This window comes from Aquila chrysaetos, chromosome 5 (assembly GCF_900496995.4).
Source record: "Aquila chrysaetos chrysaetos chromosome 5, bAquChr1.4, whole genome shotgun sequence".
In the NCBI taxonomy this organism is placed as follows: Eukaryota; Metazoa; Chordata; class Aves; order Accipitriformes; family Accipitridae; genus Aquila; species Aquila chrysaetos.
The window spans coordinates 3,851,513-3,912,460 of record NC_044008.1 but is presented as its reverse complement, the minus strand read 5'-3'; the positions used below and the strand labels follow the sequence as shown (position 1 = coordinate 3,912,460).

Genomic DNA, 60,948 nt, shown 5'->3' with positions numbered 1-60,948 from the left:
GAGAAACACTTGAAACTTGTTTGTCGCTCTTATTGTAAGAAAGGTTAGCATTAGTGCTGCTTGTTTCAGATGCAGGAGGGTGGCAGGTACCTGTAACATTAATACTATTAATTCTCTTGCTGCCTCCTGTATTTCAGAACTGAGAAGGAAATACTTTTGTAGAGCTTATCGAGTGAAACTTTTAGCATGAATTAGCTCTGTGCAACCTTAAACTTGAATGCTCCTACATTTCTGTACATGCAGTAATTCTGTTGATGTAATGCTGTGCTGCTTCTGGGAAAAATGGCAAAAATTATTAGATACATTTCCATTCAGTACCTTTGTTTTTAGAAGTGGAAAAATGTCTTGTGAAACCTTGAGTCCTGGTGTATGCTTTGAAATTTAGCTTCTTAGTTGTGTTTGGCTCAGAATTAAAGATTATTTGGCTATTGTCAAGTGAAGTCCTGACAGTAAAAGCAATTCATGTATGTCTCTGGAAGTGCTTGTGTTGTTTTATAGCTGTAGTTATTACAGAAACAGAGGTGGGCCCAGTTAAAAAAAAAAAAAAATATTGCTGTTCTAATTAGGGGGAAGATTATAGAAACTCTGAATGAGCTTGGCCAATTTTAATAAGTACACATGATCATTTCGAGATGGGTCTTATTTTGTGAAAGGAGAGTTTAAGAACAACTATATGACTTGTTCTTGATACAGATTGATAGTAGTATATAAGCTGTAAATACGGTTGAAATGTAAATGTACTATCAGAAGCTTGTTAGTGTATGTCCAAATGCCTATGGGTAGGGTAGACCTAATCATATCCTGTCATGGAAAAGGTTGTGCTGGAAATTATTCAAGTTGTGCTAATGACTTATAGGCAAAATCCCTGTTTTACTGAAAGCCTCTATTATAATGAAAAGTTGGAGTGGAAAAAGTAGGTTTACTGTACTGGAACAATTATAATAATACATGGCTCAGCGCTTGGATAAATTGATTCCAGATGCTTTTATCTGTAGGCAATGGATCCAAATGTGGTTTTAGAGTGGAAGCCAGTTAATGACCTGCGTATTGCCGTTTGAGAGTCCCACAAGAAAACGTTACAGTTGATGCCAGCAGGTATACTTTTGGTGTTCCTGGCAGAGGTCAAAGAACTGGATGGAGTTTTGGATTATCCACGGATGCTTTGGTTATATACGTAAACCTCTGAAGAGGATAGTGGTTGTGTGGGTTGTATAGAACACCAGCTGTATGGCTTCGGTGTAGAGGTCTGCAAGGCAGCATCTTCCCCAAGCACAGATCCAAAACATGTTGCTGCTGTCTCCTTTGCTTTCGTATGCTTGAACTGGTTTGTTAGCGATGAACTCCAGATACTTGCTGTGACCCACATTCAGGGCTCTGCTTCTGAATATCTACAGCCACAGACTTGCTTAAGCTGCTGTCAGTACCCTGAAATCTTAATTTATACTTGGTGCAGGCAAAGGTACGTGTTTCCTTGGCTTCCAGCTGTTAGCTGTAAGTCAGCACAGCTTTTATTGACGACCTGGGGACTGTAAGTATTTGAGTCCTGTCAGAAATCAGTTGACTCTGTTCAGCTCTAGTGTGGCATCGCAGTTCATTCCTGGGAGAGGTGGCGTGAGTGAATAGCTCAAAACTGGCTCTACCAGGTTAGATTTTTGGGTTTGCTACCAATTTGAAAGGAAAATCTATCATAGTTTATATGCTGTTCAGCATGATGGTCAAAGCACGGTCCCTTGGGTATTCCCCCATTTATTCTGACTTTTTCTTTCCCTGTGTGACTGTTCACTGCTATTAAAATGCTGTGCTTTCTGTCTTCCCTAAGTTTAATGGAGCATCTGCTGAAGAATTAAAGGTTAGAGCTGTGTGGTGGTTATTGAGGCATCAGTTTCTCCATGTCACATCCGTGTCACATCATCATACTCTAGTTGCTTCCTTTGCAAAACTCCTTACTGCTGCCTCTGAAACAGTCAGGGAGGATCCCCGTGATTTACGTTGTTCTCCCCAAGGGCTGTTCCTTCTCCGGGTTAAGGATGGGGAAGCGTGGGAGCCGATTTCCCAGCAGCAGCACGGTGTGCTGTCAGCGTAACACTGCAGCATACACCTATTTACTTGTGCCCCTCCGTGACCCCAACGTTCAGCACTGTGATAAGCCTTCCCTCCTGTCTCAGCAGGGTTTATTTTGCGTGGCCCCAGGAGTGCGACAGCTGTTTGACAGAAGAAAAAGGTGATGGTACCAACCCTTAAGTTGTCCTAGGTTTCTGGCACTTGCTTTCATCATCCCAAATCTTTCACCAGTGGAGGCAAACAGCTGGTAGTTGGGGTGTTTGGTTTATTTCTGCAGTGTAGCAGGCCAGAGAGAATGGGAAGAAAAATAGGCTTGGGATAACGTAGTGGTGGCTCATGTGAGTATGTGTTTAAAATGTGGTCTGTCTTTTGTGGAAGGACTTTGAAGACTTTTCTAGCAAGTAGGTCTGCTGTTTAGAGCCCATTTTTTCATGTGAGCTGGATTCTCTGGCTCTTTTTCAAATCGAAGTGATGCAATACCAGGATCTTCTAGTCCTGAAACTTCATCTCGAGCTTTGGCCCTCTCCACCCCAAAGACACCAGAGAGACTAATACAAAATTTTTTTCTCCCCAGTCCCTCTGCAGCGATTGCAAGGAAGCCAGCTAGGCTTAACACTATTCAAACATACTGGAGGTTGTGCAGCACAACCAGCTATCAGACCAGGTCTGGCCATCTTAAGAGATTGTTAAAACCTAAAAATGTTCAGAGCTTTCTGATGAAAGCTGCCAGTGACATTAAGGGAGATTAGCTTCTTAATTAATATGCTGGTGGGGAGGCTAGACCACAATCGTGGCTCCAGTGCTTGCAGTCTTCTCCATGTCCCAAATACCAATGGACAGGTTTTTCTCCCCAGTGATGAGAAAATACACTTTAAATATCCTGACTTTGTAACTAGCTGCCCAAGGGATTCAATCAATTACTTTGTGTTTCACTAAATAGAAAAGTGCTGCAGCGTGTGAACAGGGTCTGTTCATTGAAGAAGCCACTTTGAGGCTGAAAAGTTAATTTTCTTTTTTTTTTTTTGAGATTTTGACAAGAAACCTCAGCTCTTAAAAGGGGAAAATGGTTGTTACCAACCTGTGCTTTCTTAGTTGCAAGTCAATGACTTGACTGCAAATGCTCCAGTCTGAACAGCAGATGATCCTTCTACCTCTGCTTACCCTGCAGTAATACATGCTAGTCAAGAGATGACAGCGTGATTTCCTTCCCCAAGCACTGCGGAGAACTCTTATACTGGAGAAGGGTTTTATCTACCTTGTATCTAACCATGGAGGAGATAACTATTGTGCCGCTGACTCCTTTACCCCTTTTGTCTGCTGTGGTAATTCGGAAGGCAGACTAGCAGTGGAGGCTGAATATTTCCTTCATCTCTCCCTCATCATTCCCATCCTTCCTCCCCTCTCTCCCTCCTGTTGATGTTTTGATGTGCAAAACGCTTTTCACTTCAGAAGCTGCTGTGCTGGGTAGTGGAAAAGAAAACAAACCCCTAGTCATTAGTCGCTGTTACTATTTACTAAAGCTGTATTTTCTGCTATGTCTTCCAGCATACCCTCCTCCACAGCAGGAAATGAGGGGATGCTGGGGAGATCGTAGGCCAGGGGAAAGAGCTTAATTATACAAACAATTGTGTTTATGGGAGTCTTGAGTCACGGAGGCCCCGAACCTTGCAGACCACTTTGCCCAGGAGCAGAAAATTAAAGCCCGTTGGCTCGTTCTCAGTTAATGGGAGATGACCTTCCCATCCTTGTGGGCTGGTAGTGATGTGCATCTTGTACATTTAGATGCTGAGATGCAGCGTGCCTCATTTTAGAAGTATTGAGCCTCGGTAAATGTTTTCCCTTTGAACATTGTACTTTGAAACTGCTGAAATAACCTCTCTTTTAGATGAGTTGATAGCGTAGACAGGATCTGGGTAGCTTGGGGTTTAACACCGATAAGCTGGCTGGCTGGACACCATCACCTGGTTAGGGGTGCTTTTTCAAGCTGTTTCTTTGAGCTGTTGCCTCTACTCTTACTGTAGTGCTATACCATGTGATGGTTTGTTTGTCTGGACCTTCAATGTTTATCTTGTCCTCCTACACCCTCGTGTGGTCCCCAAAAGCTGGCTACCCCTATGTAGTGCTTGGAGTTTTGAGTGTCCACCCCCTGTCCACAATTTGGCCCTTTTTTCTGTTTTGGCATCCGACTTGAAGCATTTGCATCTTTACAGCAATCCCACAGGCTCTGGTGTCGGTCTGAATTCCCTTTGGTGTCTGTCCTGCAGTTGTTGGCTCAGACACTTGACCACAGAAGAGCTGAACTGAGAGGTGCAGACAGCCCTGGGCTGGAAAGGAGTGTCCGTGGGGTGATGAACGCTGTGAACTGCACACGTGTTTTAATAGGCAAGTCAAATATTGACTGGTCCTATGTTGAGCCCATGGTGGTTACAGGCATTGTTCCTGGACTCTGGTGATTCCCCATCCTGCCCTTTTCTTTACAGATAAATGGATGATCTTTGTTCAGCCTGGAGTGTTAATTTTCTTCCTTGGCATAAATCATCTTTGATAATTTCTGGGTTGATATGTAAGCCCCATGCTGTACATAAATGAATGAGTGATACAAGGAATATCTACAAATGTAGTTATGTTGTATGTAATGTACATAAGGAGAGAATGTATTTTGTTCATTTTTTTTTTCTTAATAAAAATGTATATGCTAGCAAGGGTGTTTAAGATCTGTTCGTTCTAACATTGCTTGCTTCTAAGAATGGAAAAATGTCTGTGAAGGTCTTGTAGTGGTGCCGAAATTGTGAATCTGGTGGTGTGTTGTGTCTGTGTGGCAGGCACCATTCCTGCTGGAGGAGCCTGCCGTGTCCCTCTGCACTGCAGAACAGCTGAGAAAATATCCTGTTCCTTCAAATCAGGGATGGGCTGGGTTGGTATCCCATAAATTCAGCATGTGCTTAGCAGTTGCAAGAACTTTTATTGGGGAGGAACACGGAGTTAGAACATAGGCTGATGCAAACCACTGGTTTTTAATATTTGAATCAAACCAAATTCCTTTTTTTTTTTTTTTTTTTTTTTCTTCCTTTGCATAAGTGGAAACTTAACCTGAAACAAAATGTTTTATTTGGGGCACTTGAAGGCAAATGGAAATGATGAACTGCTCATGCTGCTGCTCACCCTGCTGTTGCCCTCGTTTGATGGCCCTCCTTCGTTAGGGTGTTTTGGCTTGGGGGCATGAGGTTTGATTCCCTCCCTCCACAGCCTGACCTAAGTGTGAGGAGGGGTTGCAGGCTAGGAGTGAGTTAGGATGCCGTGCAGGAATAAGGGCAAGCTCCCTCTCCCTTCCTTCCATGAGCCTAAAGTAGTTCAAACAGGCGCTCTGGCTGTGGTGGGGCTGCCCTCACCCACATCAACTAAGCATCCCACCCCTCTGAGTTTTCTGGTTTTTGAATTAAGAGAAATTTTCCACCACTATCGTACTTCCTTCTGCATGGGGAAAAATACAAGTTCTTCTATGGCTGGCTACCTCTGAAGGTCTGGGTTGGTTTTGTTCCTGCTCGTCCAATGTTTTCACAGGGTCTTGCTAGCAGGACCACGCAGACCCTGTGATGCTGGGTTTCCAGATAAGCTCAGACCATTGCCAGCTGTAACATCTACTAAGGGGTAGCTGTGGCTCTTGAGCACAAGCTCTGTTCCTCCCACCTATTTTCACTCAGCCAAGAAAGAAGTCTTTTACATAAGAATGTTTATTGACAGAAATACATGATGCTTTCAAAATATATTTGTAGGAAAATGCAAGAATAATCTCTACAATCCAGTTCCTCAGTAAATTCCAGTGTAAATCAGACTCCTGTCCCCGTGAGAGATGCTGCTATACAGTACGTAAGAGCTCTAGTATATGTGCAAGATTCAATGGGTAGCCGCCTTGGGAAATAGGTTCTCCTTCTGCAAGTTCTTCATGGATTATGTGTTCTTCTGTATGTCTTCTGTAGGCAACAGTAACAGTATCAACCTCATCAGTTGGGTCATGGCACTGTGAGCAGGAGATAAGTGGTCCTAAAATATTTACACATTCCTTGTGAATCTGAAAATAGAAAAGTCTCTTGCAAGGCCATCTGAGCTGCTTGTAAAACTCTCACCAAAAGGTAAGAGCAGTAATCTCTTTGTACAACGTGTCGGATGTTAAAGCTGTTTTGGGGGAGAGAAGAGGAGCGTGGGGAAGGGAAGAGGGGCAGGGAGGGAGGAAATGAATGCCTGGGTAGATTTTTTTTGTTTGTTTTGTTATTTTTGGTCTAAGAGTTATGGCTACAGTCTACAAAGGGAAGGATTAAGGCCAAAGATGCTCATCACTGCATTTCCTACCTGATTTTTTTTTTTTTTCCAAAAAGAATGTTCTCAACATAAAAAACGTACTGTTTTTTCCGTGGAAATAGTTCTTTAAATAGGGGAAGGAAAATCTACTATAAAATATTAGTGGTTTAAAAATATGGTGTCTGGAAAAATAAATAAATGTACAATTCCTATTCAAATATAAATCACTATAAGCACTTGCTGAGCAGTTAATATCTTCACTGGTCTCTGCTTGGAAAGATTTAAGGTTGCTTATCTCAAGCTTTTGTAGGATTCTCTTGGAAAGTCTTTGGACCTGATTCATTAAAGCACTTTGGCATCTCTTTGCTGGGAAGGGGGATCTTTAGGCACATGCCAAAACCAGACTGCCTGGAGATGTTCTGCCAGGGGCATCCTTACGGCAACACCAGCCCCTGTGGCCAAAGCCTTGCTGCTGCCCCATGTTTTTGCCGCACTTATTTTCTGCAAAGGACAGAAACGCGAGGTCACCGACCAGCCGCTCATCTCTCGGGGCAACTGGGAAGCAAATGTGCTCACGAAAGCAATTGCAAATGCCAAGACCGGGTCTTTGAGCCTTGCTGCAATGTTAAAGAGCTGAACTTGATGCTGCTGGTGCGGGGACAAAGCCATGGTGTGGGGTTATCTGGGCGGGAGGTGTTTTCCTGCTTCGTGTCGAATTTTGATCCCTTACCAGATTGGCCTTTAGATTTTACTTTTTTTTTTTTTTTTTTTTCTTAATTCCCTCCAAAATTATTTCCCCATAGTGCAGTGCACAGGTAAGTGAAGTGTGCTGAATATGTTGCTAATGAATAGCAGGCATATTTACATACAAAAATATATAAGTTTGAACACTTGAAAGTCTGCCCTTTGGTGCAGGAGAGAAGGGAGAAGATCCAATTCCTTTGAGGAGACGTATCTTCTGCCAGCTTCTGTCCTGGGGCCGAGCAGACCACCCCAACCCTCTCCTTTGTAAGTACTTCCAAGGACTGACTCGACCTGGGTTTCTCCAAGCTTTCCATTGCTTGGCTCCGCTTTTCCCCTTGTTCAGGGCAGCCATGGGAGCGGATCCCCATCGTGTTGACTTGGTGGCGGAGCCCGAAGGAAATCACCCCATCGTGCGTTGGTGAATGCACGGTTTATGGCAAGCAGGGGAGAAGGGCCGTGCTTAGGCATTGCTCTTCCATCTGCAGCTCCTCTGGCTTGCAGAGGGCTTGGGACCGCCTCCGTCCTCACGTGTTTGGGAGATGCACTTGCCCAAGTGTCGTTCTGGTCCTCTCCTCTCTTTCCCGTGTGGTGGAGGATGGAGCCCCACTCTGATCCCTGCCTCTGCCGGGGCTGAACTGCTTCACCGAAGCCAGAGCAAAGGTGTGAAACTCTCCCCATCCTTTTAGAGCCATTTGGGAGCTGTGATCGGAGTGGAAAACCAGAGATGGCCTCAGTCCAGCCGCTTTCTGCTCCTGCATATTTTTCTTTTCCCCTCTAAAGACTTACGGCAAAGGGAGACCTGGACAAGAGACCAAGGGCTGCAGGACAAAGGTCAGTCCCAGCTTTGCTGCTGTGCTGAAAGGTTTTTTTGCTGTTACTTTACTGGCTTTTGAAGAAGAGCTTGAATGTGGACTGAGCTTATAAACCTCGTGCAGAGGAAACACCAAGGGCTGTACCGATGGGAAAACCCCGAATACCACCAAGCTACCTGGCTCGTGCTTCTGTTGCTCTTTTATCACTTCTGCTGCTCACGCAGGAAAACGTGACCACAAAAATCACAAACCATCACGGTGCACGTAACCCACGGTCTCAGGAGAGGATGGATGTGGGCCGTGAGATGCTGCTGCATAATTACTGGAAGGCAATCAACGCTTCTGTAGGGAAATGCAGCGACAGCGCTGGTCTGCGCTGGAGCTGGGCTCCTGCACCACGAAAGCCCCAACCTCGTGCCTGGGCTAGCGACCAGGCATTGCTCTCAGTCTTATTACACTCCTCCTAGGAGGGATGAACTCAAGGAATAGCAATTCCCTTTTCCTCTCCCTCCCTTTTGCATCAATACAAGAAGCTGCTGTGCCTCTCATGATCTCCAGCCGGGTGCAGGATCTGTCCTGCAGCCCTTTGTGGCGCAGCTGCGGGTGGTGCGGGACTGAGCATCGCTTCGCACTGCTGCATCCCTCCCATCCAGCTGGGTCTGGATGTGTTCGTTTGCCTATGGCACAATGCAGGGCTCTTGTGCGCTTCAGCCAGCAGTTTATGGGGAGAGGATGGAAACTGGATTAAAAAGGAACAGGCTGTTCCAGCTTTTTCTGCTCAATACCTGGGCGTTTCATGTCGGGGAGGGCAGAGTGATGACTAAACCGCGTGGGCCAGAGGATTTTTCTAGCTTTAACTGCCAGGTGCCAGTTTGCAGTTGGGAGTTGTGGTCCCTCTCCCATCCTATTTACATTTATTTCTTTTTATTTTTGAGTTGCTCGGTAGCTGGAGGATGCAGTTGGCGTGGTCGGAGGCGGGACGGGAGGGGACGTGCTCAGAGGAGACACCAGCAGCTCTTCGGGAGCAAAGCCACCCCGTTTGCCCACGGCTGGTGTGGTAGGTCCTGCTGAGCACCTGCGGGTGATGGAGGATGCTTGTCTGGATTCGGCCACCATGGTGGCTTGTGTTGACGATGCGCCCTGGAGGTGTCTTCTTGTGTCCATTCCTCTTCCATCCTGCACCCCACGTGGTGGCACAAGGGGCCGTGATTAGTTCATTAAGGGATTTTCTGGGTTTTGTTGGGAATTTTGCCTTGTTTTGGAGTTGTGTGGGTGTAGGGATTATGGGGGGTTTTTTTTGGGGGGTGGTGGTCGTTGTTTTTTGCTTGATTGAGTTCTGTATCCTATAAATGCGTGTCCTCCTCTTCCTCCAGGTCGTCCTTCATGAGGGTGTCGAGAGGAACGATCCAGCTGTCCCCCAGCTCGCCGTTGAGGTTCACTTTCTTTTCCTGCATTTCAGAGGAGGTCTCCATCACCTCCAGCGTGGGGTTATCGTGGTAGCCGTTCTCCATCGTCTGCAGCTCCTCGGTCAGGCGCTGCTGCGAGGAAAGAAAACCCAGAAACCCCAGTGAAAAACAGCTTGGCCAGGTTGTGCATGCCACCTGGGGGCTGTCACCTCCCAGCCAGCCATGGCTGATGTCCCGTATAGATGTATATAGAGAGACTTTGACGGTGAGGTTGAGGCTGGGGGCTGCAGTCAGCGCCGGCGCAGCGAGGGGATAGCATGGAGCTGGCAAGAGAGAGACTCTGCTGATGGTGGTAGGGAGGAAAGAGCAGCCAGAGACATGTGGAAAACCTCCAGGAGCAGCTGCCAGCTTCAGCCCAGCTGCAGCTTGGTCCCCCCAGGACCTTGGGAAAAGGGTGAGCATCGCTGCCTCGCCCTGACCCTGCATCCCAACTCCTGCCTCCCTAACTCAAATCCGTTCTTCCTCTCCCCTTTCTGCCCCCCCCTGTCCCTTTTTAGCTGCTTTATTATTATTCTCTCTGTTGACCTGGGGGCGGCTCCCGCCTTGCAGATGCTGCTGGCCCACTTGCCCCTCCATAAGCATCATCCTTCCTCATTCTCGAGCTCTTGGTTAAAACGAGGCAGGGAAAGATGATTCGGGTACTGTATCACCCCGGTCCTTTGGTATGCTGTGCTCCAGGCTCTGACCCAGCCCCTCATCCCCTGGCAGACCCCCAGTCCATCCTAATTTTGCATTCATCCCTGTCCTGCCCCGGAGGGATTCACCGGGGAACTGCAGTCCTTGGTCATCCCTTTTTGGGGAGCGCAGGGCTCTCAGTGGGCACCCCTGTTAAAATCTGCCTGGGTTTACAGCTTGATCTATTACAGTGCTCCTAATAAGTGTCAGGAGACAGCCATGGGAGGGAATCCACGGAGAAGGAAAGGGATGGAGAAGCAAAACTGCAGGGCTTGGCGCTAGCAGGGGGGGCTGCGAAGGCACTGCTGGGGGTCCCCTGGCTCGCACGTGGCGGGGGGGGCAGGAATCTGGGCAGGGATGGCGGGATGCTCGAAAGCAGAGGAGGCACCTGGGCTCTCGCAGGGGCTGTCTCGCCCCGTGGGGTTGCTGGTACAATCCTCAGGTGGATGGATGCTCAGGCAGCGCTTTCTCCCCCCATGGCAAGGCACACCCCCCCCCCCCCCCGCCGTGCAGCAAGGGGAAGGGGTCTTTAAAGCTGGGCTTTAGTAGGCTTTAGTCCTGTTAAAAGCTACTGAACCCTACCAAGCACCAGGGGTGAGAGTTGGGGGTGTTACGGATGCGGCGCCCGCCCCTCCGATCCCTACGTTGGAACTCACGTTAAAGATCAGGGCCACATGTCCATCATCAAACCCGGGGAGATCAGGGTGGATGTGCTGGTTATTTCCAAGGTAAAACAACAGCAGGGTTTAAAAGGGCGGGGAGGGAGGGTTGGAGAAAAATAAAAATAAAAAAAAACTTTCAAGTCATTTTTGGAAAAGAAGCAGGAGGAAAACAAAAGAAATCACCCAAAAACAAATCCAGAAAGGAGAAATGTGTTTGATTTTCTAAAAACCTACTGCAAACTGCTTGGAAAAAGATCTTTTCCCATGCTCTGAGCAAGAGCCGTACCAAGGAACTGGCATCCCTTGCTTTGGTTTTGCTACCTTCCCCTGTGGCTGGTAGGTATTTACCTCCAGAGAATTCAGCCAGAGCTGTTCCTCTGCGCCATGTAACTTGAGGGACATGTGTTCCCGTTGCTAAAAATACCCTATTTCTACCTGTTTTCTGAACAATACGGGACAAGAATGTTAACGCTGCTCCCTGAAAAATGCTGTTTTTCACCCCCACTAGGGAGATTTCAGCAGAGGGATGGCCCAGCTGTGAAACCCTGTAAGCTCCAAGGGCACCACGGTGGAGGTCAAATATCTGTCAAGGTCTTGCGTCCTCCCCCCTTCCCTCCTGAAAAATCAAGCCTTGGAAAAACAAGTCTGACGCCGGCGTTGGTTTGCCCTTCCCTGCCTCCTGTGTTCATCTCTGTTAGACTGCAAATATTTAAAGCAAAGGCTGCCTTCTCCCTTGCCTTGACGCAGCTCCTGGCACATGGGACAGAGATTGGGACCCCCTGGGAAGGATGAGCTGGTTTGGAGGGAAAACAATTTGTGTAGGATGCAGTGGTTTGCTTCTCCATCGGGAGGGTGGTTTACCCTAATTGCATCATTTAGCCTCTTTCCCCCCCCCCCCCCCCCCCCCCCGCCCCGTTTCTGTTACTGTCTCTCCTCTGGAGCTAAATCCTCAGCAACAGCAGCAGGGGCCGATGGAAACCTCGAGCCGGTGGCAGAACTCTCCCCACCGGTGCCGCAGGGCGTGGGAACAGCCAGTCCTTGCAGGTGGATGCTACGCTAAAATCACCCAGAATTGCTTCCTGAGATAAAAATTAAATTTTTTTTTTTTCCCCCCTCATGTCTGTTCTTCCTTAAAATCCTGCTGCTGCTCTGAAATTTGGCCCTGGCCCAGCCCTCCTAAAGGCTGAGCCGTACAGCATTGATGCCCTCCTGTGGCTGTCCTCCTGCCGTCCTCCCACCCTGCAAACAGCTACGGGCTCCCCGCAGCCCCTGGGAAGCCATCGGGGTGATGCTGGGCACCCAACCCTGCTCCCCTACTCATAAAAGTATTTTGAGAAATTTTTTTTTTTTTTTTTTTGGGAGGGGGGAGTATAGATAGGTTTGGAGAGGGGGTTTTGGGTTGAGAAAGCCTTTCTTGTCAAAATTATGACCCAAGGATGCTGCTCACCTGCCCGGTGCCCTGGGTGGCAGCAGGGATGGGTGCTGCTCGTCACTGTACCCCCCCCACCACCAGCCCCTCATTTCCCTGGTTTTAATCCTGGCTGCCTCCCTCCCCGACCCTCCCAAAGGGGCAGCTCCTGCCCCTCCAGAGCCCCCACCGCTTTTGGGCACCCCTTGAGTAACAGGCAAAGGTGGTGCCCGCTGGGCAAGCCAGGATGTCTCCACCAGCAGAGACAGCAATGTTGATGATCTTCATCTCCTGAAGATGCCTCTGGGACAAAAAGGTCTTGGGGTACCTGTCCTACCCCCCCCCTTCCATCTTACCTGGTCCTTCTTTTGGGAAAAGCGTTGGTGGCAGCAGCCGTAGATGGCCGCGATCAGCAGCAGGGAGCCAGCCAGGGTGACGATGGTGATGATCAGGGGTGTGCTGAACTCATCGTTGATTATCATCTCCCTCTCCATTTTGTCATAGGTGATGTTGGCGATGCCCAGCTGCCATAGAAAGAACGGGTCAGGCCCCGAGGGGGGGCTTCATTGGCCACCCACCTTGGGGGACATCCGCAGGGAAGCTACGCTGTACCCAGGGACCCACTTACCTCCTCTAACTTATCCTTCTCCTGCAGCTCCTCGAGGACTTTTTCAGGGTCCAAAGGGACTGGGGGAAGAAAGAGGCTGCAATGAGCACGAGGCGGGGGGGGGCAGGTTGTGCCACCACCTCCCGGTCAACGGTGTGACCTCCTTTCTGGAGGAGGTGGATGGAGGTACGTGGGCATGAAGCCAACTCTGGCAGGTGCCTCCACAGCCAGACAAGGAGCCAGGACCTCTTCTCCTGGAAGGGGGACAGCCCCAGAGACCCTGGGTGCTGGATTTTAACCACTTGGGAGGAATTTTTCCTCCTGGACGCTGGTCCCTGCCTTGACTCATCATGGATGGGAGAGGGATCTGGTGCCTTCACTGGGGAGCAAAGCTCAGTTCTGGGGTCATTGTGCCTCTCCGAAGCCATTGAGATGGGGCAGCCCAAGGAAAGGAGCCCCTTGGCCAAGCCTCAAGCTCCATCCTCGTGCCAGGGTCCCCGATGCCATTCCCATCCTGTTCCCCTCCGGGCAGGATGGTGGGATCATACTCACGGTGCAAGACCGCCCGCACGGCCCAGTGCTGGGAGCGGGGCTCACGGGAGGTCAGCATCACCGTGCACGTTTCCCTGCTGGCGTTGAAAGCATGCTGGCCCGTCGAGCAGAAGCTCTCGAAGAAGGAGATGTTGATGCTGGCGGTCCTCCACTCAGCCTGCAGGGACAGCAAGGGCTCAGTACTGTCCCCCCAACCGGGGACGGCCGAGGAGCATCCTGCCCCAGCGCCAGGGATGCTGCGGCCGTCCCCATCCTCCCCCATCCCTTTGCACCGCCAGCCCTCCCAGGCAACAGGAAAAGTTTAAAAGTCGTTTCTTTATGAGAAGCTGAGCTCTTGGCTGCCGTTCCTCACCGGGGCCCTGCGCCGGCCTTATCTGAGAGCCGCAGCTTTTGGCGTTACGGGAATAGCAGGTCCCCGAGGGAAGCGGGGCGGGGGGGGGGCCGGGGGAGGCTGAGGGGCCACGGGAGGAGCGGGACAGGGCTGTGCATCCCCCCCTGTCCCTCCACCAGCATCTGCGACCCTCCCACCACCTGCATTTCTACCCTCTGTCCCCACCAACACGGGTCCCTGTCCTCCCTAGAGCTTCCCCACGGCTCTGCAGAGGCAAGACAAAGCATTTTGCTTTCGGATAAACTGCAGCATCCCTGGAGGGGTCAGCCTGGACGGTGCCGGAGAGGGATGGTAGAGGGGTGGATGAAGCCCGTGTCCCCTCTGAGATGTTCCTGAGGCTTTTTGCATCTGCTCGATGCTTCGTAGCAGCCGGGAGCTCACTAAGGTAGAGATGATTGCTCTCCTGCACGCACAGACGCTGCGTGCACAGGTCCTATATGCGAAGATGCTATATGTACCGCTCCTGTGTGCACAGGTCGTGCATGCACAAGCGCTGTACGCACACATGCTACGTGCACAAGGTCTTGCCCGCGTGGGTCCTGTGTGCAGAAGTCCTCCGCGCGCGCCGAAACCAGGCAAGATGTGCCTCGGCTGGGAAAAGCTCTGCTCCTGCCTGCTCCAACACCCCAAAATTTCCCCTCCCTCTGCAACACCATCCACGCCGGGTCCCGCTCATCACCGATGGCCGGCAGCATCCCACTTACTCCGCCGTAAGGGTGGGAGCCGCCCGGCCGAGGAAGGCACCTAATCTCACCCCATCTTATCTAAATATTTGGGAAGCGGCGGTGGAGACAGGATGCACTTGCCGGGGGCGGAAGACCGGTCCTGGCCACAGCGCGAGGGTGAGCTCAGCACCGTGAGGCCCTGGCCGTCCCTGGGAACTGCCGCTGGCCCTCGCCTGCCCTTTCGCTTTGCACGGGGAGAAACTTTCCCCAGGACCCTCTGTTGAGTCCGCACCATCCTGGCTGCATCCCTGGGAAAAGAGCTGGATGGGAAACTTGCCCCCAGCCCTGTGCCAGGGCAGCCCACGGGCAGCAAGATGAGACCTTGGCAAGGCAGCATCCCCCAGAAAGCTCGTCCCCAGTGGGACGGAGGAGAGCGTTACGGCTTGGTCGGGGCGGTGTTTTTATCATCTTTGGACGCTGGGTTGTGCTCCTACGCTTTAAATGTCCTGCAGTTTATCAATCTCTGCCTGTGCAGCATTTTCTGCTCAGCAGAGGCGCGAAAAGCCTCTCTGCTGCCTCCTTCCCCAGGTTTTGCTGCAGCTCTGCCTTCCCTCAGCCCTCAATAACCCATTTCTCCTCCTACCGCCCCACGGGGGGGAAAAAAAAAACCCTTTAAAATGCTTTATTTCTTGGTGGGAACGGAAATCAGATGCAAGGCTAAAACCCAGCTGAGCACCGAACCTCTTCGCTGCCAGACGCTGAGCAGTTCCTAAGCCACTTTAGAGGCTGAACTGGAGGGATTTACCCTTTCCAGGGCTGGAAAGGGGCACGGTAAGGCCCGCTGTAGGCGGCAGGGATGTCCCGGCGGCGGTGCCATGGCCCCGGCAGCTCTCCCCTCCCGCTGCCGGAGTCGCTCGCATTCCTTGGCCGGAGTTGACAGGCGCTGCCGAGCAGCTCAAATCCGGTTCCCACACTGGCGGGGACCTAAAACTAACATCCCCGAATGAGGTAACAGCACTTGAGTCAACAAACCACCTCCGCCAGCTGGACAGGGCGAGGGGGACCACGACCCCGCTTGGCGAGGGGGTCCCTCCGCCTGCTCCAGGGACCGTCCTGCTGTCCCCACAGTGGTGGGTGTCACGCAGCAAATTCCCTTGGGCAACCTGGGTGAGGTTCCGGGTGGTCCCGCGGTTGATTTTGCATCCCCTGGCTGGAGGAGGCTCTGGTGCTCCCCGGCATCCTCCAACTCAGCTCGCTGGGCATATCCGTGTCCTGGCTGGGGACACGATGGAGGAGCCGTGCTGGTCCCCTGGGAGGTGGCCACAGGGTTGTGTGGCTCAACCAGAGCTTGGGGGACACCAGCTGCCTCTGACACGGTTACCTCTTGCTTCATCTAACGCATTTTGGGGTTGAGATGAGGAACAGAGCAGCCAGCCATCCATCCATCTACCCACCAACCCATCCCAAGGCTGGAGCATGCCATGCAGCCAACGAAAACCCAACTGAAGATATACTTGTGAGCTGGACCTTGGGGAAGTCATCCTATGGAATGCAAGGTACCGAGCTAATAAGCCTTGTTAAGAAATTCATTAAGATCCTTCTGTGATCTAAGGAAGGAGAAGGGGCAAAAAGGAGGGTGGGGGAACATGGACCAAACTGTTCAGTGCTGGTGAAAAGCATCACCTGAAGAGGAAGGATACTGGGAACCAACCAGCCAATAAAATACCTTTGGTCCGCAAAGTGGTACCAACCATGTATTTGGCTTTTTTGTTTAGGATTTACAGTTTGAGGTTTGGTTTGTTTTTTTTTTTTTAATTTTTTAAAATTTACTGCAGCTGGAGAAACTGAGGCGCAGCGGGGTGCCATGCCTGCGATCCCTGGGTTCAGTCCCAGCTGTTTTGCCGGGGTCCCTGCATCACCAGTGCTGCCCCACGAGCCCAGCCGTGCACGGGGTGGGCTGGTCTGCATTGCCCTCTCCCCTGCCATGTGTGACCTGGACACGTCCCCCACCACCCGGCCCCCACGTTGGCCTTGATGCTTCCCCAGCTTCTCTCTGGAGATGAGCTTTTAGCACAATGCTGCTCCGACTCTGGCTCGTTCTTGCGGACCAGGACTGGAGCCGTTTCTGGAACACTTCTCCTTATAGCGCGCACTTTCCTGTTTTCCCACGGGCTGCGAAATGCAAAGGATTTTTTCACTTTGCTGTCAAGATTTGGCTACAGACTTGTTTACTGGGCCTACAAAGCAGGGAAACCAGATAGTGCCATTTCTCTGTTATCTGCTGGGCTTGGGAGGCATAAAAGTTGTTGCAATTTTCAGGAATACACCGAGTGGAAAGTTAACGGCAAGCGGGTGGGAGGCGTTTTGGCAGCCATGGAGATCGATGCTATGGGAGGATGCACCCTCGCGGTCTTTCTACAGCTGTTTCAAGGCGTAATTGGCATTTTGTACTAACAATGCTTCGGCTCGTTATTATGCCCAGAGGAATCTAAGGGAAACAGGGTGGCAGACTTGCTGGCTCGCCAGCTCCAGCCCGCCATCGCCCAGCGGAGCAGGCAGAGAGGAGCGATGGATGATGCCAAGCCGTGATGTCTGCCCACCCCTTAGCTCGCCGGTGCATCACTGCACACCGGCACTTCCCAGCCTCACCATCCCCATTTCCAAAAAGCCTCCTGGCACGGCTCCAGCAAAGCCGCGGGGAGGACAGCGGCTCCGTGCAGAGCACGGCTGCGCCCAGAAGGAGGAGGGAAGCATTAAACATCAGCACAGTCATAAGGCGCCCGGCTGCGTTAGGCTCCAAAATTAGATTTTTGTCAATCTGATGAAATATTTTTATATATTCAATATAAAATTTGATGAGAAGCTTTCCCAGCGTGGACACGGCTGCGGGTTCAGACGTTGCAGAAAGCAGGGCAGGGGATGCTCTCAGGAGAGGCTGTCCTGCTGTGGCGTCTGGGCCATGGGCATCATGGTAATAAGGTCCCTCCTTGGAGCCATCCTCAGCGTTAAGGGCAGCGTGGCTGACAACATCATTTCTGCAGGTGTGTGGGCAAGCAGCATTTACACCCAGCAATAGCCAAAGCAGGAAGGTGACGACCATGAGATGGCAGCAGACAGGTCCTTCCCCTCCTCCGTGAGCACGGTGGGTGCTATCAGGAGGTCCAAGCCCTCTCCAGGGCTGCCAGGCAGGGCCATCACCAAACCACAGGGAATTTCAAGAGCCGCTGTGGTCAGGAGGAATGATCGTGCTTGCCTCAGCACGTATCTCCAGGGGTTTTATGAACACAGCGTGGCTTCACTTTGCGTCTTACCACCGTGCGGTGAAGTCAAGAGTCAGTCCATTTTACAGATGGGACAGCAGAGGTTCACGAACCTGAGCAGCTATTTCTGATGCTGTGCAGCACAAGCTGTGAGAAGGTCCCTGAAGTGCCAATTTCCCGATGCTTACGCTGCCTTGGCAGTGCTGAGATCCAGAAACCAGCACTTTATAATGCCAAAAACCACCCCGAGCCCTACCCACAGCTCAGATAGATAGGTATACTCTGTCAAGATCTCACCAGCCATGTGGTATTGTCTCTTCCTCTTTGCCATAAACTTAAAACTTCAGCCTATTGAAAAGTTATCAATATATTGCATCTTCCCTATTACAGGAAACTCATAGTTTCCACAAGAATTATTTTGAAGGCGGGTATCCCTCAGAAAAGCCAGCAGGCAGTACCCACCCACCAGAAGAAGGGGTCTTGCTGTATAGTCTCGGGTTGAGCTTGCCTTTCCCCAACCTTGGCACTACATTTGACTACTCTCTGGTCTTGCAGAGGGTCTGAAACAAATGAAATGGAGTTTTTTGCTCTCACTTTAGGATTCTGTGAGAGCTGATATAGCATCGAGGAGCACGGTGAGTCCCAAACTCCAGGCTGCTGTGCTTCCCAGTTGCTCTGCAGTCGGATGTCACCCTACCCCAGCTGTGAGGTTGCAAGATCTCACCAAGTACACAACTGGGGGGGAGCTCCATACTTTTTGCTTGGGTTCTGGCCTCTCTACAAAGGCAAAAAGCTTCCCCCCTTCTTTTTCACCCTCTAAAATTTCCCCCTGCTCTTTTTCTGAGACCTGGGTGGGCTCAGCTGGTCCTTCTATTTGAAGAAGACCACAGAGGCCTCTTCTCCTTCTGCTATATCCCCCACCAGGTGATACTGCTGACTGTGGGTTTGCATTTACCATTTTACACCCCAAAAGTGGTTGCATCTTATTTTCATGAAATTACTTTCATCTCTGTAGCCTTACATGCTCAGGGTACCACAGGTTAAAAGCTGATCTCCAACAGCAACACAGCTGCTAATCCTACATAGTAGTCCAAAAGGGTGGTACTTACACAGGTTTTAGCTTCTTTCAGATACATGGTGGGCCAATTATTTTGCACCTCGTCTTTACAGATGACCTGGAAAGACAGAAGAAAAGCAACTCTCAAATCATTGACATAGGTTGGAAGGACAGTTGGTCACTGATACAACAGACTGCCCCAAGCCAGGAGATATCCCAACCAAAGCTCTGATCCATTTTATGGAAATGAGACAGGCCCAGGAGCCCTTCACTCAACCTTTTATGTGTGGAAAGGGTTTTCACAGGTAACTGATGTGGTCGCCAATCCACTTCCCAAACCAGGCTTAGGATTTGCAGTATGGGGTAAAGCAGGAATTGGCTTGGGCAGTAGGAAGATCCATGCCTGTGGACCGTGATGCAGTCCTGTCCTACAGAAGACAAGCATCTCGAAACAGAATCCCCTTCCCTCCTTTCTAGCACTGGGATCTTTAGTTATCCTGGCTTGTCTTTGGAGACCCCCTACGCTCCCAAACCATTTTCTGCTAATAACATCCATGCACGGTTGATGCTGAATTGTGGTCTTTGCCCTCTCATCAAGTCCAAGTCCACCCCAAGGCAGCTTCTGCTCCCCGTAGTGCTTCCCTCCCTCTTCCCAAATTTCACTTCTTCCCTTTTCAGCACCCAGACCATAATCCCCTTCACCTTCATCCTCCATGTCGCTTCACTGGAAAGCTACAGGAGAAGGGTTGGACTAGATGACCTTTAAAGGTCCCTTCCAACCCAAACCATTCTCTGATTCTCTGATTCTATGATCTAGAATTATTTTGCTGCCTCATGTTTTCCTAAGGCAGATCTCTCTGACACAGACATGCACAGCAAGAAGGGCTGCAGGCTTTACACGTACGTGGGATGCCAGCTAAATATTAACAGACACCACTACGAAGTGCCCACCTTCCCGTAGGCATCATTACCTCGTTTTGGAAAGAAGCGTTAGGGTGCTGGTGGTGAGGACTGCTGCTCGCCGTCTGGTCCCCCGGGGCTGGGGCTGATGGCTGTGCACTGGCAGGGCTTTGGTCAGTACTTGCAGGTTTCGTTGACGCAGATCCGGCGTCATGGCTTTTCTGGTCTGGGTCCCCAACATACACCAAAAAACAAGAAGACAGACACTGATACAGTATAGAGGATACAGCTGACACAGCTCCATTCGTGAGCGGCTGAAAATAAGTTTTCAGCTCTAGCTCTGCCTTGAAGTTCATTGTGTCAAAGCTTGGAGAGGCTTTGGGTTGCTTCTATTTTTATTTTTTTTTTTTAATTAATTTTGAGCTGGAAAAAATATTATTGCTGATTTTATGTTCTGCTACTGAAACCCATCAGACTGTTCTGGAGAGATGAACCCAAAGGCTATGATGGCTGTGCATTGGTAGATGGGTAATCATTTAAAAAATGAGTATTGCTGGGTAAATGGGATGGCCCTCATTTCACTTTATCTGGGCTGTCTTCCGTGGAGTTTTCTACAACAGAGGTAGACTACCTGAGCTGGCTACCCAGGATCTCCCAGCGAATGGAGTTCATTGTGCAATCCCACTGACAACTGCGGCTGCCTCCATTAGGAAGGGATGAAATGCCATAACCTCTGTTGACTCCATCCGCATCAGCTATGGAAGAAGTCATCCAGGGTGTCATGCTTAGAAGTAGTGCCTGGTACTACGGGAGACAGCCTGGGGTGTCCTGCCTGCTACTCCAGAAGGGCACATGCCCCACTTCTACCAGCCCCATCCAGGTGTCTCAGATACCTGAGATCATCTCAGATGCCTTTGTTAAGGTCTGTAGCATCTTACAGTTTCTTGTGCAACGGGAGTAGTGCAAGGAGCATAGCAGCCTCCTGCCTCCCCAAATCCTTTTGAAGAAATGGATCTCCATCTCTGGGCTCCTAACTGATCCTTAAATGGTGACAAAGAGAATTAAAATGCCACATCCTGTTCCCAGCCTGTTTGCTTTTGGGACTCCTGCCTCTTCCACAGAAAAGATGAGCGATATTTTTCTCCCCGACACATTCTGAAGGCTCTAGGAGAGAATTAATTTCAATGTAAAAGTTTTTTAGACCTCTTCATGCTCAATGCTTGAGGTCAAATTTGAACTAACATAATTTCATATATCATCATTTAATGGCGAACAGTCCTGTGGAGTAGAAGGGGAAAGAAAGATGAAGATGATACACATTTCACCTCCTCATGCCTGCTAACATGCTCAAAACATGGCTTGGGTGAAGCCACTGAAGATGCCTTGCATTAAGACCTTGGCCCATTTAGTGATGCTGACAGCTGGAGGGAGGAGAGGGATGGAGATGGTTTTTTGAGTGGCTTCTGTATTGCAGGTAACTGGAAATTGGGTCAAGAACAATATTTCCAGTTCCACAGCGTGATTACTTCCCCATAAATACTACCAGACAAAATGCCAATGGGGAGCCTAAACTGTGCCTCACCAGGACACTTATGAACTGACATGACTCTGTAAGCTCCAGAGGTCTACAGGAAACACATTAATGGTGTTCAGCAGGATCCTAAACACCACACGGACACTCCTAATGCTGCTTAGACAGAAGACAGCAGCCAACCCCCCCCCAGCACTGATGAATATCCTACCTAACTGCTTAGACTCTTTAGAGGTTGTAGACTCAGAATTTAGCCACAAAGTCTCCTTAGTCATCTAAAGTTTATTTTCTGCGCATGCCCAGACAGCCTTCACTAAGCTGTTGGCCATACTAGGGAACTTCTACAGTTAGCATTTGGGGTGCTGTCAATTTGTTTCACCGACTCTACAATGTCAGTCTCCACCTCCGAGCTCATCACTGCTGGCTCCTTTTTGCAGTCACTGAAGATCGAGTCATTGCAGTTGACGGTGCTTTGGGCACAGTTTGGTCCATCCGAAAGCCAAGGTCTACGCTTTGCCAGTTGATTCATGCCTTGAATTTCACTAACTGCATTGACTCGATCTCCACTGATGACAACAGGGACCTAAACACCCAGTTGTCATGGAGACAACTACACTGGAAAGTCCTAAAATGAGACAAGGTGATGACACCCCATAATGAGAGGTGGTGTTCAGGGTACCAAAGGAAAAGACCACAAAAGGGCCTCCCAGCACAAGAAATCAAGGTTCTTGTCTTCTGGTACCTGCTCCAGGAGTTGGCGTGGTGGCTGCCTCTGAGACCTTGTCCGTGCTGCCAGGTGACGAAGGCAGAGACGCTTTACTACTGGCGGGGGACACAGCTCCATCAAAAGGGGTAACAGAAGTATCAACGCTTCCAGGTCTGGTGGAAGAGGCCAGTCCCTGGACTGGAGAACTGGAAGAAGAGTGAGGCGGCTTGGTGACAGATGTGGGAGAAGAGACACCATCGTCCTTGAGCCCAGGGGTAAGGTTGTTCTTTGGGATGCCGCTGCTCGCAGTCGTGCTGGTCGACTGGTCTGAAGGCTGACTTCTCGGAGCTTCCGTGGTGGAAGGGGATGTGGCATTAGTCCCTAAACCTCCTGAGGTGGCTGCAGAGTCGCTCACAGGAGCGAGGACTGCATTTCCAGCAGTGGTGGCTGCCAAGCTTGCCGGAGGGCTAGTCTTCTGCTGGGCAGTGCCGAAGGTTGCAGGAGGGTTGGTTGTTGAGGGTCTGGAGCTGGCTGAAGGGATGACCTGCTGAGGCGATGTCGTGGGGGTGGGTAGGGGGTCTCCTGAGTTGTTTATAAGGGTGGCCCCTTGAACTGTGGCAGGTAATGTCGCAGGGGTGGATGGTGGGTTTCCCAGGTTGCTTGAAGCGGTGGCGGTTTGAACAGTGCTGTGTCGTCTCTCAGCGGTGGGCGGTGAGTTTCCCGGCTTGCTTGTGGACTTCATCCCTTGAACTGTAGCAGGTGACATCGTAGAGGTGGATGGTGTTTTTCCTGGATTGTCTGTAGGGGTCTTCCCTTGCACCTTGATGCTGTTTGTAGTTGTGGTGATCTGCCCATTTTCTCCTGGGTTTGCAGGAGATCTCGTTGTAACATTCTGAGAGCTGTCACCTAGGGAAAAGTAAAAACGCCAAGATAAACTTTGAACTAAGGAAACTACCCTTGGTTTCCGCCCAGAACAGGTATTTGTAGAAATAAATGCTGACCAGAAACTATGAGTCATTCACTCAGGGCTTGTCTCATGCTCTCTAAACTCATACCAAATGCCGTGTTCTGGTATCACCGAGTCAAGCAGAAAGCAGAGCAGAGGAGGAGGAGGAAGAGTCAAACTCACAGGACTTCAAAGGGGTTGGGCAAGACCTGCTGGTTCCCAGAAGGCAGGTCTCCCTCGGATGGAAGGTGCACCAGCTCCCGTGCAGAGCTCTGCAAGCCATTCCCAAAATAAATTACGTCCAGCCCTTGTAAGGGAGCAGCCAAGGGATGCGCCGAGTGCTGTCTGTCCAACCCTGTTATGAGGGTCTCTCATATCCCTGAAGTGGTGAGGAGCCTCAGATAAATAAGGTGACGCTTCTGACCGTTCTGAAAGTTATATTCTTTTTGCAAGCTCAAGCTCTGTTTCTTTAATTACTCGTATTTCAACTTAGGGGTTTTTTTCCTCCCAAACTCAGATAATTACTATAAAAACATTATAAAATAGGCACTCTCACTTGAATCTACAGAACAAAACCACTGAGAGAGGTGAGACGCTGGAGCAGATTGCCCAGAGAGGTTGTGGCTGCCCCATCCCTGGCAGTGTTCAAGGCCAGGTTGGATGGGGCTTGGAGCAACCTGGTCTAGTGGGAGGTGTCCCTGCCCATGGCAGGGGGTTGGAACTAGATCATCTTCAAAGGTCCCTTCCAACCCAAACCATTCTATGGTTCTATGAAAATGTGTACACACTGAAATTCCCAGTTGGGTGAACTGTGGAAACAACATTTATTCTACTTGCTCTGAAAGCATGGGTCAACACTGGACAGAATTTGCAAGTAAATACAAAAAGCATCTAGTTGAAGCTGTGTTATTTTAATTTTAAGGATGTTCAGTTCAGCTGCGCATTGCAAATATTATCACCAATCTACAATCACATACTTGTTTAGCTGATTATTTTACTATTCCGAAAAGCCTGAGAAAGTCACATAAAAATGTTTAAAGTCAGTGTTCACTTTCAAAGGAAAATCTTAAAAAAAAAAATCAAAGGTTGCTTTTAGGAAAAGGAGAAGCAAGCCAGGAAAACGAAGGGCTCCATCTACACGTACCATGCAAATCCCTAATGCCACCACCTGAACTGTGAAATTCCCATGTGTTTTTCCATGGTTTTTAGCCTGCACTTGTACATCACGTAGAAATGCTACTATTATCATGGCTTATTTGTTTTTGAGGAAATCCATGAAGTATTTCACTGAGAGCTGATATTACCTGAGTGGGAAGAAAGCTCAGTCTCAAAGCAAAGAGGGTTGTCCATTGCTCAGTTGTCTCACATTACCATACATCAGGAGATCTGCAGTTGGTTTCTGAATAATACTTTAAATTTTCAAATTATGAAGCTGTTTCTCAGTGAGGGATGCAGCTGAAGGACAGCTTGCCTGACAAAAGTAAGCTCTCCAACAGCACACAGCTCTCCAACGTCCCACAATGCTAAAATGTGGTATGTTCACTAGCAGACTGGTATAAAAACTTGGGTCCATTTTTCTGTTTGTATTCACTGCAGGAGCTCCATCAATTGCCACGGAGGTAATTTCCCCACCCTCCCCCCCATAGCACATTGTAGCCACCAGCTCTGGGCTCTTGCTCAAATTCACCCCAGGAAAAGTTCAACCAATTTTTTACCTTTCAGGAACCATGGGCTGCACTGAGCCACTTCATCCGTGGATCTGCCTGGAGTCAAGACAACAACCTGATTTTGGGGTGTGTGGGGGGTGTTGTGTGTCTCTTCCATTTGCTGACTGTGCAGAAGAGAGCTCTTTTTTTTTCCCCATGAAACACTTGTATTATTTCCAACTCTCCAAAACAGGAGTCACACTTCCACACTTCCAGGGTTTGATTTTTAGCCATATCCTAATGCTGTTCTCCAGAGATCTGCTTCGTTCCTCTGTGCCGGCATACCGACAGAGCCTGTTTATTAGCGTTGGTTATGCTTCAAAGATCTGATGAAAGCTCAAGTTTCTGAGATTCATACTGCTGGGGAAATCTAACTCCACCATGTCAGGACCCGGTGTGGTGGAGGTATGTTTGAGACAGGAACTGGGGAGTGGGATTTGGGATGAGGAGGCTGCAACAGGTTTGGGGTCCCATGGGAGCTGCCTGGGAACAGGGTGGGTTTGGAGGAGGCAGAGGAGCTACAGCTGGGCTCTGCATAGGCATCTGAATAGGGAATAGAATAGAATAGAATAGAATAGAATAGAATAGAATAGAATAGAATAGAATAGAATAGAATAGAATAGAATATTTTCAGTTGGAAGGGACCTACAACGATCATCTAGTCCAACTGCCTGACCAATTCAGGGGAAATGCACAGCCAGGAGATGTGCAGATCCCCTTCTGAAACACAGTTCCTATTCCTGTTTTCCCACCAGCTGCTGGGAGCAGCCATTTCTGAAAACACCAGTACGATGTGAGTTTACCTGAAACTAGCAGTATGAATTATTTTAGGAAACCCTGGGCTTGCGAGAAAACATCTCCACTACATCTGCAGGAAAAGAGCTTTTGTGGACATAAGCCATATTTCCTATAGACTGACCACTGTCTGCAGGAGAAGAAGAGGTAAGGAGGGAAAACACAGGCATGGGGACCTAGCAGATGAAACCCAGGTGCAAAAGTTAGGAGGGATTTTTCATGTAGCCACCTCCTTAGCTGTATTATCAACTTGCCTGGCTTGAATCCTCAGTGATGGTTGCACCAAGCTAGAGACCAGGCATCCAGTTAACCACAAAATGGGCCTATCCCATAAACAGGGCTGTAAAAGTTTGACAGGAGTTTTGACAACAAGGGAGGTAAAAAAAAAAAAAAAAAAAAAATCCTTTAAAGGTAGAAACAATACAAAAGAGACGTAAATAAAGAAAGGGTCGGAAGGAGGGTGGAGGAAGTCCCCCACTGCTCCCGCTTCCTTTTCATGCCCCGGCCCCATCCCAGAGAGGCAGGAAGCAAACAGGCACCAAAGGAGAGGTAGAAAAGACAATTCAATTCAACTTGATCCAAAAGAGAAAGGGGCAGGTCCGTGCTTTGGCTCTGGGCCAGCCTCGGTGGCCAGCTAGGACCCCACAAGCCAAGAAATTGGTGTCCCAGCCCCATTGCTTCCTCGTCCCACCCCGGGGAGCTGCAGATACATTTTTACCACTTTTAGCAAAAATTGGGGGAAAAAGCCCAAAGCAAGAGGTTGCTCTGCTGATGGAGAAAGCTGGTGTGATCGTCCAGGCTTGCCCTGGATGGCGTGGTAGGAGGGCTTCTTTCCAGGGACACAGGGTGACACAGCCCAAAAAGCAACCGGGAGAAGAACCAAGACTCAAGTTGATGCCCACAAAGCTTACTAGCATTTTATCTTTCCCTAGGTCTGCATCCAGTCTTAGCTCTCTTCTCCTGCTAAGGGCAAGAGATGTTAAAAGATCAATTTATTCTTCATCATTAAGCCAGGCCCAGTGATTCAAGTGGGCTCAAAGCAACTTGAGGAGCCAGCACACTCCTGCTTGGAAGTGGTGAGCCACCATGCAGGGGGATGGATGGATGGGTGGGTGGATGGATCGAGGGATGGATAGAATGGATGGATGGATGGATGCATTCAATGGGTTCTGACCATGCGGGCAGGTAGGACACTATCCATCCTACTACATGGGCCTGGCTGAGGTCAGGCAATGCTAAGTGCCACAGAGGTAGAAATCACTCTCCTTTGGTGGGTAATGACCTGCATCTCTTTGGCAAGTGGCAACACAAATGATATATGAGCCAGAAAACACTTCACCACACCATTCCCTCCCTACCAACCTGCTCTTGCTGCATTGGGCTGGATGGGACCACTAGGAAGCCCTTTGCAAAAGATCTCCCATCCCAAACTTGAGCTGAAGGTGACGTTTCTTTACTAACCTCCACCCCAGCTCAGCTGGGTTGCTACGAAATTTTCACTTTCCCCCTTTCTTTTTCCACAGCCGGCTTGTCTCAAAGCAGACTATTTTGAAGGATTACTGTTGCTGGCTGAAATGCAATGGCTGTGGTGAACAGCAGCCATGGAGATGGCCACGAGAAAAGGAAATCCAGGCAGGTTGCAAACGTGACACTCTTCAAGACAACATGCACTACAGTGGGCCAGACCCACAACATCCCAGAGGAGAGAAGCCACAGCTACAGCTGGGTGAGATCCTCCTTCCACAGAGGACCAGCACCCTTATCCATCCCCACGCCTGTCCCGCAGATTTTCGGGCACCCATCTGTCAGTGAAATTTACCTTCTCTCTCCGGTTGCATTAAATTAAACTCTTTTCTCACTGCTGGTGCACAAGGAGCCAGATGCTGCTGCAGTGGCGGAGTTGCACACCTTTCTGCAGTTTTATTGCTCTGGGCTTAATATTAGTTGTTTGTCCAGGGACTGTCTCACTGCAGCATTGGGAAAAAATGTATTTTATTTAGACTGAGGAAAAACAAATTGCATTTTTTTGGTGTCTTGCAGGTTTACCACCTGCGAAGACCTGGCTTATGCAAACTCATTGCTCTCATTTTCAGAAGCCTGGCAAATAATTCCAAAGCAGAAACAAATACAGAACAACCAGCAAGAGCACTGCAAGCCCAGGAGTCTCTGTTTTCCTTCCACACGTGCTATATCTCTTTCAAACGCCAGAGAACTATTTTTTTATCTCTTCCTCCCTAACTGGCCACCCGTGCCAAATTGCGGCGGCGGACCTGGGGGTAATAACTGGTAATGAGCCCCTGTTTGCCTGGGCTGGTAGCCAGTATTGCCTGACAACTGTCCTCAACAGAAGAAATGAAAAGGATCTGGTCAAAGGAGGAGAAAACCCCTGCAACCACAGACTGGCGGTAATAACAGCCAGACAGGACAGGATTATGTTTAGTGCCCCTTTAGCATGAAAATTACTCACAAAAGATGCAGTACGTCCTTTTGCAGGAAACAACCCTTTCATGCTGTGAGCCCCGGAGATAAAAGGATTTAATGCACGCTATGAGAGAGAAGGAGGATGGAGGAGAGGTCCTCTAAGCTATCATTCCCCTTACCAGGAGGAGTTCCTTTCCAAAAGAAATTTCACCTGAATTTCAGCCTGAGTCCCTCACCCTGTTTTCCAGAAGGCAGAAAAAGCTACCTGCCCCTCACCTTCCTGGCTGGATTTTGGCAGGGCAAGGCCACTTATCTGCTTTCACTTTTTGGACTGTCATCAATCCCTCGTTTTAAGGAAAATAAAAGTAACGTAGCAGCTACTGGTGTATTTTGACAGCACTGGTTGCAGTGAGTCTAATGCTTTGGTCTGCACCTCTCCTCTTGCACGTATCGCTCAGAAAACCCTAAACCTTTGCAATTCTGTGCTGGGTCCATGGTAGACCCTCAGGAGGAAAGCGCAAGCCCTCCATGCACGCATCCGTGTGCACGGTGGCCAAACAGCCCGCAGGAAATGAGTACGCTGCAAAAACATGATTTCAATTCTGGATATGTGTGTCCCATGACCGTGCCTGCAATACAGTGTCTGCGTGATGGGGACAGCCCCGGAGGGGAAACAACTTTCCCTTATTGCTAGCTATCAAGATGGGCTTGTTCGGCCCCCAGCGAGCAATATTTGGGAGGCTGGAAGTGCTGTCGTCAGTCCCTACTGCTGCAGGCATTCCTGAATGGGGCTGGTGTGGGAGTGCTCTGGATATGAGGTGCTGGGATAAAAAAAGCAACCCAAAACGTAAAAGGAAAGCCGTGCTGGTTTGTGCCAATGCAGCTCCTTGCAATATCAGTCGAAGGCCACAGTTTTCAGCCACGGTGCACCATCACTAACCACGCCGTGAAGTGATGCTCCGGTTGTAACCTCATTGCGGTAGATACGTGGTATTTTGCAGGCTGGGGAAGATGCTTGGAGGGAGTAGCTTGTTTGGAAAGGTCACGGCTTGGAGCACAAAAAGAGAAGAAAACCGGCACTAAATGCAAAGCGAAAGGACATGTCCTGTCCCTCCTCCCATCAGCCCACCCGAAGCCACCACCTCTCCGCGCAGCTTCTCTGATTAATTCCCTGCCCAACAGCTTCCCGCTTCCTATTTCAGTAACGCCTCCTCCCCCCGCCGTCCAACTTGTTGAAACAGCTCAGATTGGCTGAAAATCTATTAATAGTGAGAAAAGGAAACCCAAAAGAATAACTTAGGAAATGGTGGGTGACACACCCCACGCCGGCAGGCTGAGCCCGGCTCGGAGCCTTACGCCAGCCGGCTCCTGCTCCTCCCAAGGCGGGATGAGAAAGCTAGGGAGCCCGAGCAACCCAGGGAAGGGGAAGGGATGTGAGCCAGGCCTGAGGAAGTTCCTATTTTCCTCCCCTTTTTTTGCAGCCTTTCCTGATTAAACAGGGGCAACGGGTTGAGTTTGTCAAAGGGAAAGTGGGGGCTGAGGCTCCAGGGGTGCCTTTGCTAGGGGAAAGCGTGTGCCAAAGTGGGTGAGCAGGCTCCTGGTCTTTTCTTTGCATCGCAAGAGGCTCCTGGGCAAAAGGAAGGTTTTATCCACCCGCTGCAATGCAGCCGTGTCTGAGCTGGAGCAGACTACCCGCTGCAGAGGACAGGAAATTTGTCACCTCCTTTTAAAACTGTGAGAGCGATCAGATTGGCAGAGCATCACAGAACGGCGTTATTTATCCTGGAATTAAGCTGGGCTACCAGAGCAAATGGTTACCTCACCAGGTTTTAAAATTTTGCCTCTGTAGAGGCTCTGTCCCTTCCATCTGCTTAGGGAAAGATGAGCTGCAAACAAACAGCACCACCGTCCCTAGCTCCCTGCCGAGATTTCGGTGAGGGATGTGGTACGAGGATGCTGTTAGCACGCGTGCCACCCTTCGCCCTTGCAAAGAGGCACTCTCCACGTCGGAAGATACACTTTCAAACTGGCCAAACACCCAAACCCTTTGCTGCCAGTCTCACCATCAACGTTAGGAAATGGCTTCACCCAGGCCAAAGACCAACTTGGCTTCCCGGGTAAGAAGACGGGGAAAGGTCTGACAGCCGCTGCCAGAGCATTTTCAGACTCCAATCCATCAGTTCAATTAGCCAGTGCAGGGTTGTCTATAATCTCCAAAGCCCTGCCAGAATAAAAACTGCTGCAGAACAGTCTTAATAGAATTGCACTGCAAAATATTAAAGATGAGACCTAATCGCTGGATCTAATTAGTGCTACAGTATCACTTGGGAAGGAAACGGGTATGTCTGGACTCTGATTTAAAGCCAGCGGGCTTATTTTTAGCATGGAACCTCCTTCACCCCGCTGTGAAAAGCTCTATTGAAAAGACCCTTCAGATCAGTGCTGTTTAGATCTTGCATGCAAGTGACAGTGAAATCAAGGCAATAATACTGACAAGTCTCCTCTTCTCTGCTGTCAAATGAAATGAACCTGCAGCCACAGCCTCTGTCCTGAAGGACATGGCTGGACATGGCGGGGAAAAATGGATGTGCTTCAAGCCCTGAGGGGTTTTGCTCCGTCTCCAGATGGAGAGGAGCATCCAGGGCTTCCTCCTGCATGGCTGCACTGCCAGCCTGGAGATATCCCTTGGCTGGAGATCTGGGGCATGTCCCCGCAGCACCTTAGCATCATCCTGAGGACTTTTATCAGTCTGCAGGATTTTGCAGTCACTCACATCCCTACAGTAGCCAAAAGCCGCTCTACTTTAATTCAGACCTGGGAAAATTTTAAGTTGTCCCTATTTTACCCAGTGGAAGTAACCCTGAAGCTCAGAGAGCAGACCTCGAACCAAACCTCACGCAAGCTTTGGCTGCTCCATCCCACCTATAAGCTCTGCCTCACTTTTTATTTTATTCACACGACAGCCTTTAAATCTCCTTGGTTTTGACCAAGAAACCCATCCACAGCCTAAGATGCCTTTCCTGCCAGGACTGCAACACACATCCCCAAAATCCAGGTTCTGATGAACTGCCATTTTCTGATGAGAAACCTGCTTCATTAACAAATTCCCCATCAGCTCTTTCTGCTAGTATTTGAGCCAGCTCAGCTTGTCTGCTGTTTCACTTGGAAGTATGACAAATATTAAAAATAATCATCCCAAGGCACGTCTCCCCACTTGGACACACTCCTCTTTCCCTGCAGCCCTGACACATCTCCTCCTCGCTTCCTTGGTCCCTCTAAACACCACATCTGGGGAGGCAGAAATGGGTTCATTTGCTGTACTAATTAATGACCAGACAGTGGATTTGAGGGAGCAGAAGTATCTCAGCACTCCTCACTTCCATCTTCTCAAAAACATTGTTGTTGAGTTGTCTTCCATGCCACGCTTGGACCTCTCCTGAATTTCTCCTCTAAGACTGGTTATTGCCAGAAAATTGTGATCAGAGGCATCTTATGGATGGATCCAACTGGTCCATCCCAGGCAGTGCTCCATCCCATGGCCAGCTCCAGCCAGAGGCGAGGGATGCCAGCAGTGGGAGGAAGCACCAGTCCAGCCTCTCTTATGGATAAACATAGGACATCCTATTTAGGATTGTGTATCCACAACTCTTCCCATGGAAAGTCTGTAGCTATCTAAGAAGTGAAGGGAAAGACAAAAAAAATAATCAAAAGGAGACAGGAAGACCAATGTGGAAAATGAAGGCTCTAAAATCCTTCACACCAGGTTGTCAAGGAGGCAAACAAACACAGACACACATGCACACCTCTATCCAAGCCACCCCCAGATATTTTTCATCACCGAGCCTGGAAACATCCTCTTTCCACCGAGGGCTGACAGGATTTGTACGGGACCTGACTCCAGCCCTGTGCCTTTCCCAGGCTGCAGAATGAACCAGGGACTCTTTGCAGCCCGAACAGAAACACGCCATCGTGCAGGAAACGGTAGCGGAGCTGCTGGAGCGGAAAGGCGGGGAGCACGAGCCAAAAAAGCCGCACGTCCCAGCCCGACCAGACCCTCCAAAGCACAGAGTATAACCACGCTCCTGCCCTTCTCCTGCCTCCTTTACGCTGCTAGCGTGGAGTTATCCCATGATGACCTTGCTGCGTCAAAGCAAGATTTGTGGCAGTACAGCCTACTCCCGTACCAAGCGAGCATCAATCTCCCATCAGCTGAAGGACATGATGTCTGGTACATTTAGCACTAAGACCCCTCTATTTCTTCAAAAGTCACCCAGGGACTTTGGAAGAAACTCAAGGTTTACACTGAGTAATGGGCCACAGAAGTCGCTCTGCAGCAAGGTAAAGCCCAGCTCCCTCTGGCCCTAAACAGCGGCCGTGAATCAAAATGACACTGAAAATCACAAGAATGCCATAAGACCACACAACTTTGTTATACATCGAACATTTGGGGTTTTTCCTATATAACTTCCATGTTGTAAGTCTTTAAGATACTCTTTCAGGATTTTGTCTGTGAACATGAGTGCTAAAAAAGCCTGTTTTTTTTCAAAAAAGTAAATCAATTAAAAGCCTAGATTTGTCCGAATTTGGAGAGGAATCTCAGGTCCATGGGAAGGACCAAGAGATTAAGACTACCAGATCGGCAATACCACCTTGACTTCGTGAGCAGACCACCCAGCTTCACCACCTCTCTCCAGCAAGGGTTGAAGGCTGGCCCATGAATTGACTTCAGCAGTAAGGAGCTATGAAGCTGGCAGCGAGGTGGTGGGAGAGTTTCAGAGAAGCCAACGCTAAGAGTTGCTTGGCCAAAGCCACCGGTTTGCTCTTGAGGGCTGAACTGTCACATCACAGCAGCCCCTCCTGGAGACCTGACCTCCTTTCTCCAGCCCAGAGCTGCAGCTTGGTGCATGGGGATGGCTGGGGGGACAGATTTATTCATCAAGCCAGAGCAGAAGTTCCTCCTCATGCTTTTCACCCCAGCAAGATGAATCATCCCTTGCTGGCTTTTCCTGGAGCACTACTCCAGACAACTTGAGAAGGAGTGAGGACATGAGCCTCTGAGACAGGAATGATTTTTATTCAGCCTGATGGCTTGTCTACACAAAGGTACTCAAGAAAATTAATCTAAAATTAAAAGAAGGTATGATTTCAGAGTGGATTAGCCAAAGTGCACACAACCCACCAGGTGGCCACTCTTGTTCGGCTTTAAATCAGCTCTCATTTAATTTAGCTAAAATGAAGTAGGTTAAATCAAATTAAAGTCTCCTTAGCTCTGAAAGCCGACAAGGGGGAGCTGATGCAGTTTAAGAAAGATAATTCAGGAGAAATCTGGTGATGGTCCCCATACAAACAAGCCCCCAAACGTCGCATTGGGCACTGACACTGACCAAACATCGGGGATGGGGCACACCTGCCTCCCCAGGTGAGGTTGGCCTTTTCTGATTCCTGGACATGGAAAGCTCTGATTGCTGTCAGATTTGATATCACGTCAGCAGCTCTTGCTATTTGCTCAGTTTTTTCATGGAGAAGGGCAGGACAAGAAGAAGACAGACGGACCACGCCATAGGACTGGGGAGTGGGTGCATGGTGCAGCAGGCAGTGGGGTCCATCCACTGTCCACTGTCTTCTAGGACAGGATAGGCAAGTGGACAGAGAGGCAAGGTAGGCTTGCCTATCCACAGTGAGAAACGGCCTCGCTGGGTGGCACAGGCAGACCGAATTCATCGCCTTGTCCTCCTCTCCAGCTGGCTGGTTTCATATTTGGGTTCATGTTGAGCAACGTGGGGAGGGAGTCAGCCCTGAGCTACTTATCCTGCTGGCTGAACCTCTGCCAGCTGGCCAGCACCGGGGAAGAGTTGTCACATCTAATGTCACTCAAGTTAGGCGCTGTGCATTGGCGATGAGTCTAGACTGTCCATGAGAGATGAGGGCCACAAGGGTCTCGCAAAGGGACAAATGTGCAGACCTCCTGTGGGTAGCTTTTTCAGCTGAAAAAAATCCCCCCTTTTTGTATGAATCACACTAACTCTTGCAATGAGGGAGGGGAGTGGAGGAAATATGCCCTTTCTCATGGCAGGGGCTCTTCCTAAAGGGAAAGAGTCAACCCCAAACCCAAATAGGGACTATTGGCTTCTCTGGGACTTCACATGCCAACAAAGCCAGACCACAGAGGGCCAATAGCAGCAGGGATCTAATCCTCAAACTTGTGCCATCAAAATTGAGGACGCCAACCTCAGCTGGAGGCTGACACTTGCTGGAAGCCCAGCATGGAGGAGGTCCAAGCTGCAGCCCTAAGGGGCAGACAACAAGAGGAGAGACTCCAAACCTAAAGGAATAAGAGGACCTCAGCCTGGTCACAGGCAGCTCCGGTACAAGGGGAAAAAAAATGGAGACGGGTGACTGGAAGGTCAGTTTGTGCTGGCACACAGCACCGCTGTGGCGTTGCAAAGCGTCGTCCCTCGCTTCTTGCACCTCCCTTTCCTCCCCGCCTCCCCCGAAGATTTACAACAGGAATCGCCCTCCCGCAACAGCCTCTGCCTGTTCCTGCCACCGAGGTTTTCGGTGGGGAGGCTGCCAGCCCCTGACGGGGCTATGCTCAAGGCGGGACTTGGAGGATGCTTGCCCACCCTGAGGGCAGAAAGGGCCAGCGGAAAAGCGATGGCGAGGCGGCGATAAGACCCGAAGCCTCACCCTCCTTTGTGCGCCCAGCACCTTTGATGAGTCACAAGTCAGCCCAAATTTACGCCCTCCAGCCAGTTTATTTTTAACCTTTTTTGGGGTTGTGAGTCACGTTGCCTCCCCCAGCCCAGCCGTGTATTGCTCACCACTGAGCCAGGATGGACCCAAAGATAAGAAGCTGAACACGTCTTGCACTCGATGATCCTTATGAGTCCCTTCCAACTCGAGATATTCTATGATTCTATGATCTTTGGTTCATTGAGACTCAAAGGTGTGGTGATGTGAAGTGGCTAAAGACACAAGCGATGTAGGAGTACATCCAAGAGGCACTAGTGACCTCCTCAAGCATCCCAGCCTCTCTAAGTAAAATTTTGGGTGATTCTTAGTTAAATACCCACTCCACAGTGCCACCTGCTTTGCTGCTCATTGAAGCTATGCTGGGGACAAGTTCCCCTGCAGGCATGTCTGCGACACCTGCAAACCTTCACTGACATAGCAGCTGCCATCGCACGCCCTTCACCCCACGTTTTTTTGCAGAAGAGCCAAGCTGGATGGCAGGATCTGTCCCTCTGCCGCGATGAGTCCCCCATGACCTTGGCTAGCCGGGGTTACCGAGCCAGCAGCCCGGAGATTTCCTGTTAACGCCGCACGGAGGGCTCCACGTTTCCTTGGGATCCTTTGTGTGTCGGTGCTATTTCGGGTCCCACCTTTTTTTCTTCAGCTCCCCACCCACACCTCCCTCAGGGTGGGGTCTTCCCGGATAATTCGGAGCTCTATATATACACATGCATATACATATGCACCTACCTATATTTATATAGCTGTGCATGCGAGTCGAGCCTTTGGGCATTGACTGGACACGGTGGACTTGGCAGGAGGCTCGGTGCTATTCTTTAGGTGGGGAGAGCCTAGGAAGGGAAGGACACAGCTAACCCTCCCTCCTATTCAAAACTATTTAAAGACTGTCTGGCACGGAGTTTCTTTCCCACCAAATGCCTCCAGTGACGATCTGGCTTTACAGGCTGTGTAATCTGATCAACTTCTATTGTTGGCAAATTCATAATTGCCTCATTATTTAACTCTCCTGAAACAGTCAGTTTTACAGAAAAAGAATATCCATTTTGGCTCTTTTTGTTTTGTTTTGTTTTTCAAGAGCACTGGGACTCAGTTTCCTTTTGAAGAACTTCTGTTCTTCAACAGCTCCTGCTCTTCTTCTCCTTAGTATAATACACACGATCACAGGAATCACTGATGAAAGGCACAAGCGGTGAGAGATGACCTTTTCCAGCGCTGTCCTAGTGCAGGATTCTCCAGCACAGCATATTTATTACCCAGTGGCCTCTTATATGTAGCTGTGAGCAGCACAAGTAGCGGAGCCTTAACCATTTGCCCCCGAGAGGAAGGATGCTCTTGTAAGCACTATGCGCTGGCTCACATCCTTGCTCAGCCACAACGCTCTGAAACAACCCTGGTTACATTTCTTCACCTCTCCCTGCCTCAGTTTCCCCTGTCTCTACATGCAAGAGTGGACAGATTTTGGGTAGGGGAGCTGTCTTCTTTTACGGGCTGGTCCAGCACCTTGCTAACTGGGGCCCCAACCTTGGTTAGGTGCCAGAGCAATACAAATAATTACTAATAGTAATCCCCACGGGAGTCTACTACATTATGGTTCAACTTCCTCCCAAACAATTGCTCCTCTTCCTTGCTTTGTATGTTCTTCAAAAGAAGCGGCTGCTGTGCTTTAGGGCTGGGACACCAGCCGCGGTAAACATACACCCAGCGTTCCTGCTCAGCTGGGCCTGGGCAGCAAAAAGAAGATAAATCTGATTTAAGACAATCACACTGCGGGCAGGAAAAAAAAATTGAGGGTTTAATGGAAATGGCAACCTAGCAGCACTAAACAGCGTTTATCCTGAGAAGTCCCTTAGGGCACATTTATTCACTATTTACAGGATGATCTTATTCAGAATGGCAATAAGAGCAAGAAATGTCGAGAGCAGAAGTGCCCACTGGTCTCAGGGCTCAAAACATCTTCATTCAGAGAGCGGTGAGGGTCCCGACACTGCAGGAGCACTCAGTTGAGGGAAGCAGTGATTTGCTGTGGACACATAGCTTCATAGGGTGCGTGGGCCAGGCAAATTGTCCTTGTAGGGTATACAGGGTATAGGAGCACTCCAATGCCATAGGTTTCGGTGCAATATCAAACTCCTATGGGAGCTGGGAACCCAAAATATCGAGAGTCCAACAAAAGGTGGGATGGTAATGCAGAGAGGCCATCCCAAAGTGGTTTGAGCTGGGTCATGTTAGAGCACAGTGGGCTTTGGGTGGGCTCTCTTGAGGGCCTTCGTTCCTCATTCAAACAGTTAGCTTGCTCTGAAACACATGGTGGCACACGTCTCAGGAGGTTTTTCCATTGCCAGGACCAGGAATTTAGGCCTACGCATCAAATCGCAAGGTGGAGAAGGAAGAAGGGTCTCGCTTAATAGTTGGCCAACTGGCCTGACTTAATGCTGACAAAGAACAACATGCATTTTGGTCACCCCTTCCAAGATGGAGCCTGCAATGGCTTTAATTAGTCAATTAAATGTGGCTTTGTCATAGGAGATGAGACACAACTGGGATCAGCCAGCTGGGTTCTTGGCTGCTGAATGACATTGTCTTTCCAGCCCAATGACCTCATTGTTATGACTCAATAGGGGAACAATGTTGTCCACCCAGCAGCCCAGCAAGAAGTGAGATTCCTGTGTGGTTACAGCTGAGCAGAAGAGCATGGGAAGTTGTGGGATGTCACCGGGTCGGGGATGCAGCGCTTTGCACTCAGTGCAAGCACGCTGCGGTAGGTTTTAATGGCACGGTTGCATGTTGAGAAATTCCATCAAATCGTATAATATATAATACAAATATAGCATGCAACAGTGGTCACGTTCAGCTCCCCAAAAACTCCCTGGACAGGTAGGTCCGGGTAGTGAGTTTAAGCATGAAGAGACTCACCGGTTAAGGAGGAAAATCCTAAATGCTCTCTAGTGGAAAGGAGAGCTTGCAGCACTTACAGCCAAGGTGGTCTGGATGGAAAAGACCCCTGCCCATGTCACCTTTTGAGCTCAGGCCTTCACTGACATCTCCCTGCCACTGAAACCCTTCTCTCCAGGGCAGTGTCTGGCGGTCGTGCCACAGGGCAGGCCATGGCAGGGCAAGGGAAGGGAGCAAAGGAAGCAGGAAGGAAGAAGGAGCTGCATCCCCTCCCTGCTGTTAATCATCCTCCTCTTCCTCCTAAAAGAGGCCGGCAGGTCTGCAAACCCAGCGTTGGGCTCCCACCTTGGAGAGGACACAGGGAGGTGACCAGCAGCTCTGAGTGCAGGAGGGGAACACGGCGCTGGGCTTCATGATAATATCCAAATTATTCTGCTCCCGGGACGGCGGAGACCGGATCCTGCTTTTGGCTCAGCAGCGAAACTCTGACACATGAGCTTGGACATTTCCTTTAGAAAACCGAGCTGGAGTCGTGGTGGGGTTGGAGATGGGAGAAGAAGGCAGGGACTGCAGGTCAGGTCCGTGATGGGACCCGCAGAAAGTCATCAGCAGAGGAGAGGAGAGTGAGGGAGAGGGCTCCGAACTGCGATTCAGTAGGTGCTGCTGGTTGTAATCCTGGAGCTGGGGAGTAGGTATGGGGAGGGTGAGGGAGAGCAAATGCAGCCCCATGTTGGGGATGTGCTACACTGGTGAAGGCTGCAGCTACCTGAACAGCTCTGTAATGTTTGCAAGGGATCACTGCCAAAGCAAGGCATGGCTTTGCTGCAAAAACCACCCTATTTTATGAGATACAAGAAAAACAGCGTTCCTGATTATAGAAAGGCAGAAGAGGCAACTGAAAAATTCCCACACAGACTTCAAATCCACATTTGGAGAAGCACAATCAGATGTGCAAAAAGACCCTCCTCTTGCCCTGAGCCCCATCTCATCCTGACATCTCTGGAAATTATTGTCTGGGCAAAATGCTCCTTGACTCCGGTCAGGGCAGCTCTCAGAAATCAAGCCCTGAGCCTGCTGACCACGGAGGCAAGAAAGAGCTGAGACATCAAAAGCAAACGGCGACTTTTAGCAACGCTTATTGATAACTCTCGGTAACTGATTGTTGTATTATTGCTTTAAATAATTAAAAACTAGCAAGCCTATCTTCTCCAGATACTGCTGTCTGGTGCAAGCTTGCTCCTGGCCCCTGTTAGCTGGCGTTGCTCTTCTTATCCATCACCAGTTCCCTCCAGTACCCAGACCTCTCTATGTGGGCCACAGTGTCACGGATGAGAGGCTGAAATGCTCGAATGATGCAAAACAACAGCACCAGCTCCTTTGCCCAGCAAGCTTCTGCCCATCACAGTAGCCAAATAAATAGGACACGCACGCTGGAAGCCAGGCATTGCATTTTGAGACTATGGACACAGCAGATGGCCAAGTCCTGTGCTGCTGTAGGATTTGAACCAGCTCTCCCAAACGGGAGCAGAACAGTGTTGGAGAAAAGCAAGAAGTGCAGCAAATCCCCATCTTGCAAACAGCCCAGATGCACGGAGGGCTGAACGCACCTGCGATGGGGATGAGTTACAGCAGCAGGACGTTTGGCACTGTGCTGCTGCACGGACACTCACCCCTGGGAAGCTGGCTCTAATCTTGATCCAATCAGATCCAAAAGCTGATATTTATTACTATGAAAAAAAAAGTATTATTCCTAATCTACGTCATCAAGGAGAGGGCTCCTCCTTTCCCCACTCTTGGTAGTTTCATGACAACAGCTATGGATTGAACAGGCTGGGACAATTTGCAACTCTTTGGCTTTGGGAAGTCCAGTGAGGTCCAGGTGGCACCAAGTTGCTATAACAAGCCATTCCCTACCTTTTTGGGGGAGAAATGTGGGAAATCTGCCCACAGGCACCTCACACACATCTGTCCGTCTCAGCAAAGAACAGTCTTACTGCTTAAAACAGGAGCTGAGAGATCTGAGGTTCTTTCTCTGCCTCTGAAATAAATTCCTGCGGCAGGAATACTTTTACCTACTTCAGAGATAGGCTGTGAGCATCTGCTTTTGTCAGATTTGGGCAGAGGCAAAATCTTATTACCCCTTGCTCTCTCCTGTCACTTGACGAGATGCACGCCTCTGCTCAGACCCAGCCAAAATCCTTGCAGAAACAGCTCGTGGGCTGCACTTTTCTTACCCTTCCCTTCCCCAAGCCCCCTTGCTGCGACGGATGGGAGTAAATAGATAAATAAAGTGCAATCCTAAACGTGCTCTCCAAAAACCAGCTTCAAAGCCAATTCACCTACAGAGGTTTCCTAGCTCTGGTCCCACTCGCCCATCCGCATTACCAGCCCTTTTCTTCCAGTGCCTCGGGGTACCAATTTTCCCAGCCAAGACAGAGATAAGCCCCAGCCCCAAAACAGCTCCTGAGCTGGATTATAAGGAAACCCTCCCTCGAAGGCCAGCTGGGCTGTGTTCACTGGCTCTGGGCAGACCCCGGGAAAGCAGCTTACATCCCTGCATCACTGCTGCCGCCCCCCGAGCGAGCCCCTTCCTAATCAGATTGGAGCAGTCCCGCCAGACACGCAAAACGCTCTCACGGAAGACAAAGCGTAGAGCTGCAACCCTCATCCAACAGCTCAAACACAAACACAGCCCCGAAATAGCCCGCATTCCTTTGGCATGGCTGTCCCCCAAGTATTTCTCATCAAATCCGCAAGGCACACGCAGCTTCTTCTTTTGGTGGTTTCCTGACTTTTTTTTTTTTTTTTCCCAGGAGGCTTTTTCCAGGTTTTTATCAGGACTGTTAGTGGGATTTTTCTGCATAGCTGAGAGATATGGAGAGCTGTATGCAGTGGGACCTCATCAACCACCACGCCAGAGCTTGGCTTTGGGTCTTGTCCAAAATGCACCAGCTCTCTGAGGTTCCCCCCTGACTTTCTCACCAGCAAGCATCGTGCTGGGGCTCTGTACCCATCCTGATGCCTATCCGGTTGCTCACGCCATGTCCTGCAATGACGGGAGCTTCTGCACTAGCCAGGGAGTGCGTACAGAGGGTCCTGCAGGAGCAGGAGCTGCTGGTGGGGCCGAGTCACTTTGCTTCCATCAGAGATGTCGATGAGATGCTGGAATCTCCATTTCTAATGTGATCAGGAGAAGGAGAGCCCTGCTCCTTCAGGGGCTGGCTGTGCCACCGAAAACCCTTTACAAACCCCCAAATTTTACCCTGCGCAGTGTCAGCTACCCATGGCCAGACTTCATAATAGAAGCACAAAAAAGACAGGTATTTTTTTTTAAGCAGAAAACCATCTCTTTCCTTTATCAACCCATCAGTTTGGACTTCTGCATTCCCCTCCCTAAGCCTTCACAAAGGGCATTCTTAAAGGACCGTACAAAGTACACGTTGACCATGATGTCCCCTACGTCTCTTGCTGCCAACCCAACCTTACGTACCCACTTTTCACTGCCCCCCTCCCACCAGTCCGCCCTTCTTCTTGTTGTGCCACTTTCTTTGCCAAAAGAACAGCTTTTGTTTCCCAACTTGGCTGCCCTAAATCACCCCCCAGCAGCTGAAGCCATGATTTGGAGGAACACTGACATGGGGAAGGCGGACAGTGATGGGCGACAGGCTTTGTGCTTGGTTGTGCAGCCCACGGTGGTGGTTGTATTGGCCATCCTTGCCCTCATTAGGAATTGCTTAACACCACCCCACCTGCTATCAACCTTCTCCTGGTTGGAAAACTCCACAGAAAATAGGGGTTTGGGTGAGATGATAAATTATAGGCCAGCCTTTGAGAACCACTCACCATGGCAGAGCTTCTCTGGAGCATGGCCATCATGGGATATTGCTCCTCCCAACAGCCCGAGAGGGACTTGGCCTAATGAAACTCAGAGTGAGGGCTGCAGGATCTGGCCCGGGGTCTGAATGATGTTAGTGCATCCTCCACCTTGAGCTGGGCCTAACTGCAGCATATTGGACAACTTTATCAGCCTAAACTGACGTGTCGTAGCAGAAGCAGATGCGCCCACACCGTGGAGGTGATAACCCAATAGCTGTAATGGCTACGTGCAGAGCAGTGGTGGCAGGAGTGGCAACTGCGATCATCTCGGTGGCAACGGATGCTCTCAGCAGCCTCCTGCTTAATGAAGATGTCCTTTGAAAAGGTTGTCCTATGGTGAGGAGCTCAAGACACTGCACCAAGGATGTGACAGTTGTCAAGATTTTTTTTTTCCCCCTTCTTTTTTTCCCCTGTGATTGTTGCCTTAAACAACAATGTTTTATTTGTCAAGTTTGTCGGAGAAAATGCTCTCATGTTGGATCAGCAAGGAGATGCATCTAAATAGGCTGGGTGAGGGTATCCAGGCTTCACCAGGCTTTGCAGAATTGTCTATTAGTAGTGGTTTACTTTTTGGAAAGAAGAGGGGGAATTAAGTTTATCACGCCCATCCTCTCGAGACTCCCAGGACAGGCATGCAGTGTAGATGGAGGTCCACCAGGATCTGCTAGGCTATGTTACTCTCCTGGACACAAGAAAGATTGCTCCAAGCTGGCCTTGTCCCATTGAAAAAGGGTGTGTGCACTGCCATGGGCCACAGTCCATCAGGACCAAATCTCTTAATTTGTGAAAGGCCAGATTTTATCATCTAGCACCAAAGAGAAGATTAAATATATTGCAGCAGGACTAAACCCAACCAGGACACCCATGGCACTTCGGGAACTTGGATTTTCCAACACTAAATAGGACTGGATTTGGATGCGAGACAAAAACAGGGCAGCCAGTTAAAGGAAGCCTCATTAATTCTTCCTTTTCTTTCCTTTAATTGCTGTCTGTCCACACTTGGGCAGATATGCAGGGTACCCAGACACTAAGCATGGGGTTCTTCTGCCTTCAGTTAGACGGTCAAATGTATAAACCCCAGCTAGGCATTTAAATTCCCTCTGCAGATCAAGGAGAGACACATTCAGCCACTCCATCAATAGTTAATTCTAAGCTGCGAAAACAACTGGAAACTGGCAGCTGAAAAATAAAATTGCTTCCTCTCCCATTTTAAACAGTAAAAGTGAGTTTTAAGAGAATGACTCCTGTTTATTCAAAACCCTCGAGGGACATGAAACAATTCATTTCAGTCACTAACTCCATCAAAGATTTGACGCTTGAGATTTGCTCAATGAATTGCTTAGCATTAAACTCAAAGTATGTTGAAAAGTTTATGCGCTAGGTATCCAGGCCCTTGGTTACTTCATATACCTTACAGGAATTTTAAATGCTCTTTTGCATCTCTCAGTTTAACAAAAATTTCCTCTACAAGTAGAGTGATTTGCACCAATAAGCCCAAAATCAGTATTATTCATCATTACCTAGGAAGACTTAAAAGTTGCATAAATTAGAAATCAAAATAGAGCAGTGGCAGGCTATAAAACTGCTTAAACAAATATGTTCATAGTGTGTCCACCTGGTCAGAAAACACAGTTGAAAGGCAAGAGTGGGCTGTAAATCTCCAAGTTTTACAATGAGCAACCGAGGAGAATCAGCCCTGCTTAAGGGATATAGCTATGAATTGTAAATGAAAAACATGATTAAAATCAAATCATTCAAATTAAGACTTTCTTCTTCTGTATTTTAAATCATGATTAAAATTCATAATTTAAGCCACATCAATTTAAATCAAAGCACCCTGCCATAAAATGAGGTTTTGAACCCTTTGTGAGGCTTTAATGAGAAAAAAGGACGTTCTCCTGTTGAATGCAGTTAATGGAGATTTATTGGTACCATTCATGGGTAGGAACTACCTTAGAAGCCTACAGAATTGCATAGACTGAGAGTCTTGAGGGCTTTTTTTTAGCTGTCTGGGAAAATTTTAAGGAAACAAAATAATTTTCTGTACTAGGGTGTTGTAATAAGCTCAAAACTTACTTTTCTGCAATATTCCACAGGACTCTTCAGGACAGGAAAATTTATCACTTGTGCCAAAGAGGTCAGCATCCTTCATTGCTTTTTTGGCATGGGAATTACCCCGAGGCTTGGGCGAGCGTGGAGGTGATGATCTCGAGAGCCACCGAGGCGGGCTGAGATTAACTCCTGCATGCTTGAAAAATGGGGTCAAGGGCGTGATTTTTCACTTGCCGGCTTCACAGCCGATGCGATGCCGTGTCCCGTTTCGCTCATGTTTTGCCCTGGCTGTCTTTTGGCTGGATCAGGCTTTGCCGGGAGCCCCATGGCAATTCCTGGTTCATCCCATTTGCAGCACGTGCATCGCTGCTGCCCAGCTTTTCATTGCCACGTGTGATTTTGGTGTGCTTAAGGCATTGCTTTGATTTGGTATAAATTCACGTGCCCTTTGCGAGAGGCAGTGGAAAGCACAAACACTTCATAGCATGTGTCAAACCAGATCAGGGGATGGATCCGTCCGAAAACTAAACCAATATTAGAAGGAAAAAAAATTTAGAAAAGGAAAATAAAACGAGAAGGGGTTGTTTCATGCATTTACTGCGTGTTGCTACTTTCTCCAGGTTGCCAAGAGAAACCCACAGGAAAAAATTTGTATTTGTTTATTTGTTGTTTTTATTTGTTTAGGCTCCGAAACCAAATCAGGTCACCAGCAGCTAGAGAGTGGGAAGAGGGCTGAAAAAATACATGAATGAGAATGCTGGTTTTGGAGTCGTGCAGTCGCAGCCTGGTTTGAGGATGCTCCTTATTAGCTGGCCTAGTACCTGGTAGAAAACTTGCTTCCCTTACCTGTGCTATAACATTTCTTCTGTTGCTTAATAAATTAGAAAAGTCCAACAAGGACAACTTCAACTGCTTATTTAGTGTATATATATATATATATATTTTTATATATATACTATATATATAACCGGGACCTTGGTTACTTGATGTTATTCCAGTATAACCACTGCTAACTGGATCCGTGCTGGGGAGTACAGTGCATCGCTTTAACTTCTCTGCTTTTTCTCATAGTCAAGGCATCCAGTATCTTGATAAGCAGCGTATAATAGTCTCCCTGAGAGCTATCCATTTTCCACAGGCTGCAGCAGTATCATTTAAACTTTTCTGGTTTTTTCCCCATTTGCGTACGTGGTGGAATGTCTTATCTCACCCTCCTGCCTTTAGACTCCAGGGAGGAGAAAAAAAAAAAAAAAAAGTGGTCTTTGCTATTAGGTTTCAGAGAAGGACTTTCTCAAACACAGTTTCTCCAAACCCTTCTGCAGAGTCTTTCAAGTCCCCTTTGTCGAAGTTAGAGATCTGGCATTTTCTCTTTGCCTGTAACTAGCAGAAGCCACTTAGAATAAATGTCTGACAAGGTTGTCTCCTCATTTCTCTACAATAGATTTAATGTATCTTTAAGTACTACAGCTTAATAACTCTAAGCCAATGCCTACCTCCTCCTCCAGTTAAATTTACAAAAATCAATTAAGGCTGAGAAAGAAAATTTCAGCCTTTGCCTTTAATAACTAAGGCCTTATTCTTCCACTGCAAAATGACCTTCCTCCTCCCTTTCACCAGTTTCATGAGCCATGTGGCATAAGACCAAAGCCCCCTGCACACAGAGCTTGTAAGACAGAGAAAAAGCCACTGGATTAATCCAATTTTTATTAAGGATGCTAAGAATATGAGCCAGACCTCAAAGCAACATCTAAAATAGGACTAACTCTGAAATAAAAAATTACCTTTTCCATTTTGGAGGAGGTTTTAACGCAGATCCTATCTGCCTATTTCTAAGGCATCTGTCCTGCACCTGGCTTCCAACACAGACTTGGTTTTTAAACCCAAAGACCGTGCTCTTCTTATCTGCCTTTCCATTTTGCAGCCTTTAGGGTGGAATCCTGACCCACCACCAAGAAGTGCTTCCAAATCCTGAAACCCACATTTTTAGGCAAATACAGATACTGTTATGCTACATAAGGGTTTCCAGGGGCAGATCCTGGACTTTTTTTGTGTAACGTCCTGTTGGGGAAGCATGTATGGAGACAAACATCTGTAGGGGCCAAATCATCCCAAGACATATCTGAATTTTCTTCAGGAGGTGCCCCCCTCTCTCTCTCTCCACTAACAGCAGCTGGATTCAAGGACAACTCAGCTCCAACCTTAAACACCTGGGTTAAGTATCTGCACCTACATGGCATTACCTTGGGTCCTTCAGTGGGAGGAAAAAGCAACTTGCCCACAACTGCAGAAGAGCTGGCAACACCAGGACTCCCGATTTTCCCTTCCTTTGCAAGACAGCTCATCCCAGCTTGCCCAAACCAGAGCCCATTCCCTTTCTGCTGCCACCCAACCCCAGCACTACGCCAAGACACAGGACCTGGGACATTACGCACAAGCGGAGCCATGCTGAAAGCCAAATCTCAACCCGGCATGTTGCCTTCCCACAGCTGGTTTATTGCAGATGCACATCTAAAAGCAGGTGCTTCAGCGAAGCCGAATTCCAGTCACCCAAAATAAAGGGTCATTCCCCTTCGTTACCTCTTCTGCTCTACGCTGGGCATTAAGGCATTACACTGAGTTAATTTTAATAAGTCATTTGCATTCTCCCTATCTCCTTGCAATACTTTGTCACCAAACTGTCACCGGCGTCTGCTGAGCGCTCCTGGCCTGCAGCCAAGCAAGCTGTGAGACGTACGTTATTTAAGGGACAGAAAAGGTGCCTGCAACACGCAGAGCAGCATGCGCTGCAAAGATGCAAAGGTTTGCAAAGCAGCCACATTTAGCGATGAGAAAAACTTCAGCGACAAGACCTGGGACCCAATAAGCAAATGATCAATGGAGGATATTGGTGCCTTTGGGGTTTGGAGCAACTTCACTCCATCTCTTGAAGAAAAGAGGATTTTTTTTCTCATTAGGGTTGATGGGACAGCCTGGCATTTGCTGTTTCCCAATGGCTTTCAGCAATATTCAGTACTGAAGGCTGACTCTGAGACACACTATGGCTCAAATCAAGTGAATATGTGCACGCAACCCTCAAGAAGGTCACCCCAAATAACCCACCACAGAGCTTTGCACTCCCAGAAGGCAGTAACATTACTCTTGGCATTTTCCAGCACTCCCCCAGGCACTCACTATTTCTACCGCTATTTGCAATTCGAAGCCAGCAGCTAACTTGAAGTGGGCTAAGTCATCCTCTAAGGAAGCTGTCCCTCTCCCTTGGCTGTGGAAGGAGGTGAGGACACTGATACTCATCACCTGGAAGTTTAGCTAGAAGAAAAATACCACCCCATAAGCATGGCCCCAAGCCGTCACATTGTAAAGGGGTAGAAATGAGCAGTGCAAAGTCAGCAGCTCCTCCTGAATCACAGCACAGGGTCGAGCTCCAAATTTCCTAGATGTCATGGTAAAAGCCCTCTAAATGTGACTTGTGACTTCTCCCCTTGCAGCATCATGAGGTTGCTTCTGGCCGTGGAAAGCTGTTGTTGCATTGCAGCCCCCTGCTCGCCATCAACGAATAGCTGATGCTATTCGTACTGCAGCAGCCCCGGAGACCCCAACCGAGAGGATCTCCCCATCCCTGAACACTCACCACATGGTCTCCCCACCAAACAGCACGTAGTCTAAGCAGACACATGCAAAACAGAGAGAGAAACTGCGGCACAGCCAGTCCTTTAAACAGCATTTCAGCTCTTCAGTTCATAGCAGCATATCATATGTGATTTTTGTACAACAGCAAGGAAGACCATCTTTTTCTCCCCAGCTCTGTCTACCTTCTCAGGTAGGGCTGTTTAGCTCAAAAGTAACATGGTTTCGGATATAGGCTAGTCCCAATGCTTAGGCACCCTGAAACTGGAGCTGTGATACAGGCAGAGCACATCCCTCCTGCCTCCACTTAGTTTTAAGTGGATCTACATATTCCCGACGGACCTCCGGAGCAAAACACCACGAGGCTTCAGCCCAGCGCTACGACAGACAAAGACTCAATTAGAGCTGTCAAAACCTGATGAAGCTGGGACAAACTGTCCCTGTCCCTCCCAAATAACAAAGAAGCAACAGGAGAAAGCACCTCACCCTGGGGCGTGGGACACCATCACGCCAGGCAGTTTGGGGAGGAAGACAGGGATTTTTTTTTTGGTTAAGCCCCAACGGCACACGGAAAGGGTTTTGGGGGACATGGGTGGTGCATCCCCAAATCCCACCATGCAGTAGGACCTGCAAGACCCCGCCATGCAGAATCAGGCTCGAGCCTGGTTGTCTCCCAAACTGCAAGAGAAAGACTAAGTGGATTTTCTTGGCAATCCCAAGACCAAAGGCACTGCTCTCTGCAACGTGGACTGTTTGCTGAAACCCTGGGGGTTGTGGTGAACCGAGAACAGGTATCTGGAGAACAACAAATGCCAGATGACTGTATGCATCGTTTACAATAAAAAAAAAGAAAAAGCAAGGTTCGGTCGGGAGCTCTCTGTGAAGAAAAGGGCAGGCATTGCAAGAATTCAGAAACAACATCCTTAGGTGGAGATTGGCCAGTTATGGAAGAAGCTGTGCATGTAAACAGGTTTTCGACACGGAAGTTGACAGAAGCTTGTGAAAACGCTTCGGAGGGTTTGCGAGATTTCACATGCCTGCACATGGGGAATGGACCAAACCGGGCTACCCGGATTCCTGCAAAGTTCAAACCCTCTCGTGATGTTCGGCTCTTGGCAGAGCTGAGGGTGGCCGTCTGTCATGCAAGCGTGCTCTTGGGCTGGGAGCAAGACTGAAGGTGAGACGGATACTCAGGCTCACAACCTGCACGTTTTCTGCCTATGTGTCGCTCCCCATCAGCTCAGCAGCTGGGAGGGAGGAATTTCTGCACACCCACCGGTCGGTTGTTTGCTACGTGCTTGGACCACCTGGAGATGTAGCTACTGAAGGCACCCGGGCTTGGAACTTGACCCCCCCCGTAGCACAGAGCAGCTCAGCTGGGTGTTATGGTGGGATCTCAGCTCCCCAGGGCATCACCCTGTACGGATGAAGCCCCACTCGCCGCGTCCTCCCTGGCCCCGCAGAGCATCAGGGGGCTCTGGGTGCTGCGGTGGGTCCCTGGGGACAGGGCAAAGGGGCTACCCAGCCCAGCATCGTGGAGGAGGGGGGCAAAATTCAAGGCAGGTGCGAGCAGGTGGGAGGGATGCGGTCCTGCACCTAAGCCCCAACAGCTTCTCTCTGCTCTCGTATGGTGTTATAACACCCAGAATATCAGGGGGGCTATTGCACAGCCTGAGGGATCCTCGCTGGCTATAATTAAGCTCCATCAGTCCCCGTGGCCTGAGCCCCCAAACACACCAGAGCTGGTGTCAGCAGGCTTAGGTCTTTTAGAGGGTGCAGATGGGGAGAGAAAATGCGTGATTTATAGGGCAAATAATAACCAAAGCGCAACCCCAGCCTCCCTGCAAATGCTGAGAGCAGATATTTCCAGCCGGTCTCCCATCACCGCCGACATGAATGATCACCAGCCTCCTCGTCATAAGCCTTTAAAGCAACTCTCTGGAATTAAATCAGTGTATTGCATGGTTCCAGCTCCTTTCATCCAAGGATCTTCAAGTGCTTTACAAACAATTCGTTAATTAAGCCTTCTAAACAGACCCATGGGGTATCATTACTGTATCTGCTTTGCCACTGGGGAATCAAAGCCATTGCACTGCTAAAACGGCTTGCAAAAAGGTTGCAAAAATCTTATCGAAGTTCCTCCAACAGCAAATACATAAGAAGACACGCTCCGCTTCAATGCTGATCCTAAAACTCTCTGGTTGACAATTTTTTTCTCCTCCTGTAGACACGGCCCCAATTGCCTGCTCCTGCCCGTGTCAAGATTAGTATTCAATGGATAAAATGGATTTTAAAAAATGCACATCTTTGACAGCCTGTCTTGGACAAACACAAACTCCCAGTACCAGGGAGCCAGAGCAGCTTTGGGAATGAAAAGGGGTGTTTTGGCAACAAGGATTTAAAACCCATCAATCTGTGGTTAGCTTTGAGCTGAGCAAAGGGTTGATCTCTGGTAAAACCCCTTCCTGCCTTTTTTGCCCCCAGGACAGGTTTGAGCTGTGGCTCTTTTTAATCATCTGAGGATAAAAAGTATCGGTTTTCTCTTCCTGATGTAATTTGGCTATCATACCCCCTGTGGGATAGAAGATATAATATGGGGAAAGAATAAATAAAATGAAGTGTCCTGTGAACACAATGTAATGGGTAACTCTGAACCCCTCGCAAGCTGGTTGAATTTAAAGATGTTATGTGCCCGATGTCATGTTGGCTGCATCTCTTGTACGCACTGGCTGTGCCTTATCTGAGGCTGATTTTATTCTGATTTACAACAGGAGAAGTTAGGTGGGATCTCTGCAGAATCAGAGGGTTGGGATGATATGAACCTGGAAGCCAGTATTTCTAGCAAAACAGCCGTACCCAAAATAGCTGCTTTTAAAAACTTCAGCAACCTTGGGCTCAATTCTGCTCTGCCCCACACACAACGTTGTCACCTTCTTCCTCATGACACCTAAAAACACGCTTCGAAAACCCAACTCTCCGCTCACCCACCCCTTTCACATCCAATTTAAACAGAGCAAATCACGTGGGCTCCATCCCAATTACTATTTTTTAAGATACCAAAAATCTTACAGTTTCACTTACAAACCCAACTTCTTCCATTTTAGGGGGTAAAAAAAGATGAATTTTAGGCTTTGAGTAACTCAGATGATTGCAGCAGATACCAGCCTCAGAGTTAAGCACTGCTGGGACTCCAAGCCCAAACACCCAGCAAAGAGGGGTGCCTGTTTTGGCCCCTAAGGAAGAAAATCCTGTTGCCAATACCCAGGAAGCAACATAAAAGTGCCTCTAAGGAGCTTATTTCAAAACTTAAGAGCAGCAATGAATGGCAGAAAACACTGTTTTGAAGGATTTAATCAAATAATTTCAGAGAAAAATGTAATAGGATCACTTGAGAGTGCTATAGAAACAGGTGCTCCCCCCATCCTCCCCCTAAAAGCCTGTTTTGTACCAATCCCAGCATATTTATCACCCCATTTTGAAAAACAGAACAAAACCTTCTGAGAAGGCAAAGTCAGCTAAACTCAGCTACATTCTGGCCAGCACAAGAAAAATTGCATTAGCAGCTCCTACTTTATGCCAATATTAATGAGGCTGAGGCTTCTTGGCTTTTAATGGGAAGAGAAATCTTCTCTTTCAAAGCCCACGTTGGCATCAGGGGGAGATGGACCTGCTCGCCCACCAAGCCGCAGCACCGCAAGTCCCGAGAGGAGCAGGAAAAAACCAGGCAGGCAGAGATTTCAGCCAGACCTCTGTGAATTCACCCCATAGTTAAACCTCCAGGGCCCTGCCTCCACTTGTGCTTTTACCTCCGGAGCGTCGCCCAGCTTTTGTTACCTTGAATAAAAGCACATTCAGCTCAGCAGAGGCTCTGCTGGGAGACGTGACCCAGAGCAAGATTTCACCTTCTCTTATTTTATTTTAGTTATTTTCATTTTTATTTTATTTTATTTTCCCCCTTCCTCATCTTCCTTGAATACAGCGAGGAAATACCCCAGTCCTCTACCTTTATTCACTTTTGAAACAATCAGTGCATTTCCTTTCCCCACTACTTTTCCGTGCTGTTTATGGCCATCTCTCCAACAAAACACCCTGCCAAAGAACTAGACGTCCCGCTTCATCACCCACAGCCCTTTCCACAGCACCCTTAACTATCGCAAGACCCAAGACACCGTTTCCACTCCCACTCCCAAACCTCCCCGGCGCGATGCGTCCCTCACGGGTCTACAGCTGCCCCACAGCAAAGGGTGTCCAGAAGTTTACCCTTTTGCCAACTCTACCATCAACTTCCATTAGGGAATTGCTGTCTCCCACCAGTTTTTCCCCCCTCTTTTCCCAGGCCATCTCCACGAACGAGGGGCGAGGGCTCACGTTCGATACGTGCAGCACCTGGCGCGCCGGACCGTTGCAAGAGCGGCCGTACCAAACCAAACCAAACCGAACTGAACTGAAGGTTCCCCCCCTCTTTGCTCGATGGGACCCCAGAAGAGGGGTGTGCTTTGCACATCGGTCTCTCAAGAACCCAAACCCCCTGTCCGGGGGTTTTGCGGAGGCGGGTGAGGGATGAAGAAGCGGCGCGTTTAGCTCATACCGTCGCATAAAGAAACGAGCACTGCGGCTCTTTGCGCCCCGAGTTGAGCTGCCGTGGACGGTTTGATGTGCTTAGTTTCTAAACAAGCGGGTTAATCACCCTGGATTCAGAAAGCGGGTGGGCACTCAGCATCCCCCAGTTTATTTTCCGCCTTTCAGCGCGATTTGCTTCAAACTGAAGTGGGGGAGAAAAAAAAAAATAAAAAAAGTGGGGGGGAGGCGAAAAGGCGAAAGATGCTTGAAAAGTGGTGGTGGTGGTGGTGGTGGTGGGGAAAACCCAGCAAGGCGAAGGCAAAAAAAGCAAGGCAGCTGAGGAAGGGGGGGGGGGGAGAAGCTGGCACTTACCGAGCAGCAGCAGCAGCAGCAGCAGCAGCGGTGCCCGCATGGTGCCTCGGCCCGGCCGTCCCCGCCGCCGCTCCCGGAGCTCTTTCTCCCCGGCGGGGCGGCCGCTGCCCTCGGTTCCCGGTTTTCCCGGTTCCCGGTCCCGTGTGTCCACTGTGTGCCCCCCCCCCCCCCCCCAATTCCCCTTCTCTGGCTGCCGGGGGAGGTGCACGGCGGCCCCGACCCGCCTCCGCCTCCGCCCTCCCTCCGGATCGGGAGGGAGAGAACGCGGGGCGGGGGGGGGATGGAGGGAGGCTACAAGGGATTTGGGGGGGTCGTCGGGGTGGGGGGGGGGGGGATTTGTGGTTCCCTTCTGTATGGGGGGGGGGTTGGGGTTTTGGTTGGGGTGGGGGTTTGGGGGGGGATTTGGGGTTCCTACCTATATGGAGGGGGGGGGGGGGTTGGGGGGTTTAGTTGGGATGGGGGTTTGGGGTTCCCACCTACGGGGGGGGGGGGGATTTGGGGGTTTAGTTGGAATTGGGGAGGTGGGGAGGATTTGGGGTTTTTGTTGGGATGAGGGTTTGGGGGGGATTTGGGGGTTTAGTTGGAATTGGGGAGGTGGGGAGGATTTGGGGTTTTTGTTGGGATGAGGATTTGGGGTTCCTACTTAGGTGGTGGGGGGATTTGGGGGTTCAATTGGAATTGGGGAGGTGGGGAGGATTTGGGGTTTTCGTTGGGATGAGGGTTTGGGGGGGATTTGGGGTTCCCACCTACATGGGAGGGAAGATTGGGGGTTTAGTTGGGATGGCGATTTGGGGGTTCTCCCCTACATGGGGAGGGGGATTTGGGGGTTTAATTGGAATTGGGGACGTGGGGAGGATTTGGTGTTTTGGTAGCGATGAGGGTTTGGGGGGGATTTGGGGTTCCCACCTACATGGTGGGGGAATTGGGGGGTTTAGTTTGGATGGGGATTTGGGGGTGATTTGGGGTTCCCACCTACATGGGGGAGGGGATTGGGGGTTTTAGTTGGGATAGGGGTCTGGGGGGGGCGATTTGTGGTTCCCACCTACATGGTGGGGGGGGGATTTGGGGGTTTAATTGGAATTGGGGAGGTGGGGAGGTTTTGGCTGGGATGAGGGTTTGGGGGGGATTTGGGGTTCTCAACTGCATGGAGGGATTTGGGGGTTTCGTTGGGTTTGAATGCAGTTTTGGGGTTGTCATCAGGATGGGGACTTGAGTGGTGATGGGATTCCTCCCTGCGTGGGGGGAGATCTGGGGATTTTTTTGTCAGGATGGGAGGTTTGGCGGGAATTTGGGGTTCCCACCTACATGGGTGGATTTGGGGTTTTCATTGGAATGGAGGTTTGAGGGGGATTTGGGATTCTCACCTGCATGGGGGTGATTTGGGGGTTTTGTTGGGTTTGAGGGTGGATTTGGGGTTTTCATCGCGATGGGGACTTGAGGGGTAGTGGGATTCCTCCCTGCATGGAGCAGATTTGGGGTACTCATCAGGATGAGGGCTTGGGAGGGATATGGGGTTTTTGTCAGTCTGGGAACTTGAGGGGTGATTTGGGACTCCTGCCTGGATGGGGCGGATTTGGGGTTTTCATCAGGGTGGGAGGTTTGGAGGGGATTTGGGGTTCCCACCTACATAGGGTCATCTGGGGTTTTCATTGGAATTTGGGGTTTTTGTTGGCATGGGGATTTGGGATTCCCACCTGCCTGGGGGGATTTGGGGTTATCATTGGAATAGGGGGAGTGGGGATGGTTTGGGTTTCCACCCCCCCTGTATGGGGGGGATTTGGGGTGTTTATCAGGATGGCTGGGGGGGGGGGGATTTGGGGTTTTCATCAGGGTGGGGGGCTTGGGAGGGATTGGGAATTTTCATCCAGATGGGGGTTTGTAGATTGATTTCGGATTCCTACCCACATGATTAAGGATTTGGGATTTTTGTCTGCATGGGGACTTGGGGATCAGTTTGGGATTCCCACCTGCATGGGGCAAATTTGGGATTTTTATCAGGATGGGCATTTGGGGGTGGATTTGGGATTTTCATCTGGATGGGGGTTTGGGGTTTGGTTTTGGATTCCCATCTGGTTGGGGGTTACTTGGGGATTTTCATCTAGATAGGGTTTGATTTGGGATTCTCACCATGGCTGGGGGTTGATTTGGCGTTCTTGTCTCGAGGGGGGCTCAATTTGAGATTGCTCTCTGCAGGTACACCCCCCTCCACTGTCTCTGCTCCAAAGGTACAAAATTCCCCAGATCCGTCCTCTTTCCCCCCAGTAACGACACGGGGAGTCCCTGGAATGGGAGATGGAGAAGACCCAGGGGATATACAGTGGGGGGGCTTGCTGGGGGGGGGCATTGCCCTGTTGGGGGGCAGCACCCCACCACTGCAGCAGCTATAGTCACTCCTAGATCTGGAGACTGGGCATGGTGCTCACACCCAAGCTTCGGTCCCACACATTACCCCAGCACCCTCTCGGAAACTAAGCTGCGCTTTCAAATATTATTTAAATAAATTAATAGACATTTGTTTTCTAAGAAAGGGTTGCACCAGTTTGGGAATGTCTTGAAGGAACAACATGCCCAAAGTACTAAGGACAAAATTATTATCAAATCTTTGCATTTTTTGCGGCGAGAGGGAAGGGTGCTGAAAGTTTTTTATCTAGTGTTCAGGCAAGGAGCATTCACTGCAGCTAGGAGGAAACTAAAAATAAGCTCAGAGCTTTGCACTGAATCCTCCCCCTTGCACTGACAGATCCAGCTAAACCATGAACTTTCCCAGCCTGGACCCAGAGGTGGTAAAAATAACCTTCACTCCAAAAATGACTCTTCAGATCTGGTTTTCTTGATGCCTTCAGTTAAAGATGGACTTTCTTGTCGCAAGGTCACCTTGAGAAGACTTGAGGAGAGGCTTGGGTTAGCTCGCTCAGCCCTCCCTACCTGCTTTGCATGTTGTCCTCAGAAAAGGCTTCTTGTCCTGATTTTAGCTTCTGTGTCAGTGCAGCGAGACTTGCTGTGTCCCTCAGCCCAGCCTCACCTCCTCTTGCTATGACTCTGCATCACACAGTACCTAAAAGCCATGAAACTCGAGTTGCAATAAATGAATGAATGTGTTGATGCACATTATTGATCTTGCCAGTATTAGAGAGGCAGTTCCTTCTCTCCCTGCAGAATCACATCCCCTAACACATACACATATTCTCCCAATCAGCATATTTCGGTGTTAACTGCGAAGTCAAGACAGCCTAGGGAAAAACCCGAGCTGCATCAGTATAACAGTGTCCCTGGGATGGAGACGAGGGAAGTGATGCTGAGCTCCTTGAACTCTCTGTTGACCGCACCAGCACCCGTAATACATGGCAAAAATATCTCGTGGCACATTGCTCTGGGGTAACAGTGCCTGGGAGACGGGGGCTCCCCCAAAGTGTGTTGGGTCTCCATGGTGGGTGAGGGCTGTGGCAAGAACAGGCAAGAGCACAGCTCCCTTGGCAGCAACTAAAATAGACCTAAGAAAAATAGAATGGCTTGAAATCCACCTAACGATAAGGCTGGCTTCAATGGCCATTTGGTTTATGCTGCAATGGTTGTACTGAGAGTTAGGAGGAGAAGAAATTCATCTGGCTGGCCTCATCAGCAGATCTGGGCTGTGCTGGTCCTTTGGCCTTGTGCAGGGAGGAGGGAACCTCACGCCCTGAGCATTTGACGCCTGAGTCTTTTTAGGTTGCTGATCTGGGCTGTAGGTTTTCTCTTAAGTTATCAGAACCCTGCCACTTGTGCAGGGAGTTTTGTCAGTTCTCAGCAGGGGTCTGCTCTCAGCGTGGCTGTTGGACCTCCTTTTCCTTAAGAGACAAGGAGAAGAGCGCAGCCACCGCAGGGGGAGGGTGGATGCTGTGCAGAAAGCTTCCTTTGGGGGTTTTGTGGTTATCATTGGATACTCAAATTATAACGGCTCTGCCATCTGTGCTGGGTATTGCTTCTCGCTCAGCAGGGCTATCTCCAGGGGGTCTCCAACCTCCTCTCTGACTGATGCCCCTGCATGGCCATGCAGCTCCTCCCTTGCTGCAACCCTTGGCTGCTGGCAATAGCCATGGTGGCTAAAATAACGGCACGGTCTCCGCTTCTTGGGAAAACCGATCCATCCAGAAACATGGTGCTAAACCTCCTTTTCCAAGGTAGCAGGAGAAAGGACTTGCATGATTTCTATGGCTTGGCAGGGTACAGGGGCCGGCCCACTTGCGTCGGCTCAGAATCTGCCTCTCTTCTCTGCTGCAAAGGGGATAATTACTAAGAGGGTGTCAGATCAAGACTATGAATCATGAGCAGCTGAAGGAAAAAAGAAAGGGATATTTAGCATGACTGCTTCAGAAGCTGGATGTCTGTTAAAGCATATCCAGCTTCGATATGTAACCATCAGCTGGGAGAAAAGGTCAGAAAAAGCCCTAACTTGAGAAACTGGGCACTTCTCGGGGTGTCAAAAAGGCATTGACATTTCATAGAAAGAGGTGAACAGCCTTTTACACCCGAAGACATGCTAACAGGGAGATTTATCACGAGTGTCCCAGCTCTGGAGGTTTTCCTAAATACCAGCATCACAGGGTCAGGAAATTATGTAAAGGCTTCTGCTTTCAACTCCAAACATGAAAATGCATGCCTTAGAGGTGCAGAGAAACCCTTTGGAGAATGGTCTGCACATCTGCCTGAGAAACGGGAACAAAAAGATAAGAATTTACTCTAAAATTTATTATTAACATTATTTTTATTTTAAATCTCATGGGCTTAAGTCAGTCAGCTGTCTTTTTTAAGCTTGTTATTGATGTGATAAAGCACACAGACTTACGTATACCTGACTCCTTGTGTCCCAGCTAAATATTTATCTAAGGTGTGAAAGAGCAGTGGTTTTAAGGTATGTAACTCAGCTGGGTTGAAACCATCTCAGGAGGAGGAAGACGTCACATGACACAAGATTTCTTTGTTGGGGAAAGCCTAAGAGGCTTTCATGGCTCCCCAAAGGCTATGGAAACACAATTTCTTCTGCCATTTACAGGTAAACTGGACAAAGGAGAAGGAATCATAACACAGGAGATGCTCTTGTGCCCCACAGCACTGGGATAAATTCCCAAAGAAAGATTTTTCTTCCCTGTACCATGTAATTCCTTCTCAGCTGTGTTCAGATTCGTCATAGCATTTGACTGACGTCTCCAGGCACCCTTGCAATATTTACCTCCTTTCACAGAAAATGACCGAGGAAAGCCTACGCAGCATGAAAATCCTCGGGCTAAGATCCAGCTTAGGATCATTTAACTTGCTGGTAATCCGATTTTATTGAATGTCATCACCTATCTTGCTTGTGCAACAGGGCACAAAGTAATAATGTGTGGAATTCAAATTTGGGGTTAAGATGGGAGGACGAACAGCAGCTCACGGGGCTGATACCTCTGGTATGAGTAACAGCGTGAACAACAGCATGTGGGCTCCTGGGGTGAAGATCACCAGTGGCTATTTCAGGAAGGAAAGCAAAAAAAACCCAACCCCAAACTACAATCCCTTTGGCAAGAGACAAAAATACCTACGGTCTGATGTCTGCCTGACAGATAGCCTCAAGGAAAAGGGACCATTAATGGAGCGAAGCTTGCAGCTAGATCTGAAGTGAGGAAAAGAGGCTGTTCATGAGAAAAAAACAGGGAAAAAGTTTGTGGTGTGGACAGGATGGGCAATGGGGGCAATTTCCATGTATTTCAGGAGATGGGGAGTCAGAAGCATCATGTCTGTTCCTTAATCTGGACCTGACCCAGCAGAAGGAACCAAAATGCAGCTTGCCTCGAGAGCAGGAATTGTCTCGAGAAAGCTAAGAACAGTCTGGGATACCGCTCACAATGCCAACTGCGGTTTCCCAAACTCCTGCGAGTCAAGAAGCAGAAGAACTTTTGGAATTGACTTATTAGACAAGGACTTATAAAATCTGGGTTCAGCCCTCAGCTCTGAAATAAGCTCCTGATCTCAACTATGATCCTGTTTTGAAGGACTTCTGTTCCTCCACTTTGCTTTGGACTTGGCCACTCAGACAGGTATAATTTCTGATTCTCTTACGTTTTATTTTTTAAAAGGAGAAGCAAGGAACCTCATTTTCAGCAAGTTGCCAACCCTCTTGAAACACACATGCTCCAGGAGGTCGGTCATCATCTCGACCACACAGAGATGCACACATGTACCCGTCTGTGGGTGGGTTCCGCTCTGGACCAAGACACCTACATTTGTGTGTCCATGTCTCCGGGGTGGTTGTAGGTATCTCCATTTGAGGTGGTGTTACAGCTGCCGTTATCACCACTGGAAAAGGAGGGCACAGTGCAGTTGCTTGAACATAGGTGCCTGGAGGCATCTGAGGTGCTGGAGATGTCTTCATGGGGAAGCACAAGGCTTCTGTGAAATCCATGTCCTCTGGGGCAGCAGCTCTGGTCCAGCTGGCATTACACCACAGCGTGCAAAATCACACCCCGCAGACTGTTTAAGTGACTGAATCCTCTCCCTACTCTGAAGAGCCTGAGGAGAAATTATCAGCCTGAAGGACACAAAGGCATCAGGTGAGCTGAATCACTATCTAAACCCCACTCGCTGCTTTGACTTGGGGTTCAATTCAATTGCCTAAAAAAATGTATCCTGCTTGGTAAGGGGTCCTGCCCAATGGTCCAGAGAGACATAGTTGTCTCACACGTCCCATGTCACACCCACCAGCCCCAGGGGATGTCTCAGACCACCCAGGGCACCTCAGGTGGCTGCAGAATGTTTTATCAGGCACCTGAATCTGGGGCTGAGCCCCACACACAGCGCACGGAGAAGTGCTGCTTTCAGATGGCTCAAGAACCAACCTGATCTCGGCAGAAGCCAGTGTTGCATACCAGATCAGGTAACTGCATTGGCTTAGCACGTCCTCCTTGAATCCTTTCCAAACCATTCAGTGAGCCCCACACACAGAGATCAAACCCATCCACCTCCCAGGACAAGGCCCCCTCTGTGCTTAGAAGGCACCGAGCCCTGCCCGCACATCACCGTGTCTTTGTGAGGGAAGAGAAATGATTTTGATGAGCTCCATTCAAACGGTCGCCTTTCTCTTCTGCTCTGCAGGCTGCGTGGCAGCCCTGGTTAGACTAATGATGGGATGGGGTTGGATGGATTAGACATGGATGCCTGGAGGCATCTCAGGTATTGGAGATGTCTTCCTGACAAGAAGCATACTCCCAGAGAGATGTAGAGCTGCAGCACAGAATATTAATGGCTGTTGTATGGCAGGTACGTTGGAAAGGGCAATGTGGAGGGGCAAAACTCTCCCCATTGGGGCTAAGGTGCATTCATAAATACATTTTGAAGTTTCATATCGCATCTGTCTTGCATAGTCCTTCATACAGAGCTCTCCTAATGGTTTGTATTAAAAGGAAAGGGGGAGGGATGCAGGAAAGAAAAACAAACAGCCCTTTAGGAGGGACAGGCAAGCAGCTAGACATATTTTCCACTGCTAGAAATAGGCACTGGTGGAAACCTGTTGCTCTGCATGTCTCCAGCTAAATAGAATAGAATAGACTGTTTCCGTTGGAAGGGACCTACAACGATCATCTAGTCCAACTGTCTGACCACTTCAGGGCTGACCAAGTTAAAGCACGTTATTAAGGGCATTGTCCAAATGCCTCTTAAACACTGACAGGCTTGGGGCATCGACCACCTCTTTAGGAAGCCTGTTCCTGTTTGACCACCCTCTTTGTCAAAGCATTCTTCCTAATGTCCAGTCTAAACCTCCCCTGGTGCAGCTTTGAACCTTCCATTCCACTTCTCTCCTTGGGAAGCTGTAGAGAGCAATATAAGCTTCCCTTTTTTTGAGCACAGAGTGGAGTATTGTATCACTCCTGCCCCAAAGTCCCTTCTGTTCATCCTCCCCACAAACTCCTGCAGAGGTCTGTAGGCTAGAAAGGACCAGTAGGAGACCTCTCAAATAGATTTGGGGTGGATTGCTCCCTTTGGCTGGACAATGGACCAGCATTATTTCCTTTTAGATGGTGCAGGGGAACTCCTTGGGGTTCCAGTCTCCTGGATTCAGTGGGAATTTCCTAAATGATCCTTTGGGCCTTGTGTTGGATGCAGCATGTCCCTCCAACCCAAATATCTTCCGTGCCTCCCACTTGGGTGCATGCTGCTCTCCAAATGCCACCTCCACATCTCTTCCCATAGGCTTTGGTGCCTTCTCTTCCCTCTTTGACAAGGATTTGCCCCAAAACAGCCCGGGAGTTACCAGGGCAACCTGCAAAGTTCCGGCAGCCCAGATCATTGTTCGGGGCTATAGCCGCCCCGAGGAATTCGCTATTTGTTTTAGAGATAAAAGCTGCAACTTCCACACATTCTTCTTCAATTTCACTCTCCATTAACTGCATTGCCCTGTCATAACAAAGCTCATTCAATTATTAGAGATGAGGCGAATCGTTCGAAGCCTGGACTGGGGAAAGAGATGGGGGAGAGCTTGTTGTACGTGGTTTTTCTTTGTGTGCCCCCTCCATGAAGCATCCATTGGTAGCACGGTGTATTTAGAATGTGGTTAGGGCTTCGTGGGGGTGCACGGGGGACAGTGAGGGTTGTTGAGCATTGCAGTGAGCTGGGAGTCAGGATGGGAGGGTTAATGGTCAGATTGAGTCAGGTAGCCTTGAGCAAGTCCTGTTTGCTTGTCTCTCTGGTCCTGTCCTGGATTGCAAGCATTTCAGTTCATGTTCTCCTTCTTTCCCTTGTGGTTTTTTAGACATGGTGGAAAAATAGAGGGTAAAGAGGGAGGCAAAAGGAAACCTCATGTCCCAGAATAGTGGTTGACTCCTCCACCTCCTTCAGTACCATCAAAAAACTCATACTCTCTCTCCTACTCCAGTGTCGACTATGGGGTGGATGCTCCCAGCTCGTCTTGTGAGCAGTTTCCCTTATGTCTGGTGCAAACTGTGGGTTGCTGAGATATGAATTACCACGGCTGGGTTCCTTCCTCCCCCAAAACCTCTCTCTGGGATATCAGCATGGCAGAGCTGGTGTAAATCTTGTGTCACCCGAGCACCTCCGATCCTTAGGCTGGCATTTGTTTGCAGTAGACTAAGGGGAGAAATACGCTTTTTGTGAGGGGAATTCACTTCTTCAGCGGGAACCCAAGCTAGTCC

The 60,948-nt window shown here is 49.3% G+C and overlaps 1 protein-coding gene across 1 annotated transcript; it reads right to left on the bottom strand.

Annotated features, from left to right (window-relative positions):
• Positions 1 to 5,774: 5,774 nt before the first annotated feature.
• PODXL (podocalyxin like) lies at positions 5,775 to 51,947 on the bottom strand. The gene is made up of 9 exons (XM_030015518.1): positions 51,791 to 51,947; positions 21,830 to 22,699; positions 19,628 to 19,782; positions 18,709 to 18,774; positions 13,284 to 13,440; positions 12,753 to 12,811; positions 12,481 to 12,648; positions 10,711 to 10,767; positions 5,775 to 9,451 (listed from the first exon to the last, which is right to left on the bottom strand). The coding sequence occupies exons 1-9, from the start codon at positions 51,828 to 51,830 to the stop codon at positions 9,257 to 9,259; spliced, it is 1,767 nt and encodes a 588-aa protein (XP_029871378.1). The 5' UTR covers positions 51,831 to 51,947; the 3' UTR covers positions 5,775 to 9,256.
• Positions 51,948 to 60,948: the final 9,001 nt, after the last annotated feature.

Bases quoted from the DNA above. Each gene is read 5' to 3' on its own strand.
- PODXL (XM_030015518.1), bottom strand. From the start codon at position 51,830: ATGCGGGCACCGCTGCTGCTGCTGCTGCTGCTGCTGCTCG. The intron at 22,700-51,790 runs GTAAGTGCCAGC...ACTTTTCCCTAG, and splicing joins GCTGCTGCTGCTGCTGCTCG to GTGACAGCTCTCAGAATGTT. The intron at 18,775-19,627 runs GTAATGATGCCT...CTGTCTTTCCAG, and splicing joins ACGCTTCTTTCCAAAACGAG to GTCATCTGTAAAGACGAGGT.